This window comes from Amblyomma mixtum, chromosome 5, assembly GCF_055824585.1.
Source record: "Amblyomma mixtum isolate Tamu chromosome 5, ASM5582458v1, whole genome shotgun sequence".
NCBI classification, from domain to species: domain Eukaryota; kingdom Metazoa; phylum Arthropoda; class Arachnida; order Ixodida; family Ixodidae; genus Amblyomma; species Amblyomma mixtum.
The window spans coordinates 127907483-127979257 of NC_143016.1; the positions used below are offsets into that span (position 1 = coordinate 127907483).

General features: G+C 49.9%; 1 protein-coding gene and 2 pseudogenes across 1 annotated transcript; all 3 read left to right on the forward strand.

Annotated features, from left to right (window-relative positions):
• Positions 1-4603: 4603 nt before the first annotated feature.
• Positions 4604-31809, forward strand: LOC149343671 (uncharacterized; annotated as a pseudogene).
• Positions 31810-32098: 289 nt separating this feature from the next.
• On the forward strand, positions 32099-33448 carry LOC149343672 (uncharacterized; annotated as a pseudogene).
• Positions 33449-52737: 19289 nt separating this feature from the next.
• Positions 52738-56757, forward strand: LOC149343673 (uncharacterized). Its single transcript, XM_089542786.1, has 3 exons — positions 52738-52905; positions 54219-54881; positions 56731-56757. Exons 1-3 carry the CDS (start codon positions 52738-52740, stop codon positions 56755-56757), a joined length of 858 nt encoding a protein of 285 aa, XP_089398912.1.
• The last annotated feature ends 15018 nt before the right edge of the window (positions 56758-71775 follow it).

The following is a 71775-nucleotide window of genomic DNA, read 5'->3' on the forward strand; positions in this document are numbered from 1 at the left end:
CTCCAGAGGAGTTCACCTGAATACGGACTACAACCGGACCGCATGCCAGCCAAGAAGGGCTCCTCAACTGCGACGTCAGCAATGGCTACGACACAAGCCCCCATTATTTTGCACCAGCGGTGACTTCCGCCCACGTTCAACGATTCACCAGGGGAGGGTCATGAAGAATAGCTAGAACAATTTGTCCGTGTCGCCGTACTAGTATTCAATAGTTCGGATGATCAAACTAAAGTTGGCCATGTTTCCTTCGCCCTGGAAGGATTAGCCAGAATTTTGTAAGAAAACCACAAAGCCTGACTGGCGACATGGGAATCATTCAAGCGAGAGTTCCCGAGGGCATTCAGAAGCATCGTCAGGAAGGAAAGACCTCACGTGCTTCTACAATCACGGATCCAGCACCCGAATGAGACAGGGACCGTGTACGTAGAAGATATGCTGCGCCTTTTTCAACATGTCGATCCTGACATCACGCAGGAGAAGAAGGCCGAGTTTTTAATGCGTGGTTCTAAAAAGGCACTTTTCTGTGGTCTGACCAGCTATCCACCGAAGACCGTCACGTAATTTACCAGCGATGCAGCCACCATTGAGAAAACCTCGGAAGCACGAGCCCGCCATTACCCTCGACGGCTCCAAGTGGCCTCAACAACCCTCTTGGACGGCGCTGCATTCAGAGTCAACGTGCGGGTTGTCATCCGCGAAATTGTACGGAAGAGCTGCGTCGCCTCTTACCATCTTCCAAACAGCCTCAAGTAGCGACCCTTGAAGAAATCGTCCGCGAAGAAGTGCAGCATGCGCTTAGCTCCCTCTCATCGACACCTCTAGCTGAAGCCCCAAGCTTGACTACGCCGCTGCAGTACGCAATCCTCAGCCCCAAAGACACAACCTAAGTTCGCCCACCTGCCCCCGCCCGCCAAGCCTATGAATGACGCTCAAACCCCAGGAAACGCGACAGCTATCGGACTACCGGCAATCGCCCGCTGTGCTTTCATTGCGGTGAAGCCATCCATATTCTTCCTCACTGCTCGTAACGGACTTCGTGGCTTTCCCATTGATGCACCACGACTAAGCTTCGGCCAACGTCCACAAGAAATCGACGATTACCTGCGTCGAGAGGAAAATGCTCCGAACCGCCTTTTGCGCCCATCATCACCGTCAGTAGCGCATTTTGCGTCGCTGCGCCGCAGCTGCACAGCCGCGGTAAGAGGAAGGTCTCGCAGCCCACGTAGGGGAAACTAAAGTCAGCAACCTCTGGAGGTGAGGTTCCTCACAAGAGAAACGCGAACACAAGAGAAACGCGAACGCGAACGACTACGCCGCATGAAGACACCGCGTCCGATACGCCGACGCCGCCTATAATGACATCCTCGACTACGCGCGAACCGCCGACAAAACGACGCCACCACCCAGAAAAGCTTCGACGGCATGCCCTACCCACGATTCCCATACCCAACGAAGCTGTTACCCGACGTTGAGGAAGACGGGCAACCAGGAGCTAGGGGAATCCGACTTAGAAGTGCTTTTCGACAGGCCGAAGAGTTACCGCTCTAGTCGAAACAGGAGCTGATTATTCGGTGATGAATGAAGCATTCGCTGGCAGCTGAGGAAAATCACGACCGCCTGGAAAATCACGACTCCCACCGCAGAATGATGTACAGCGCTAGTGACTGTCAACGGAGATACCTATCCTACGACCTTCCTACTTTTACAGCAATTTCCCCGCGATGTCATATTGGGCATGGAGTTTCTAAATGAACATCAGCGATAATCAAACTTCAATCCAAGCTCATCACGCTTTCGACGGACAAAGCCATTCGTTCGACGAAAACAATGGAGTCACATGCTGCCTTGAGTGTACATGCTGCCTTGAGCATCATGGTCCACCGTAGGTGTCACGGCAGCAAGAATACGGAAGCTCTCATAGAGGAGAACACGGAGCTGCTTCTAGAGCGAGGAATCGGCCTCGAAAGATGCATTGCACATTTACACAAAGGCCTAGGTGAAGTGCTGCTGAAGAGCTTCAGCGAAGAACGGCGATTGCTTTCTTCTACAAGCTATCCGACATTCGCGAGACCTTCGCTCTCTCCGATCTAGCCCCCGAGCACTCACCTAATAAAGATCACAAGAACGTATTCGACATAAACCCAGCCCTGCCCCGAAACAGACAACACTAGATCCTCATTATGCTTCGAAACTACAGCGAGTGCTTCTCGTCATCGCCGAACGTCCGATAAACGCCGATTTCCAAGTATCGCATTGTAACCGATAAGAACGCCAGACCTATGCCATCAAGGCAGAAAGCTGGGCTAGTTGATATTTCGTCATTAATTAAGAGAATGGCACATGTAGCTAGGATACGGACATAGAATAAGACATGACGAGCGCTAAACATGAACTGAGGGTTTACTGCGAAAGGTAAATAAATGCACTTCAGTGGCGCATGCGTACATCGGGTTAGAACAAGCACAAACTAGTCAAAATGTGGAAAGCTGCTTTTGAGGTCCATTTCTTCTTTTTTGGACAACGCAAGTGATGTCTTGCTAACACAGTTATCACCTTCCCTTTTAATGTGATAGTCCTCACAAATCTCGCGGCCTAACCTTGTGCCTCCCCTACCAAGCACACACGTGGCATCAAATGCCAGACCTCTCCGCCAAAGCTCCTACCTTGTGTCGCCATAAGAACGACGAGCCATCCGGGACCAAGTGGAATAAATGCTTCACTACCACTTCATCCAGCCATCGAAGAGCCTCAGGGCGGCACCGGATCTCCTAGTGAAAGGAAAGACACGCGCTTTGATTCTGCGTTCATTACAGCCGCTTCAATAACATAACAAACAAGGACGTCTACCGCCTCTCCCGCATCGAAGGAACACTGGACCTGCTCTGCACCGCCAAGTAGTTCTCATCGATGGACCTGCGGCTACTGGAAAATTAAGGTCGATGAAGAAGATCGCGAGAAGACCGCATTCATCGCTCCAGATGGCATCTTCGAGTTCGAGGTGATATCATTTGGTCCCTGTTCCCCTCGAGCAACGTTTCAGCGATTAAGGGATACAGTGCTGGCAGGCCTGAAGTGGCAGAATTGTCTGCCATATTTAGATGACATCGTTGTCTTCGCATCGAACTTTGAAGAGCAGCTAAAAAGGCTTCAAACAGTACTTCACGTAATCAAGTCCTCCGTCCCAATTTTGAAAGCAGGGAAGTGCCACATTGCCTATGAAGAGCTGCTGTTTCCAGGCCTCATCGTTAGCAAGGAGTGTGCGCTCCCACACCCACAGGAAACAGCTGCTGTCGCACTGTTTCCACCGTCGGCCGATAAGAAAGCTGTGGGCAGATTCTTCGGACTGTGCGCATATTCCTCGGACTGTGCGCGCATTAACGACGATTTGTCAAGAACTTTTCGCGTAGCACCGAGCCTTTCACCCAACTGGCAAAGGCAGACGTACGTGCCATTTAAATGGGAAGCGCCGCAAGCGGAAGCCTTCAAAGCACATCAGCGTCGTTTACAGTCCTCGCGCACTTTGATTAAAACGCCGAGACTGAAATTCATACTGACGCAAGCAGTGTGGACCTAGGCGCCGTCCTCGTTAACCTACGGACTGGAGAAAGTAATCGCATACACTAGCCGTTTTCTATCCAAGGCCGAGGCTAACTACTCGAAAATTGAGCAGTGTCCTGCCATCATCCGGAGTAGGTAGAAGTTCTGCCCTTACCTGTATGGACAGCCGTTCCGTTCAATGTGGCCAGCAGTCACCACGCACTGTGCTGTCTTGCAAGTTTTAAGGAACTCTCCTCAGCCAATACAACCTGCGCCTTCAGGAGCTTGACGTCACTGTCATCTACAAGTCAGGACGCAAACACTCTGAGGTGGAGTGCCTGTCACCAAGCCCCTGCGGGTTTACCGCCGCTGGACGACGAGGAGGATGCCTTTCTGAGACCCATGAGCTCCAGCTCTTTTTCACAGCAGCAACGCTCGGACCCCGACCTAAACCGCCTCATGGAGCCTTTGGAAGGCAAGCTTTCTCATCCCTGCCTCACTCAAGCGAGGATACTCTTCGTTCTCTGTACAGAATGATGTTCTCATGAAGACGAGCAAAACGGCCTACCTCGAACAAAGCAGCCTACTTCAATCTTGTACCTGCAAGTCTCCACTAAGGAGTCCTAAAGGTTCCACACGACGAGCCGACAGCTGGACATCTCTGGTTTTCTCGCACCCGCCGCCGTATTCAAGACAAGTATTACCTGCCCCGATTCTCTGCCGACGTCGCACATTATGTGAAACTTACCGAGGTTGTCAGCAAGGAGGAACGCCGTGAGAATCGTTCGAGTGCGGACGTGCGTCGCATGGGATCCGCAGATTTCAACCCCCACGGACTATCTCGACCTACTGGGCCACCAACTTTTGGTTGGATTTGAGACCTCACAAGCTGGATCACCCGGACACCGGTTTCAAGACGGTAGGACTATTTTTGTCAGTTTTACCGGACTTTGAAGCCCCGCGTGTCTCGGGCGACTATTTGGCGGGAAACGCTCGTTGCTAAGCCTACTTAGGCTTAGCACGACTACGGGCGTTCGCGGGCAGCCAGGCCCGCTCAGCGACAGCGATGCAGCCTGGAACCACCTCCCGTACCACAGAATGCCCAGATTTTCAGCCATCAACGAGCAGAATAGCCCAGAATTTGTTAGAAGCACAAGAGATGGAGGACGCCTACCTCGACATCTCCGACTCCGAGATTTCGGCAGGCGGGGGAATCGAGGACTCCGCCATGCAGGAGCAGCAAGACACCCAAAAAGGAGACGAGGCAAATTGGGAATTGGCCCTGACCAAACGCCAAAAAAAGCGACAGAGAAAAAACGGACGGAACGCCGCCGCAAACGCCGCAATTTCCCCGGCCGCTCAAGGTGACCTCGGAGGGGAATCCCCGGCCTCTACGCCGACAGCTGGCGCGCCAGCTGCCGGCGCACTGAAAAAAGACGGGAAAGGAACGCAACGGCAGCCCAGGCGACGGTTGCTCGCGCTCCCCAGGGACGATTTCAAGATTATTTTGCGACCGAAGGGACTTGTAGTCAAGTCGCTCCAGCAATTCCAAGTGGCCCGGGCCGTAGCCGCGGCATGAAACAACAAGTTCGAAGGAAGAGACCTGATCACCAGGCTCCGTACAGGATCCAATATTATAATCGTGAGCACGCCGAACGAAGAGGCCGCCCAGCTCGCGAGACGCATCACTAGCCTCAAGATCGAAGGACGCTCATACGACGTGAATGCTTACGTGGCCGCACCGGAAGACACCCGGCGTGGCGTGATACACGGAGTTGACCCCGGAGCGACACCGGAGGAACTGAAAGCCGATTTGTGGACGCGCACGCAGGGTGTTACCTTCCACAGCGCTCGAAGACTAGGCAAGACCAAGACAGCTGTCATCACTTTTGACGGACCCATCACACCGAAACATGTCATCTACTGCGGAGCCGAGTACAAGTGCTACCCGTACCGGCCGACAAGACAAATCTGCTACGTTTGCTGCCAACCAGGTCACCGCTCCGACGTGTGCCCCACACCGGACGCCAAGGCTTGCAAATAGTGCGGGATGCAAAACCCGCCAAAAGACCACCAGTGTACCCCGAGATGCCTGATCTGCGGAGGCGACCACGCTACCGGATCGAGGGAGTGTCAAGACCGATTAAAGAAAGCCAGGCAGCCGCGAGGCAAGGCCAACAGCGGCAACAACGGCGGCGGACGCGAGAGCAGACGCCGCAGCCGGAATGACCGTGGCGAGAAACCGAGGTGGTTCAGCTCGGAGGGGGAGTCCTCCCAGAGCCGCTCGAAATCCCGGGCGTCACGGAGCAGTTCACGGAGCCGGTCACGGTCCTTTCCGCCCCTGCCACCCCCGGCCATCAAGGGAGGGAGCCAGCAGCAGCAGCAGCAGCAGAACAAGCAGAAGCAGACCCGAAAGAGCGGCGGCGTCAAGGTGAGCTGGGGAGCCGAAAACCCCTGGTTTGCTCCGCACTCGGGAGGGATAACTAACAAACAGAACACAAACACAAACAGCAACCGCGAACAACCTAGACCGGAGGACGTGGAGAAAACAGCGCTGAGACGCGAATTAGAACTATCACGCGCTAGGCAGACAGAGCTAGAGCGCCAAATAGCAGAGCTCACGAAGGCAGTACGAGACCTTAAGTCGAACAGCCCTCCGCAGCCACAAACATTAGCAATCCAAGCCCCGTCGCAAACAGGCAACGAGGATCTCACTAAATTTAAGGCAAAAATCCAGCAAATGATGCAGCAGATGATGCAGCAAGTGCAACTACAAGTCACAGAACTCCGGAGTAGCATCCGCAAGCAGAAATTCGCCGATAACATAGAGAAAAGGCCTACCACCGCCCCGCGCTGGCAGCCTTCGCCAACTCGGCCACAAACAACACTGAAGCTTAAATATGGCCAACAAAACCTTAGGCAACCAAGAAACCCTAGACATATGGCAATGGAACTGCAGAGGCTACCGCAAGAAGCAGGGCCTCCTCCAACAACACATTCATACACAACAAGCACCGCCCGACATCATAGCGCTTCAAGAGACGGGCACTACGCCAACACTCGCAGGATATACGTGCTACGAGACTCAAGAGAAAGGAAGAACGGCAATCCTAGTCAGTAAGGCGCTCATCGCCATAAACCATGACAAGATTGCCGATACCGACGTAGAACACGTTATACTAGAAATTATACCAAAGAAGAAAAGAAAGAGGGGCAGCATCTTCATTGTGAACGCATACAGTCCTCCAAAACAAAGGAAAGCAAAATATGACGAACTTTTCCATGGCGCACGCAAACTAGCAAAAAACAACACGCTAATCATACTAGGAGACTTCAATGCCATGGACAAAAGTTGGGGCTACCAAACAGCTAACCCAAAAGGTAAAGCACTAGCAGCGGCAGCAGAAAACACTGACTGCAACCTCCTCACAGACTCAGATACTCCAACCAGAATTGGAAACAGCGTCAGTACCGACACCTGCCCCGACCTCACATTCATACGGGGAGCGGAACAGGCAGTGTGGGAGAACCTGTTAGAAAATCTGGGCAGTGACCATTACATACTTAAAACGCAAGTAACCTCAGACAGGCTAAAGCGCCAGCTGGGATCGGCAAAAATTACGGATTGGAGCGCTTTTCGAGAGGCATGCGACGGGAATCTCGCCGCGAACGGGATCCAATCGATAGAAGAGCGGGGAAACATGCTGAAAGAAAAACAGCGCAAGTACACTAAAGAAATCGCGCGAACGACGCAGACACCCGAGGTGGACGCCAGTCTGTTCAAGCTATGGGAAGCTAGACGCGGGCTCACCAAGAAATGGAAGAAACAAAAGTACAACAGAAAACTAAAACTTAAGATCGCAGAAGTCACAGCGAAAGCAGAGGAGTACGCGGCGCAATTGGCAAGGCAAAACTGGCAACAATTCAGTGACTCCCTCAACGGAACTTTGAGCACATCGAGGACGTGGCATATACTCAAGGCTCTCATAGATCCAACAAAAACCAAGGCAGAAAACAACAAAGCCATCTACCGGTTAATCCACCAGTTCGAGGGACCAGATTCAGCACTCCTGGAAAAAGTACGCGTTAAGTGCTTCGGGGACACACACCCAGCAGCTTACGCAGAGCGCTATTGGGGAAGTGAAAACGACACCCTGGACAGACCAATCACGCGAGAAGAGGTCTACGCAGCGATTCGAAACACAACCAGAAACACGGCCGCGGGTGCAGACAAGATCAATAACGCACTCATCCGCAACCTCAGTGATGAGCTAGTCGCAGAATTAACCGACTTTCTCAACAAACACTGGGAAGCGGAGACCGTCCCCGAGGAGTGGAAGCATGCGGAGGTTGTCATGATTCCTAAACCGGGCAAGAAACTACAAATTGAGAACCTCAGACCGATCTCGCTCACATCGTGCCTAGGAAAACTGTACTAACGAGTGGTGACGCTGAGACTACAACAGTACATGGAGGACAAGGAACTGTATCCCCACAGCATCTTCGGTTTCAGAGCAAAACTATCGACCCAAGATGTACTACTTCAAATCAAAGAAGAAGTACTTGGGAACGTCCCCAAGAGCGGAGAAAACATAATAATGGCATTGGACATCAAGGGGGCTTTTGACAATGTAAGTCATAAGGCTATCCTGACGGGCATGAACGACCTGAACTGCGGAAGGAGAATCTACGGCTACGTCAAAGCCTTCCTCTCAAACAGAACGGCAACGATTGGCCTGGGGGAGCTCAGATCAGAGAAATTCATTACTCCAAATAAAGGAACACCTCATGGACCGGTAATCTCTCCTACGCTCTTCAACATAGCCATGATTGGCTTGGCAAAACAGAAGCAATCGACGGCATACACCATGCCATGTATGCTGACGACATCACCATCTGGGTCAACACAGGCTCGCTCGGAGCGAAAGAAGAGAAATTACAAAAGGCAGCCACCTGCGTAGAGAACTACGTCAGAGCAAGAGGGCTAGCATGCTCCACCGAGAAATCAGAGCTCCTAAGAGTTTGGTGAGGAAAACAAAATCGCACAGTCCCCACTAGCGACGACTTAAAGTTGAACGTCTACCTCGAGGAGAAATCGATACCGGAAAAAACACTAATCAGAATCTTGGGGATGTGGATACAGTCAAACCAACGCTGCACTCACACCCTCGCCCTACTCAAAGCATCCACTCTACAAGTGGCCCGCATGATCACGCGCATCTCACACAGACGTCATGGCATGCGAGAGGAGGACACACTCAAGTTGGTCAGAAGCCTGGTAGTCAGCCGAGTGACATACAGCCTCCCCTACTACAATCCCATCAAGAGTGAGGTACAACAAGTGGACGTGATTCTACGCAAAGCCTACAAAACCGCACTCCACCTTCCTCACAGCACTTCAACCGAAAAGCTCCTAGCCCTAGGACTACACAACACTTTCGATGAATTGAGAGAGGCACAACTAGTCTCCCAACTGCGCAGACTACAACAGAGCCCATCTGGCAGGGAGCTCCTAAAGAAACTGGGCCGCGCCGATCAAATTCAAGAGATACAGAGGACAGAAACAATCCCGGACGAATATCGCAACACACTAAAAGTAACGCCAATACCCCGGAACATGGATCCTAACCTACACAAAGCACGCAGAGAGGCAAGGGCTGAATACCTACAAAAGACATTAGCACCCCAAGAAACGACGGTATACGTGGACGCAGCCACATACACCAGAACAGCGGGGCAGCACAACAGCAATGCGGTAACAACGGTGATTGACTCGACCCTACGCGAGATCACCAGCGCATCACTACAAGACTGTACGATAGGCGAAGCTGAGGAAGCGGCCGTCGCTCTAGCGGCAGCGGAGGGCTATCGATCTAAACGGTCTCTAAAAATCCTTACAGACTCACAAACAGCATGCCGCAACTACCTATGCGGCAGAATAGGGCACAGAGCGCTCCGAATACTCCGCTCTGGGGGCCACATAACACAACGACAAACAAACGAAGAACCAATCAGCCATACGATAGTATGGACGCCGGGACACGCGGGAGTAACAGGGAACCAAGAGGCCGACAGGATAGCTCGAGGGTACACTTATTACCGAGCATCCAACGTAGGCGACCTCGAGGGGAACGAACCTGTACCCCAAGATTATTCGGCGATTCTAAATTATTACAAGGGCTGCAGAAAGTGGTATCCACCACCGGACAACTCCCTTAGCAGAGAGGACTCTGTCGCGTGGAGGCAGCTACAGACGGGCTCCTACCCGAACCTACACGTACTCAACAAAATGTATCCAACACAATACAATGACAAATGCCCTTGGTGCCAAGAACCCCCCCCCCCCCCCCCCCCCGCTGTACCACAAAACGTGGGCATGCCAGAGAATAAGCGTGGTACCAGTGATAACAAACCCGAGTGCGGAACAATGGGAGGGAGTGCTCTCCAGCGATCGCCGGGTCGACCAAGAAGGTCTGATTCGGCGAGCAAAACTGGCAGCAGCATCCAGCGGAGCCTGGACTAAGGGCAACCGACCTTTGAGCAAGATGGACGAAGCCATCTCAAAACCGCCGAATACAACCGAATCTAGAGCTAATAAAGTTTTCACTCACTCACTCACTCAGCAAGGAAAGAGTCCTTCCACCCGGCCAGCAGGATTTCTCAACAAAATTGAACCCCCTCAAGGCCCTTTCAGCAGATCGGCATGGACCTGCTTGGCCCTTTCCCGATGTCAACGTCTGGAAATAAGTGGATCATCATAGCGAACGACTACCTTACCCGCTACGCCGAGGCAAAAGTCCTACCGAATGGAACAGCAAAAATCGCTAAATTTTTCTTGGAGTGCATTCTTCTGCGGCACGGCGCCCCCGATGTGCTCATCGCAAACAGAGGAACAGCAATCACGGCAGAACTGACGCAAGCCATCCTCCATTACAGCCATACCAGCCACCGGAGAACAACTGCATACCACCCGCAGACCAACGGACTGACCGAGCGCCTCAACAAAACCATCGCCGATATGCTCGCCATGTATTTCGATGGCGAACACAAGACCTGGGGAATCGTCTTTCCTTACGTCGTCTTCGCCTACAACACCGCGATGCAGGAGATGACGCCTTTTAGGCTCGTCCATAGCAGGGAGGCCACGACCACGCTTGATTCCATGCTCTCCAACGTTACCGAAGAACATAACGTCGATGTTGCTGCCTGCCTTCAACGCGCAGAAACCGAATACTTGCCCGATTACGGATCAAAGACCAGATGCGGACCGACGCCAGACGCTAGAACCTACGAAGACGCAATGCAGAATTCAAGCCAGGGGGCCGCGTCTGTGTTTGTACGCCCATTCACTGCCACGGTTTCAGTGAAGAACTTTGGCCCCGCTATTTCGTCCCGCACAAGGTTCTTCGGCGGCTAGGCAAACTATACAATGAAGTCGTAACTGAAAAAAATGACTGCATTCCAGAGACGCCGCGTACGACCAGAAGTTGTCCATGTCGTCCGTCTAAAGCCCTATTATGAACGCTAAAGGGCGCTGTGTCTCAACTCTCGGTGTTTATTGAGCACAGTACGTTTTATTTCTTTCTACTCATTTGTTTTAAAGTTTCGGGTCGATGCTTCTTTGAGAGGGGAATAATACCGCGAATCTTTGTACTGTTTGTTTGCAGCACTTGTTTTGTGGCGTCTTCTAACGATGGTATGAAATTATGATATTTTAAATAACCATGATGCAGCTTTCCAAGAGGAGCCTTTCAATGCAGCGCGCGTCGTTTGCGAAGAGGCAAAGGAGAGATCCGTGCATTCTGAGGATGTGGACGCCCTTGCCTATTATAAGCTTTCATGTGCAGCTCGTTAGCTGGCAGTAGGCGAAACTTTTTCCCAGAAGAAGCTGATATACAGAGTCCTGCCTGGTGGATTCATAACACAGGTCGTCATTAGACACCTTTAGCATACCGTGTACCGTGTTAGCGTTACCGGTACCGGAGTACCGGGAGCCAACGCGCAGCCAATGCGCATGCGCAGATCGCCTTGACGGCGCTAGATGGCGCCACATACCCGGCAGCTGTGCTCACGCCCGCAGCGTCGGAACCAATCAGCGCGTAATCACCGCCGGTGGGCGGGTTCCCGGTACTCCGGTAACGGTAGCGGTAACACGGTACACGGTATGCTAAAGGTGTCTATTAACCGGTCACGTGACCGGCGCCAGGCACGGGGCCTGCTGCCGCCCGTTGCGATTGCTGTGGTCGGTGACGTTGCAACAAAGTCTGTAAATCTTAAGCTTTGCTCTATAGGTCTTAGGCAATTGCAAAACAAAGGTAGCACCACAGCAACAGCGTTCGCTAACTTTAGCGCAATTTCGTTTTTGTCATTTTGATCGCCTGGCGCGTAGTGAGTGCTGTAAGGCAAAAATCTATAAAGCTGCTTTACTTAGCAGTCGCACAGCGCATCGATCGACACCAAGCGGATTCGAAAAACGAAGAATGCATAACAGGAGTAAAATTAAAGCTGGCATTTAATTCTTGATTTTTTTTTAATCAGCAGAACAATAAGTGATCAAATATCAAAGGGAAAAATGGAATTCTTACCGAGAAGGAAAAATAAAGGGTGCGAACAATTGCCTTCACCATTGCAAGAGACTGTTAAGAGTGGACAACGTGGTCCTGGGTGCCGGGTGTGACTCATCGCGAAGCAAGGGATATGACGAGGCCTGGCGCCGGCGGCAGAAGCATAGACGACGACGGCCGGGGTTGTTGCACTCCAAATCACCGAACCGATCGAAGGACGCTGTCTCCCACGGGCCTGGGAGAAATTACTGTCAGACGAGTGTCGTCGTTAGGCAAAGATGCGGCGAGAGCTTACGACAGCAGCAGCAACGGTGGAAGCAGAGATGCACAGGAAGCACGGCGGAAGCAGCGGTATACGTTGGCCGAGCCGGCCTTCTGGTCACCGGACGGGATGATGCTACGCAAGGTCGCGCTGAGCGAGGCTGCTAACTGAAAGACGCTGTGTCGAAGGGGTCTCGTGCTTCGGCCATCCGGCGGGGGAGTTCGAGGAGGTTCAACCACCTGCGGGGAGACTGCGGGATTCTCCTTTCCCGCGGCGGCAACGCACAGAAGACAAGCCCCAGTGGACAAGGCGACACCTCAGTGTTTGTTGGTGTTCCCCCTTCTCATCCCCCGAGCTGTGAGAGAGCGAGAGAGCTTCAGCACCGCCCCGTGCCGTGGGTGGTACCGCCAGCGTCATCAATGGCCCATCCGATTGGACAACGTTATTCGAACTAAGTTCCCCAGTCAGGGATCTGGGGAACGCGAACCGTATTTAACGGGATGTTGTTGTGTGATCGGAGCATTCGATTCGTTTCTAATCTGTGAATATGTAGAATAAACCCTTCTGTACAGTTTCCTCGTTAACGCAGTCCGACATCGTCATTCGGAGCCGGGACCTGCGGGGCTAAACGAGTTAGTCATCTCCAGGACCCCTCCGTCTCCAACACTGGTTCCAGCGGTGGGATAGAAGCCCCATCTTTAACACTGGTTCCAGCGGTGGGATTGTGGCCCCATCTTTAACACTGGTTGGCAGCAGCTGGGATGGACCGTGCGACATCGTACTTTCTCCACGGGTGAGCGTTTTGGCTTTTGCTATGGGATTCGCCAGGCTTTAAGAATCAGAGAATAATCTTGACTGGGAATCAGGGCTTTGTCGTTTGAGAGGGGTTATTCTCAAGGCATTGTTGTGTTAGCAGAGCCAAAGCGGAAAAAGCGTTGTCATGGACCTAATGAAATTGTACAAGTCGGACTTGCTGTTGATATGCGAGGAACTGTCGGTTGAAGTGCCTAGCAGACTAACCAAAATTGAATTGGGCGAATTCATTCTTAAACAAGTCAAGCATAACGATCAGTTGCTGGCAGATACGTGGAATTTGGTACAAGGGGAAAAAGCCCGCAAAGTAAAACCCGACCAGGAGGCTAAAGAGAAAGCCGACCAGGAGGCTAAAGAGAAAGCCGATCGGGAGAAAAAAAAGCACGTAAGGAGGAAGCTGATCAGGAGTGGGAAAAAGAGAAAGAAAGGAAAAAATGGGAAGCTGAAAAGGCCGAAAGGGATCTAAAGCGTATACAGCTTGAAAACGAAATACGAAGAAAAGGCGGTATTGTGAGAGCCGGAACTCCTGAAACAGCAAGCGATGCTTATGAAATAGGTCCGCAGGCAAGACCCGCAAAGTCTGTGACCGTAGCCGAGTTGGTAAATCGCGACACCACGAGGAAAGTGGCAGAGAACGTGTGCAACCGGTACGGTAGTCCAAGGAAAGCCACAGAATCCGAGACCGTGTCCAGTGTAGTTGGACGTAATGCTAAGAGAGAGCATTCCGAGATAGCGTCTCAACGACACGAGTGCGAGGATTCTCCTCCAAGGAGGTAGGAGTGGCAATGGACAGCTTTGTCGGGACTGTTACGAGCGCGACCCTTTCAGTAGAGTCGATACAGGCGTCAAACCGGCAGGACCGCGAAAAGGGAGATTTTCCTGTCGAGAAAGGTTTCGAAGTAGAAACAGCGGAAACCCCTTTTGAGAGTAACAACCGCGGTAAGAGCGAGTTGGGATGTCACAGTGGCTTCAGTGACAAGGGCTCCAGAGAGGCTACCTTGGTAATAGTGGCACAAGAAGAATGCGAGGCTGCCGAGCATAAAGATAGAAGTAAGAGCCAGACTTCTAGACAAGAGGAGAACTCAGTTGTAGCTGAGCAGGGCAAGAGCCAGACTGCCAGTGAAGAGAACTCTGTCGTAGCTGAGCAGGGCAAGAGCCAGACTTCCAGGGAATACAACTCAGTTGTAGCTGAGCAGGGCAACAGCCAGACTTCCAGGGAAGACAACTCAGTTGTAGCTGAGCAGGGCGACAGCCAGGCGGGCTCAGTTGTAGGTCAGCACTGCAGGGTTGAGAATGGCGCGCAGAGCGACAGCCAGGCGGGCTCAGTTGTAGCTGAGCACTGCAGTAGAGAGAATGGCGCGCAGAGCGACAGCCAGGCGGGCTCAGTTGTAGCTGAGCACTGCAATGTAGACAATGGCGCGCAGAGCGACAGCCAGGCGGGCTCAGTTGTAGCTGAGCACTGCAATGCAGAGAATGGCGCGCAGAGCGACAGGCAAGCTGGAGAGGACAACTCCCGAGGGAATGAGCTGGGGATCTCAGGGGCAGTTTAATGTCCGTCTGTCAGCTGCGTGGAGCTGGCACTCTGCTGCGAAGGCACAGAGGCCAGTTTTGAATTCGAGGAAAATTTCCAAAGTGCGACGGAAAAACTAGAGGTAGCTAGTTGTGATCAAGAAACGCACGCGGTACAGTCTAGGCGCAGAAAAAGAAAAAGGGCAAGGGCCAAGAGAAAACGAATCAAATTCAAAGCCCTAGATTCGGTTGCGCGCACAGGTGCGAAAGAAAGAAATGCGGTGGAAGGAAAGGCGAAGCCTTCCCGCGTTGCGCCTCATAGACTTGCAACTGCAGTTAATGATCTGGAGACATGTGCAGCTCGTTCGAAGGCTGACTGCAGCAACGGAAAAGGAAGTGTGCGTTTTCCGACCAGAACAGGCGCGAAGTGCTTCAAGGGGCATCGGCCTGTAAGAAAGACTAGACCGCGCCGTCGGGACAAAAAGCCAGTTAGAATAAAAGCAGAGCGGCCCAAGAGATCAGAAAGCACCAGGTTGCACGGCACTCAGCGCATGCGAACGCAGGCGTCGAACAACCGAGACGGCACATGCAGGCGTGTTCGGCGGGCGCACTTGAGAGGGATTCATCCTTCACTTTTGGCACCCCATTCTAGGAAGCGCGCAGGACGAAAGGGTGGCCGAGCTTCGTGCTTGGGGCGAGAGAAAGAGGCACCTTCTCGGGCTGGTCACTGCTCGTTGTCCAGAGCCAGAGTCGGTTATCGACATTGTAGGCGCGACCAAGGTTTTCGGAGAGCCTCGAGGGGGCGCGGAAACGACAGGGAGAGTCGGATATCGTTTTTTTCTGCAGCCTTTTGTCAGGAGTTGACCGCAGTACAATCAGTCAAAGCGCGACCCCGGCGGGCGCGTCTGAAAGACTAGTCCTTTCAATTCGGCGGCGGGGAGTCAGCTTTCCCCCCCTCGTGGCGATTTGAAGTAGCTGTTTTTTTTATTCCTCTTTTTTGTGTTTTTATGAAATCAGGCAGGGAAAGGCTACTTTTTGAGTTAAAACGAGTTGATCGGAGGTTACTGTTTTTTTCCTTACCTTAGACAAAGGCTATGGCGTCACTGAGTTAGAAATCACAGGTGTCGATTTCCCATGCTACCAAGTGATGAGTGCACTCACAGGAGTGCAGCTCGAGTAGAACTACGCTTAGCGTCGCGTAGACGGAGCGTTGATCCCTTGATTGACTGACACCTTACGAAAAGGGAGCCTCACTGACTGAGTTCAGTGTGACGCCAGTGATAGAGGACTGGGTGCTATTTTAAGTCAAGTTGGCGACGGCCACGAAGAGCACCATGTTCAGTGCGTCAGCCGCAGGCTGACATGTAGAGAAGCGTTAAGCGCTTTAGACAAAGAGCGCGCGTTTGGTTTAGGCGGCACAGATGTTGTCGGGTTACCAGAGTTACTTGAACGGCGCAAAGTTCATATTTGAGACTGACCATCGTCTCAAACGTGCTTATGACAGTTTTGTACCCCCAAAAATGGTCGCTTGCTTAGACGGAGTCCTGGTCTCCAAAAACAATTTCTCGATGCGTTTCAGGAACGGAAAACCGCACGGACATGCTGATGGATTCAGCCGATTGTTGTAGACAGGAGTACTTGGTAGGACTACCTACTGTGTGTGGGTTTTTGTTTTTAACCTTGGTTCAAGCAGTCCGTCTTTGGCGAGTTCAAAGGGGATATTACGCGCTTTCTCGGCACCAAAATTACGCCAAAATTCAGTCATGTTTTAGTAAACATTTGTTGTCATTGTGGGAAGCCTGGTGGGTCTTTGTCAAATTCCGAGCGCTTGCTTGTGGGTCAGTGCCGTGTCTCGTGGAACAGTCCACTGATGCCATTCTTTGTTGAATGTTCGAGCTTGGATGCCATTTCTGGAAACCAGCCCTTCCAACCGACTCCGGCCTCATCTCTTCCTGCCCAGCGGTCGTGAACGCTGGCCATTCGAGATTTTTCGGGCCGCGGACGAGCTGTTAAGAGTGGACAACGTGGTCCTGGGAGCCGGGTGTGACTCATCGCGAAGCAAGGGATATGACGAGGCCTGGCGCCGGCGGCAGAAGCATAGACGACGACGGCAGGGGTTGTTGCACTCCAAATCACCGAACCTCCGAACCGATCGAAGGACGCTGTCTCCCACGGGCCTGGGAGAAATTACTGTCAGACGAGTGTCGTCGTTAGGCAAAGATGCGGCGAGAGCTTACGACAGCAGCAGCAACGGTGGAAGCTGGTGAGTCGTTTGGTGAGTCGTCTGCTATGCACAAACGCAATATCTGTATGCAAAAAGGAGCTCCCTAAGCTTAGACTTCCCGCATGCGTGTTGTTATTGTCCTTGTTCCCTGGCACGCTTAAGTCGGAAACCTCTCTATCCAACAACTGCTTTCTCAGAGGCAGTTACCTCTTCGCCACTGCTCACCCCTGCTTGCGAACGACATTAAGATAAAACCAGACGCAAAGAACGCATTCCCGACATGACTTCATTTAGACAGAGCGGCGGCGCGCCAGCCGGAGTCAGTCGACATATCTGTCGAGAAATAGTGACGCCTTCCAATTTCAGCGAGCTTTCTTTGCGTCCTTGAGAAACCAATGGCTCAACTGAAGACGTACAGATTTCCACATACCTGTCTAGAGCGTTTGAGTGGCACCACCTGTTGTGCATTAATGGCAGTCAGTGCAGCCTGGCGGGCCAAAATATATCATTTAAAGAAATAACGAGCTACACACGATCATATGAATGTGCATCCACGATGTATCGACGTCATGGTACACCGAATGCCAGGGGGAAAAGAGCACAGCTTTATTTGAGCAACGCGTATTTATACAAATGGCTTGGACAGCAGCGTATCGGCTGTTGCGTATCAGTTGTACATTTCGAGGCCGCACTGCGCATGCTGTCCCTCACGCATACGATACATCTTCCTTCTTTTGGAAAGAAAACTAAAAACAACAACAAAGCAAAGTTGCAAGCACAACATGGGCTCAGTGCACAAAAGAATAACTTAAGACATTTGCTGAAAGTCTCTCCCGTATTCCAAGCGTCGCGGGGGTGCACGTTGTCTCTGCGATCGTCTTAACCCAGGAGCGCTTGACACTGCATCACCATCAGATGTCACTGGTCGCGGCTGCTGCTGCTGCGGCGTTCTGTCCTCAATGGTGTCATCGCCGTCGTCGTCAAGTTCACTCAGAAATGTTTCTTTCGTAGACATGAGATGTTTTCGATTGCGACGCAGAAGTCTGCCGTCTTCTGTTAGAACATTGTAGGACCTTGGTTCAGCGCAGCGCTGCACGACCTTTGCTTTTTTGTCCCAGACAACTTTCTTCACGCGCACAACGTCACCTTGTCTCAGGGGTAGTAGGGGTTGCCGGTCTCTCTTACTCTGGCGATGCTTGGCAATATGCAAACTGGGACCTTCTTGAGTGTCTGGTAGCGTTGTTCGTAGCTTTCTGGCCTGAAGAATCTCTGCGGGTGCCGCAGAACCTTCCAGTGGGGTTGTCCTGTAAGCGAGCAAACCAAGCCAGAAATCTTGATTGGCTTCAGCAGTTTTCTTTAATATTCGCTTCACCACCTGTACCCCCTTTTCTGCCAGGCCATTCGACTGTGGGTATCTAGGGCTAGAAGTAATGTGCTGGAAATCATGTTCTCTTGCAAATGCAGCGAACTGGTAGCTTGAAAAAGGGGGTCCGTTGTCTGAGCATACCTCCATTGGTATGCCATATCTAGCGAAGATAGCGCTTGTTGCTTGAATGACAGTCCTGGCCGATGTATCCTGAAGTAATTCCACCTCCGGAAAGTTTGAGAGCGCATCGTAAACACAAAGATAAGGTCTACCCCCATAGTAAAAAATGTCGATTCCTACTCGGTACCACGCTTGCGTGGGCACTGAGCGCATCTGCAGCGGCTCACGCGGCTGGCTGTATGCATATTTCCGGCAGACTGCGCATTTCTGGACAAAGGCTTCAATGTCACTATTCATGCCTGGCCAGAATATCGCTTCCCGGGCTCTGGATTTGCATTTGCTTATACCCAAGTGGCCTTGGTGAATTTTTTCCAGAATTTCGTGCTTCATGCTAGTGGGAATCACCACTTTGGAACCCTTTAACAAAACGCCCTGAACTTGCGAGAGCTCGCCAGTAAATGGCTTCAGCTGGCCTTCAACCGGTGCACCTTCTCTCAGACTTTTGAGTACACTGCACAGATATTCATCTTTGTTTGTCTCGGCGACCAGTCGAGTTAAAGTTCTATGGCTCACGCGAGACGAAACTACACTCACGGCGTGTACTTCTGCATCTTGGCTGTCGATGTCGGTCTTGTCACATTTGAGTGAAGCCCGGGACAGCATATCGGCCAGGAAGAGGTGCTTTCCTGGAACAAAAACAATCCTGATATCGTAACGAAGCAGTCGCAGAAAGAAGCGTTGCAGCCTTGGCGGCATGTCACCAATCGCTTTTTGAGATATCGCTATCAAAGGTCGATGATCGGTTTCCACGATAATGTGACGACCGTATGTGAAATGATTGACCTCACGATCTCAACAACGCGCGATGTAAGCACGCCAGTTTCAATGCGTACGCTCTATTTCACGAGGTCTAACCGGGAACAGCCCATGCAGGAATAAAATAAATACTGCCTCGACTGAGCTTCGAACCCTTGGCGACGCCAGCAGATCAGCTTCGCTGGCTACTGCACGAGAGCAAATACAAAAACAAATTGACCACGCTATCTTAACCTTATTCACACGTCGCATAAACGGAAAAGGGAGGTGTGACATTTGCAGGCTGGTGGTGTCCATTGCTATATCTTATAGATACACGACGTTTCTAGATTTCTGGTAAGGCAGGCATCACTGTGCTTAGCACTTAACATCGTGCTCCACTTATTTACCGTTACACTTGCGCGCGTCGCCCAGTCTGGCAATTTTTGCTGTCTCTGTAATATCCCTACTGTCAGTATCCTCGCTAACTACCACGCAGTTCACGACCAACGGTTCAGAGTCGCAATTTCTACGGTTAACTACGAGCAGGCCATATACGCTAGCGCGCGTATTGCTACAGCGCTCTTTGCTCTGCGTTCTCGTCGCTGTTTTGACCGCACATCGACTCGTCCGAAACCACACTCTTCTCGCGTAAGATCGCCGCAAGCTGCAAAATTTATTTTCAAAGAATCATTACTCAATAGACAAGGTAAACTGCCACAAGTAACCTTTTTCACTAATCTTCTTTTTTTCAATATTTCACGTTCCATGTATTCGGGAGTAGAGAAGCAAGCGGTTACGGCCTTCACAAGTTTTTCTCGCATTTTCGCGTTTTTCTCGCACGCACTCCTCGCGATCTTGATGGCTTAGGAGCGAATCTGGCAGTACTCAAGATGATTGCGAAACTCGGTTTATGAGGTTTTTCGTGACAGAACAAAACTATGACTAATGAGCCATGTCGTATAGCAGGCCGCAGCATTACTTTCAACCACATAAACCTCTTCAACAGCCCCCGAAATTGCAGTATTCGGCAGTTCTCTACGTTCCACCCTCATCAAAATGGGCCCGCCGAGTGCCCGGTATAGAAACAGCGACGCCGTACTAAGCAGCCGAACACCATAACCAACGCGGCAAGTCAGGACACTTCTGTTGCCCTTAATAAATCAACACTGTTTCAACAGCAGGAGGCTTATGCCTCAGAAGGAAAATTCCATGCAGCTAAATAGTACAAGATATAAGAAGAAAATACCGTATTTTCAACAATATAGTCTGCACCTGGTGTACAGCCTGCAGGGGCAAATTTCGGCAGAAGTAAAAAGCGTTTGTTTAGACAGTACGCATTCCGTGTATACACAACAGGGATGAATTGCGGCTGAAAATAAGATTTTATGTTTTCCAGAGTTGTTTCAAGGAATAAATCCAGATTTTCTTCTGAGGTTTCAGGGAAGTAGCTCACACCCGCTCACTTTCTTCGTCTACGTGAAATTCTTTCACCGCTGCTCGGCTCGACATTAGTCGTTGCGCACGCTCGACCACTCACCTTGATCGCAGCCGTTCTTCAAAAAGGTCTACGACGACTAAGGTGTCATTCAACGAGGTTTTGAGCTTGTGATAACAGATCCACTAAAATCTACTCTATGTACTGGCAACAGCGCTTGCCTGCATAATGAAACGCATGGCATAGCGGAGCTAATTTTGTAATGTTATTTTGCATTGGAAAGTTTCGCAGTTGCTGTCAGGTTTTTTTTTTGGCGGGCATGCAAGGCTTCTCCGGAGCTTTGGCAGGAGATCTTAAAAAACTAAATCACGTATAGTCCGCACGTACAGACAATTCGCATCACGTGAAATTTCAGCTTTAAACATGTATATTCCGCGCAGTATACGCTGGTAAATAAGGAAATTAAAATGACTCACTTTGAAGTAGAAAAGCTCCACTCGCAACATACGTTATCTTGCGCGACTTGCATGATTAGCAGCCCAGATTCAGTGCTATTTCAACTAAAACACATTTCTGTGCGCCCTGCCAGAAGTTACCGCCGCCGCTGCCGCCAATTCATCAACTCGTGAGACTGCCAACAAGTGCACTAATGTCATGTGCCCGCTAACGTAGCACTCGGGATCATTTTTAAATTTATTTTCTTATTCTTTCCCATACGGCACAGCTGTTTAACTGAGGCTTCCGCCCGTTATTGTCCGACGTAACGACCGGTTGTGGGCTACGTGTGATAAAGTATGCCCATGCTTCCAACATGCGGCTTGAAATTAGCTTGGTTATAATTCTGAAGCGTTTTCAGGAGACATATTTTCCAATTACTGCTGGCAGCTGACTAAGAGAGGCGCACATATATCCTAAGGCTTGCCATATTAAAGAAAAAGCAACCTCTGTGCACGTGCACTATAATTAGAAAATGTGTTGTATAGTCTAAACAGTGTCTCGTTTCCCGCGAACGGTGGGTATAAATTTTCCGCAGGCATCGTTACAAGAATATGCCAATCATGTACAAGGTAACAAGAACACGAGAGAAGAAAATTTCTTCTGACAAAAGGATATTTGAATATTCTATATTTTTTGAACATTAACAATGGTTTCAACGAGGACATCTATGCACACATGTTTCCACATTGAGCAGATTATGTTAGGATCGGCCTCTATAGGAACGTCCTGCGCAAGACGTTGCTGGATTGGGCTTAAAGGCCACGCTTTAGCCAGTTAGGTTCGTCTTTCATGGCCTCCACCACGCGTAACACAAAAAGTTAAGATTAAAACGCCAGTTTATTTCGTGCCAACAGAGAACGCATGGAACTGCGGCATACTTAATGTAGCTAAGAGACTGAGAACACAGCAGTGCGATCCGTCGATCGCGACGCCGCGCTAGCAAAAGATGACCTTTGCCCGTAGCTCTGCCTTCAACTCAGGTCAAACTTCGGTGGCAGCATCTGAGGGTGGTACAACAATGGAGCTGCAAGAGAGGCAGCCACTCGCTCAAGCTACCCTTCACTCTTCGCTGTGACGTTGGCTGCAGGTGCATCTCGTATGATAGATGCCAGCCAGAGGACGATACAACGGACAAAAAGACGAACAGGAGGCGCTGGCCTGTATTCTCAGAAATAAAGGCGTAATCTGTAATATCAGCGACAGGACTGACTTCTGTTCTCAGTGCTGACGCAGTCCAAGTATAGTGAAACGTGTACTGCAGGGAATTGTGCATGTGCGGTCTCTGCCTCTCCTTTGTAGATCCTGGTGTGCATAGTAGCGGAGGGGCTACGGTGGAAAAAAAGATCGAGAGGGACGTGGTAACAATTAATCTGAAGATCAGGAGAAATGAACAGGAAAATACGAAGAGTATACGTCGGAAAAGGTTTTCGACGAGATGGCATTAATTTTAGTGCAAAGGAGGAAGAACAGATCGGCTGGCACCTGGCGGGTCGGGAAAGCAGCTTTTTTTGGAGGTTCCGCGGCAACTCCTGAAGTAGGAATAGGTGGCAGCGAAGAAGGAAATGCAATAACGTAGACCGATGCCGCCAAAACAGCCACTACGAAGATCAGGAACAAAAATGCAAAACCGCCTTCGAGGTTTGTTGAAAACCGAAAATCGTATCACGTCACATCACTTTATTTTCCTTAAAGACTCTTTTCCAGGGTGTTCCAGGGTGTATGCTCGTCTTTGTACCGCATGTCTTGCAATAAACTCGAAATCTTTCTCCTCAACGTTTCGAACGCCCAATATTCAGTTCCGAGCATACCTACACTGACACCATGATCGCCATCCCGAATTGTCACACACATTTAAGCGATACCTTAACACTTCCTTACATTAGACTACCACCCAGTTACTCCTACGTTTTCAACCAGCCCATGCCCTCAGGTCCAGGTACGAGCCCATGCTAGCTTTCCTTTTCCATTATATTAAGACAAAAGCCTTTAATGGCTCATGCTCGTGGTGTCCCTCCATGCTCGCGGTGTCCGTCCGTGCACCTGAAGCGTGCCAACTGTGGCCTCTCCTCCGCGCACCGGCGAAACCTCCTCCCCTCCTTAGCAACCGGCGCGCCGGTGGGGAGCGCAGCTGTGCATAGCAACCATGACGTCACACAGTAGCGGTAGAACAAGCGCGCGCGCGTCGGCGGTGGCAGCTGCACCGGCTGCACCGCCGCTCCTTCGCCAGACGTCTCGTTGCAGTCGAGTGAGTGAGATGCATTGCTCCGAAGCGGCCCAATGATTCCGTGTCAAGCGCTTCGGGGAAGAGGCAGTGGGTTTACCCCAAGACTTTCGCTAAGAACACAGAATTTGCAGTGTCTTCGGTAATTTTTTTAGCGCAGCTCTTTGGCGCCCGTTTCTGCGTTTCGCGGCGTCGCCGTCGCCGTTGTCCGTTGTAACCAGCAGTGGAAACCTTAGTCACGCTTTAAGCTGCGAACCCAATGGAGCGGTAGCTTCGAAAGCAAAGGAAAGGCGCATAACTGCCCTCTTCGAACAGTGGACACCTCAATTGTGCTTTAAGCTAAGTGGCAGGTTTGTGCTGCATGCGTTGGCATTCACAATGTAGTGCCATTTTAAGGAACGGAAGTGCGCATAACTGGCTCCCTGGGTCAATGGACGACTGAATCGCACTTATAGGTACGTGGGGTGATGAGAGAGAGAGAGATGTGGGCGGCAGGCATTGGCAACGCTGTGCCAGAAACGCGACTCTGAAGCAATATGGCGACCCGCCGGGGCGGCTCAGTGGTAAGGCGCTCGTCTACCGAGCCGGAGTACCCGGTTTCAAACCCAACCGCGGCGGCTGCGTTTCGATGGAGGCAAAACGCAAGAGGCGCCCGTGTGCTGTGCGATGTCAGTGCACGTTAAAGATCCCCAGGTGGTCGAAATTATTCCGGAGACCTCCACTACGGCCCCTCTTTTTCTCTTTCTTCTGTCACTCCTACCTTCCCCCCTTCCCTTGTGGAGCGGTTCAGGTGTCCGCCGAGATATGTGAAAGAGAGATACTGCCATTTCCTTTCCTCAAAAACAAATTTACCAATTTATTTATTAATATGCCGTCGGTGTTCGTTGTGTTCGTTGGCGTTGGCGTTGACAACGTTTCACACTCCGACCATTTTAAGGAAAGGAAGTGAACATAACTGGCTCTCTCAGTCAGCGAACGCCTGAATCGCGCATATAGGTGCGTGGAGTGATGGGAGAGAACGTGGGCTGCATGCGTTAGCGCTGACAACGGTGGGTTGGATGATGGAAACAACTTTATTAGACAAAGTCTTCCAGGGTGGTTCCCCCCTGGTCAGGAGTCCACGGGCTTGTGCTTCACGTAAGGCCCGATCCACCAGCCATTTCTGGCAGGCGGGCTCAGCGGTCCGTAAATCAGCCTGCCAGGAAGAATGAGTGGGATTGGGGAAGGGGGGTAATGCCTTTGGCGAAGGACATTTCCAAATGTAGTGGAAAAGTATGGACCTGTGGACGCCGCAGGTGCTGCAGTCAGGAGGAATAATGTGGTGAAAGTATAAGAGACGGTAGGGTGAAATAAAGCAGCCTGTCTGAATTGTCGCCATGTGACGCTGGATAAGCACGACAAGGTACTGTGGGGTAGTGGCAGTTTCATGCGGCTAATTTTGTAGAATGGGGTGATTTGATGATATGTAGAGTTGACCGATGGGGCCTCTTGCGCAGGGTTGGGTGGCTGATCATCCGGGGTCCGGGAAGACAGTTCTCGGGCAATCGCATGAACGCGCTCATTACCCGGGATCGAGGCATGCCCGGGGATCCACGACAGAGTAACCGTTCGCTCGAGAGAGGTGGCTGTGGCAAGAATACGATGTGTTCCCGGCCTCGCCACGCCCTTTAGGTAGTGGCGGTACGCGGCCTGGGAATCTGTGCAAATTCCGGTTATGTTTTTGTCAATGGTGGAGTGGGCTAGCGCCATTGCGACGGCGGTTCCTTCCGCCTCTGCAGGCGAATTATTTCGGATAGTGGCGGCGGCCCTCACTGTGTCATCTTCATAGGCTGCGAATGCCGTAAATATCCTGCTCTAGAATTTTCTGCCGTGTCGGGATAAAGGATATCGGAGGGACGTCATAGAGGCATGACGGACCGCGACCTACGTCGCCTCATTCATGCCTTTGTCCTCAGCCGTGTGCTGTACACTACCCCATACAACTATCCAAACATGACATAAACGCTTTGAATGCTTTGATTCGCAAGGCATTCAAAGTAGCACTTCATCTTCCCCTCAACACACCAACAGAAAGATTACTAGGCCTGGGCCTCCACAACACGATCGGGGAACTGGTGGAGGCCAACCGACAGGTCCAATACATCAGGCTCACACAAACTTCCATAGGTCCCTGGACTCCCTCGGCATCAGAATACCGGCCAACGACCCAACCCTTCTCGCCATCCCACGACCTCTTCACCGGGAGCTTCTAATTAGGCCGCTCCCGAGGAATATGCGCCGCAGAGCCCGTGCGAAGGCCCTCCATCGAGCGTACGGCCCCGAGCCGGACGCCGTATGGGTGGACGTTGCCTGCACGGGTGATGAAGCGATAGCAGCTGTGGTGGACTCTTCATCCACCCACCTCACACTACCTCTCCCTCCAGACACGTCCCCAGAGGCTGCAGAGGAAGCCGCCATTGCCCTTGCTATCACTCGCACGGAAGCCCGGTGTATATTAAGTGACTCTAAAACTGCGATCTTAAATTTTGCTCGAGGCTGAGTTCATGTCCCTGCTTTTGGCATACTGGACTTGCCCGATGCACCTCCGCTCCGCCATGTGGAGCTGATATGGGTGCCTGCGCACTCCGGGAATCCCGGAAACGAGGCTGCCAACCTTTTAGCCCGAGGTTCTTTAAACCGGGCTCAGGTGGCCTCGGATCGGGGATTCACGAAGGAGCGCATGCACAAATTCAGTGAGCTGACCCAGGCATACAAAGCCTCACGCCAGCTCTACCCCCCGCCCCACCCCTCCCTAGATAACAAACACGCAACACTCTGGCGCAGACTACAGACACACTCTCTCCCCTCACCCCTTAACCTAGCCCACTATCATCCATCCTTTCCCACTTCCGCATGTGCCCTATGCCCAGAACCCTTCACTTCTTCCCTCCACATCCTTTCCCTCTGCCCGGCGGACCCTCCCCCGCGGGACCTAGAGAACCTCAAGACCTGGGAGGACTGGGAGACCCTGCTGCGCTCGGAGTACCCGGCCGTGCAGACCATCGCCACCGGCCGTGCTGCCAGTGTTATGGACCTCAGGAACATAAACACTTGAGTGCAGTGGGGTCGTGCGGGGACCCTGGGGCGTGCCCCGAATTCCTGTGTAAATAAAGTTTTTTCTCTCTCTCTCTCTGTATGTTTTGTTGTAATAGCTCGCTCGTGCCTGCCGCCTACCCTGATTGAGACTAGCCTTGATATTACGCGGTAGGGGCTTCTGATATATGTGATGCTGCGTGCGAAGAGAAATGATATAAAGCGTAGGACTTGTTGGGGTGGGAATAGGTGAACTGAGAAGTAGCTGTCGCAGTAGGCATTGTCCTGTTTCCGTGCCACTGAGACGGACTAATTGGTTGTTGCGTTAAGCCTGTATTAATTCGATAAATGTATTGTGGTTGCCAGTGGCCAGGACACGTTTCGTGCTAACCGTCCGTAGAAGACGTAGGGCGGAGGTGACAGCCATGCGTATTAGTATGTCTGCCAGTTGTGTTTGGCGCTGAGCGAGTATGGGGTATGGGAGGTGGTATGTAATGCGGCTGATGATTAGCGCATTTTTCATATGAGGGTCTCGCGTTCAGACAGCCCATGATTGCGTGCTGCCACCCGCCTGATTAGTGCAGCAACCTGTTTGGTCTCTCTTTGCGAGAGCTGAAGGGTGGTGTTTGCATCTAGTGCATTCTTAATGAGAAGGCCAAGAATCTTCATTTGAGGCACAATGGGCACTTAATTCCCTTATATGTGCAGTTCAGTGGGGGGGGGTGTCACTGGGGAGGGGTTTCAGCTGCAGGAGGTCCAATTTGTTTGGACACCAACGGAGGCCTATGTTTGCTAAACAGGCGGTGGGGATGCCTAGGCAGATTGCAGGATATCCTGGGCTGTTCCAAGGGATCCTCCCGTTGTCCAGACGGCGATGTCATCTCCGTATATGGCTATGTGGAGCCCTGTGATAACAGCAAGAGCCTTTGCCAGTGGCACTAGGGCAATGTTAAAACGTAAAGGTGACAGAACCGCCCCTTTTGGGGTACCCCGGTTAGGCAGAGGGAAATGCTCGGAGGCGATATCCCCAAGGTAGAGTTCTGCCGTGCGTCCCTGAAGGAAGGCCCGAATATATTCCAATATGCAGGTTACGCAGCCCGTGGTGGCCAATGTCGTGAGGATATGGTCAATGCTTATAGTGTCGAAAGCCTTATGAATATCCAGGGCCAGTACGGCTCGCGTAGCGGCTGTACGGCGCTGAGAGTAAAAGAGGCGATAAGGACGATAAGTACGTCTTGCACGTAGATGTTTGGGCGGAAGCCGAATTGAATGTTGGGGAGAAAGCCTGTTGTTTCTAGGAACGGTTGCAGGCGATTGAGAATGACATGTTCGAAGAGCTTACCGACACCGCTCGTTAAGGAGATGGGGCGGAAATTTTGAAGGGTGAGGAGTTTTCCCAGTTTGGGTATAAATCGCATGCTGGCATCGGTCCAGGCTGATGGGAGCGTCCCATCTTGCCAGTGGCTATTAAAGAGCTCCGTTAGTCCCTGGGGGGAGACTTCATCCAGATTTAGTAGTGCGTTGTACGCTATGCCATCCAGTCCCGGCACCGTATTGCGGCGAATACTAACAAATGCTCGGCGGACTTCGCTTAAGGTGATGTCGGCATCAAGTTCTAGGTCAGGTGGAGGTAGATTGGGATGTAGGCATATAAGTGTCCCGTAGTTGGCGAATTACGTCGGTGGCCTTTTGGAGCTCTAGTTGTATTTGACGTTGTGTGTTTACATGTGTCTGAGATTTAGTGGTTGTTGGATCTTAGAGAGAGCGTAGGAGAGACCCCGTGTATTTAGTGCTTAATGTACCCTTAAGTTCGTTACAAAAGGTTGCGCAGTTTGTACTTCCTGACAATGGTAAGCGAACTCTCGCGATCACCTTTAACTGCAACCTGCCAGAGTGGCAGGGTGGGTGGCGACTTTAATGTACACTCGCCGTCAAAATTAAATTGAAGGCGACTTAGTCAACAAAAATTTCTTGAAATTTAACGCATAATGATCCATGTTGGTGTACAGTGTAAATTGCACAATCACAATTAGGCCTCACATATGTGTTCAAGGATGTATGAATTTGGTGGGCGATAATGAAATTTTTTTGTGAATATTGCCTTCCATTCACTTCTGACGGCACCTGTACATATAAAGACAAACAGGAATTTGTTACCACTTATGCGGGAGATCATCCCGTTCCTCTGGGTTGTAACGCCTCTCACGGCTGTGACATCCTCGCGAAATGCTTGCCTAGACCTCCTCTGTAAGAACGAAGCATTGGTGCAGCAACTCTAGGATATACCCATCTCTTTCTCCGACCACAAAACTTCCTTCATGGCAATCAAGAACTCTTATTCTAATGTTTCTTGAATAATGAAAATGTGTCAAAAATAACAAGTAGTCTGTGATTGCACACACATGTCTTGCTCGAATTCTTTGCCTCAATCTATCAAAAAGCTGCAACAGATGGTGAGCTGCGCTCAAATTTCGCATTAGGAAGTAACGTAATCGTCGGCAATTTGGTTGCGAAAGCAACACTACGCTAGTCGTTGAGCCATTTTGGAGACGTCTGGAAAGGCCAATCTGCGGATGCGAGAGGAGCAGATGACGTCACACGGCGCACAGATGGCGCGCCACGGCTCTGCTCTCCAGGCTGACGTCAGTGCCACGTCACGACTAGTGGCCTAGCCGTCCACGCGCCGGACGCCGCCGCCGCCGCGATTTGTCACTGTCGGAGCATGCTGGGGCTTGACGGCCGGCGGAGCAGTACCGTGCGCTGCTTGCATCCTGTGGTGATTTTCTCGCTTGTGAGGCGCTTTGTGAAATACTTATTCGGCCCTGTGCTGCTCGCGTTCACGCTAGTGTCCTACAAGTGGTGAAAACATGCGCTGCTGTGCTTGGACAGCGGCGAATATGCCAAACATTGGCTGTGTGCCTAGGTGTAGCGGCAACTACAAATCCGGACCAAATGTCCATGTGTCCATTCCAGGGTAAGATTGCTGTCGTTATTTTTGTTCCTTAAAAAATACAAAGCAAATACGTGCACGTGCGTTGTTAGCAAAATTTCAGCGGCTATATATCTAGTTTTGAGGGAGGCTTCACTGGAACATGTTAGGCAATTTTTTAGAGCGCAGCTCTTTGGCGTCCGTTCCTGGGTTTCGCGTCGTCGTCGGCGTCGGCCTCGTAACCAGCTCCGCCCCCAATGTCACGCTTTTCAATTGGTCGAAATGCTCGTGACGTCACAGTGCGCGAATTTCAAATGGGGCCAATTGTACTTTGGCTAGTAACCATGCAACCAATCAAAGGGATCGTATAGTGATGCTGCAACTAAGTTGGACTGAGTTTACTTAATTGCTTAATTGGTCGAAATGCTCGTGACGTCACAGTGCGCGAATTTCAAATGGGGCCAATTGTACTTTGGCTAGTAACCATGCAACCAATCAAAGGGATCGTATAGTGATGCTGCAACTAAGTTGGACTGAGTTTACTTAATTGCTTCATTAATCAATTAGACTAATTAATATAGAGGAGAATGAAGACGTCAGAAGAAAAGAAAAGAAAGACGCGCGCCGCAGCGACAACAGCGTCCGCGGAAGGAGACGCTGCTGAAAAAAACAGATAAGTACGAAGCCGCGTTCCCTCCACCACCACGCACTTCCCCACTCAAAGACGTTGCTCGTTTTATATACGTTGTGTCGAACATCCTAGACAGTTCCAACAATTGACAGGTTAATGACAGAACACGATGGATAGAAATGCAATAATATAAATATGAAATAGCCTAATTAACCTTTCTACTTAGACCGCATAAATCAATAAAACCGAGAACGAAATTGGTCGAGTTGGGGATTCGAACCAGGGTCTCCGGAGTGCGATACGAGCACGCTAGCCACTCCGTAATGCCAGCTGAATGGCTTGGAATCAACAAAGGCGCGTCTAGCTAATACGGCGTCTTCGTTCACTCCCATCCGTGCAGCAAAAGCGGGTTAATTACTTTAACCCATGGGTGGCGTCCGTTCTAGATTCAAACATGGATCTTCAGATCGTGCTCGACACGTACGCGTGTGCTGCCTACGTGGTAGAGTATGTAAATAAGGCCAATCGAGCTATGTCCAATCTGAACCGTGCGGTGCAAGAAATTGTCAAGGATAAGGGGGACATGGATTACACGCAGGCACTGAGACACTTGGGCGTGAAGATGCTCAATGCGATCGAGCTCTCAGCACAGGAGGCCGCCTGGTGTTTGCTCAAGCAGGACATGTCGCAGGCTAGTCGCAAAATTGTCTTTGTAAACACTGCCTGGCCTGAGGAAAGGACGCGCATCCGGAAGTCTCACGCTCAAATGGAGGAGGAACGCTTGGACGAATCTAGCACGGACGTTTGGAAAAGGACTATGATCGAGCGCTACGAAGACCGCGCGCCTGAATTGGAAGCCGTCACTCTGGCAGAGTTCGCTACAGACTACAACATCTACACCTGCAAGAAGAGAGTTCAGCGAGTGATACTTCGCTACCGCGGTTACTCCATCGACGATTCAGTTAACTTCAAGAGAGAACATGTCCTACTCTTCTTTCCGTTTCGTAAGGAGGTGGACATCTTAGACCAAAATTGTTTCGAGCGGCTATACGACGAAAACACTGACGTCATTCGGGAGCACAAATCACGCTATCAGAGTGATGCAAATATTGAAGACCTCCGTGCGGTTTGTAATTCCCTGATACGACCCGATAACGAGGAACGGGAGACGGCTTCTGAGATTTCCGATGTGACCGTGCACCCGGCAGCCATGGAGAACGACGACTCTGATCTCCTAGACATTGGTGCAGTCGAGTCCAATGCCCCGTTTAAACAATGCCCCGCCGTGTGCACGCGCCAAGACGTCATGAGCAGGGATCAGTACCTGGACACCATGCGGAAGACAAATGATGAGCAGTACGAGATCGTCCGAGAAGTCCTACACCGACTGACAACTCCGAACTCTCCACCACTGCAAATATTCTTCACGGGAGTGGCTGGATGCGGCAAAACATTTGTACTGCGCCTGATCATGGACCTCTACAACAGGTACTGTAACCCTGCTGGCCCATACAATCTAAACGCATATGTGGCTTGCGCTACAACTGGAAAGGCGGCGGTGGCACTAGGCGGAGTAACTGTGCACGCAGCGTTCAAGCTTAGCCTCAAGACAGACAGCGGACTCAGGGACGAGTTGAACACCTTCCGCTATGCTTTCAGGAATGTCAGATGCGTGATTATCGACGAAGTTAGCATGATGTCTGCTGATATACTTCACAGAATCGACTCGCGGCTCCGCTCCATCACCTGCAAATATCTGCAGCCCTTCGGAGGGTTGGACGTCATTCTATGTGGGGACCTGCGTCAGCTTCCCCCCGTTCGTGCAGCTGAGGTGTTCAAGCGCGTCAAAACAGACGACGTGTTTAACACAGAAATCGCGTGGCACCATCTCGCCTACTTTGCACTCATTAAAGTGGTACGACAAAACAATCTCAGGTTCTCCACGTTGCTTTCCGAAATTGGAGATGGTGTCGCATTAGACCCCGAGGAAATCTCACTTATCGAGGGTCGGTTCGTTCCACAGCAGGAAGCAGGAGCTTCTTGCCCCGGTGGCATACGCTTGTTCTACTCCCACAAGGAATCTGATTACTACAACACAACAAAGGCCATCGTAGCACAGGATAATGCTGTACCATGCACGGCACAGGATACAATCGTTGGGTGTAGGTCTATGCAAGAGCAAACAGAGGCCATGCGTAAGGTCGAAACGTTACCCAAGGCCGAAATAGGAAATTTGCCAGCAAATATAATGCTGTGCATTGGCAAGCCTTACATGATCACCCTCAACGTGGATGTTTCCGATGGCCTTGTTAATGGATCGGTGGGAACACTGAAATTCACCGAAAACGACACCCATGGGAAACCGCTACGCATATGGTTGCAGTTCGGGGAGCTTGGCTCCAAACTTGCGATCGGAACCGTAGCGGCCGCAAAATCACACCAGTTACGCAAGCTCAACAGAAACATTCAACCGAACTGGATACCGATTGAAAGGCGTACCGTCACCTGCGTTATCGATAAGAAGACGAAGGTATCGGTAAGAAGATGCCAGCTTCCCGTTGTGCAGGCGAGCGCCATTACCATTCATAAATCCCAGGGTGGCACATATGATGAAGTCGTGTACTCCTACGCCAAGAATCATCCACAGAAGTTGGTATACGTGGCACTGAGTCGCGCTACAGACATCAACGGACTCTACCTGACCAATGTTGACAACGACTTCACATTCTACCACGGAAAAGCCAATCCGGACAGAAAGCTAGCCGATGAATTTCGTCGGTTGCAGTCCCACAAACTTGACACCATCACCGCCAAGTGCCTCGCCATGACTGAACAGCCACACTACTTGTTGATCTCCGCTCTTAACGTACGCTCCCTTGCCGCGCATGCCAAGGACGTACACCACGATCACATTCTGCGCCATTCCTCTGTACTTTGCTTTGCTGAAACCTGAATGGATCCCGAAGAGCCGCTCGAAATCATAGATTTCCTATACTGCTGTGGTGCTCGCAGAGACCACAACAGAGCGGCGGGAGTCGCTATCTACTTGCGCACAGGTCTCTCTGCAATACCAGTCGAAATGTTTGGCACGTCACATGAAGTTGGCGAACTGTGCGCCTCAAAGTTGCCCAACGGCTTGCTGGTAGTAGCTGCCTACTTCGCCCCTACCGCACTCACGAAAGACGTCGTGCACTTCCTGCAACTCGCATTAACCGTCCATCGATCCACACCGATGTTAGTAGTGGGGGACTTTAATGTTGACATAAAGACAAACAGCAATTTCCTAACACTTATGCGGGAGAACATCCCGTTCCTCTCGCTCATAACGCGTCCCACGGCTGTGACAACCTCGCGAGGCACTTGTATAGATCTCGTCTTTGAGAATCAAGCATTGGTGTACCAAGTCGAACATATATCAGTCTATTTCTCCGACCACAAAGCTTCCTTCATGACTGTCAAGAACTGTTAGTGGAGTCTTTGTTAAAGGAATACGTGTGAAAAATAAAAAAAAAATTCTGTGATAGCGCATACATGTGTTGCTCGATTTCATTGCCTCAATGTATCGAAAAGGTGAAACAGCTTATTTGCTGCGCTCAAATTTCGCATTAGGAAGTAACGTAATCGTCGGTACATTTTTTATCTATTCACAAGCAGGTTTGCGAATTGCACTTCCCTGAAGGTGACATCATTCGGGACGATTGACGTGTGGATGATACTACGGGCCGTACGATAACTGCACCCGTGCTCCGTTTACGTCTCCGACCGTATGCTGTTCCGTCAAAATTCCCGAACTGCCCGAGCTATTTATCGAAGGTTTGCGGCAGATTGAAGAATCCGGAGTCTAGAAGAATTCGTTTGGATGCAGCTGCGACTGAAAAAGCTCTTGCAGACTCCCTTGAGACGTTTAGATCCGAAGAGGAAAAAGATGCAATTCGGAGCCTAAACGACTTAGCCGAACACATGCGAACCAGTCAGTCTGAGTTCTGGCATACAATATTAAGCAGTGGCCGCCTCATATTATTGCACATTGTTGAAGACGATGCTCCTTGGGTGAAGTACTCAGTTTGCGTGAAGGCTGATTTCTGTATCACGTTTCATTTCCTAAAGACGCCAGTTACAAGGCTAGAGTCCAACCTTTTCGTTCCTCCTCAGGCGGAACGTAAGAGGGCTATCGCTGACTTTTCTGAAAGCATCAAGGTTTGGGACAGCAGCGTTACTTCTAGCTGTAGGGACTCGAAAGAAGTTTTTGATTCCATCAATTTCCTGCTTGGCCAGATATCTACAAAGCAGTCAGAGGATAATGATCATGCAATCCAATTCCTTAACGAAAAGTTGAAGCTTCTGCCTCCAAAGAAGGAGCGAAGGCGCTATTCTATAGATTTCATGGTGTATTGTTGCATTCTCTTTATGATATCACCCCATGCCTACAAATACATGCGAAGCTATGGAGCAACCACCATGCCGCATCCAATGACCATCAGATAAGTTTGCTCATCATATGGAATGAATCCTCAACGGGAGCATCACGGTGCAGCCTTTCTCAGTTACATGGCGAAAAGGATCTGCGAGCTCGGTGACAGACAGCGGCAAGTGACGCTTATGGTTGACGAAATCCATATAAAGCCTTATTTTGATTATAAGGGTGGCAATATTGCTAGACTTGCGCACAATTATGAACAGGTTGCCAATAGTACATTCGTTTTCATGGTGCAAAGCCTTTCTGGTCAATTTAAGGAAGTTGCACACATTATCCCTGTCCGCAAAGCTGATGCCGTGTTTCTGCACAAGTCAATAATGGATGTCGTGACTGGCCTGGAGAAAATAGGTTACAGAGATACCTGCATAGTCAGTGACAACAACTCTAATAAAGAGAAAGTCAATGTCTTACTTTGCATCTCCGCCAACAAACCGAGTCGTTTATCCCCATCCATGCGACTCCTCCAGACCGTTGTTTTTTGTGATCGACCCAGTCCACATACTAAAATTCATTCGGAACAATTGGCTAAACCAGAAAAATGACCAGCTGTGTTTCTACTTTCCCGAATTCGAGCATGATACAGCACAACCACGGCGCATGTTGACTGCGTCATTCGCCACCATCCGAAACGTATACAACCTTGAGTGCGACTAACTTCTTAGATACGGTCATAGTTTATCATGGAAGGCGCTGATTCCATCCAATCCTGAAAGGCAAAATGTCAAGCTTGCTTTACAGATTTTCAGCGATGGCTTACCTCACGCACTTCGTGCGCTTGGAAAAACACACAACCTGAGCTTCCCAGAGCACACTGCTAGCTTCATTGAGATCATAGTTAAATGGTGGAAAATCGTGAATATAAAGGCTCCGTAGAAGAGGAATAGTTTCCGCGACCATTTTCGAGATCCGGTGTTCCCCTCTGTGGACGATCCTAAACTGGAGTTCTTGTACAAGCTGTTGGACTGGCTCGATGAGTGGAACAGCAAACGCCTCGACAGCGGTTGTTTGACCAAAGAGACGCATACTGCTTTACACCAGACAACTCACGCACTCATCGAAGTAGCCCGGTACTGCTTTCAAGAGCTTAATCTATCTTACGTTCTTCTGGGAAAGATCCAGACGGACAGTTTAGAAGAAAGATTTGATAAATACAGCCAGCTGGCTGGAGCACAATATCATATTTCTAATAAGGGAGTAATTGCTCATTGGCATCCACCCGAGCGCAGCCATACGACTACAAAGGAAAGCTATACAGCTTTCTCAGAAACTTCGCAGTTAAAGAAAAATTCGTCCTTGTCCTGGGTTCGAACCCAGGACCAGGACGAATTTTTCTTTAACTGCGAAGTTTCTGAGAAAGCTGTATAGCTTTCCTTTGTAGTCATATGGCTGCGCTCGGGTGGATGCCAATGAGTAATTACTCCCTTATTACAAATCTACTCCACCTTGGGGTTTTCCCCTAAACATGTGACCAACACAGTTCCCACTTTGAGTTATTGATCAATTCGCTCTCGCCCTACCATAAGCTTGCCGTCCTGGTTAGCTCAATTGGTAGAGCGACTGCTCCGGTGGAGCGGTGGTCCTGGGTTCGAACCCTGGACCAGGACGAATTTTTCTTTAACTGCGAAGTTTCTGAGAAAGCTGTATAGCTTTCCTTTGTAGTCGTATGGCTGCCAATGAGTAATTACTCCCTTATTACAAATCTACGCCACCTTGGGGTTTTCCCCTAAACATGTGACCAATATCATATTTCCTTAAGACAGATTTATGAAGGCGAAAATAAACTACGACTGCAAAACACGCTGCCTAAACTTCATGAATTCTGTGCAAGTGAAACAACTGAGAAGTGGGAACACCTGCACGGATCTGTGGACACGCCGCACCCTTCGTTCAACGTCGTTGTGACTGCAGCGGCTTTATCGAAGATAACAGACATCATCCCCGTTCTTGTGTACGTTCCAGGATACGCCGTGGATACAACTTTGAAGAGGCTGAACTGTACAAAATGCAGATCAGCGCTGACAATGAGCAAGACCATCACAGTTTCGCCCAACTAGGAAAACTACGATCTTGTGAAGCAGCTGGATCGCGGAGGACTAGTTTTCCCGGCAATGTTTGCAGTGAATGCCGTCGCACACAGTTACGTCGTAGTTGAACAGCTCGCAAAGGACGCGGAGTTTTTAAGAGCGCCACACCAGCGTAAGCTCGTCACGGAGCTGGCAATGGATTTGCTGACAAACAACGACTCGTGTGAAATTGATGCCTGTGACGATGTACACACGTGCGAATTTGTGCAGCACTAACATCATTCTCAAGAACTTTTGCAGACGGATGAACGAGAGAACCGTTGATGACGACAACAAATATAAAAAAAGAAAAGCTGAAACCCTAAAAAGCAAATAAAAGAACGCGTTTCGTAACACGTTTTGTTCTGAACAATTTATTAAAATACATTATTGTACGCCAAGCGAAGAGCTCCTTCAATTCTTGCGCGCGCTTATCTGCTTCCGCAGCGCCCGCGGGCCTCGACTCATGACGTCATGACGGGAGCGCTGAGGCCTGATCTTGTCTAGGTGGTTGCCGGGGCCGCCGCGGGAGCCGCCGCGCGCACTCCATAGCCTCGCCGACGGTCTCTCTCTCCTCCTTTCCTCGAATACTATTTTCATTTGCTTCATTACGGCCCCTCTTTCTCTTTGTTCTTTCACTCCCACTTCCTCCCTTCCTCTAAGGTGCGGTTCGGGTGTCATTTCCTTTCCTCAAAAAAAGTTGCGTTCAAAGGGCAAGGTGGTGGTAGTGGTGGAAAACATTGATCTACAGATACACTTCAGGAGGCTATGCATGATCTGACCCAGAAGGTGCCAGCCCTCACAAGTACTAGGTGGAAGTCCCTAGTTCGGGACCCCAGTGACTCGGCCGCCGCACGGGCTCGCACGACCAAGGCCCGTTGGGCCTGCAGGTCAGAGCAGCCGAGCAGGGTCTTCTGCTAGTCCTCCCGGGTTGGGGTGAAGGGGGATTGCAGGGTTGGAGGGGCAGGCCCACACCATGTGGTAGATGTCCGAAGACTTCTCCGCACAGTGCGGACAGCTGCCCGAGAAATAAGGGTCGAAATGTTTGAGAGCTCCCGTGCACAGCAAAGTATTAGTATACCGGCGAAGAGGAAGCCGCTCCTCCGCCTTCGAGAGACCTTTACATGCGCGGGAATAAAGACCGTGGCCAGATTGATAAAGTAAAACAATATTTTTGAAGGAGTAAGCTGGAGTGAATTTGAGTTCCTGATCTTCGGAGTCGGAGGAGAATGTCTGGTGAAAGAGAGCGCGGGCGGCGGCGTCATCTGGCTCATTTTCATCAAGGCCCATGTGACCAGGAGCCCAAAAGATACGCCGGTGTGCGGGGTCCCCGAAGTAGACGCTCTCTTGGAGAATGCGGTAGGCTAGATACGGTACCCAGAACTGCTCGATGTTCCGACAGGCCCCTCGCGAGTCTGAAATAATTGTTCTTGAAGTGGTATCGGATGCAGCCAACGCAGTGGTGACCTCCTCTGCGTGTGTTATGCCAGGGCCTCAGAAAGAGCGTTCACTGTTTTTGATTGGAGGACGACTGCTCCCTTGTACCATCCCAAGGGGGGGGGGGGGGGGGGGGCGGAGGCATTCACGTAGAATACACCAGGTTTCGATCCATAGTGGTGGGCCAGAGCTTCTGCCCGCGCCAGGCGCCGGCCGTTATGGTCCTCGCGGTTCATGTTCGCGGGAAGAGGGCGCATGTGGAGGGCGCCACTCCACTGGAATGGAATACGTACGCGCTCTTCCATGAGAGTGGTGCGTTGGATGTCTAGTCGGGCAAGGAGGCGGCGACCCGACGATGTCTTCGAGAGGCGGTGGCTCAGTCCTTATGGCGCTCGGCTGCTGGCCCGGAAGACGCGGGTTCGATCCCGGCCGCGGCGGCCGAATTTCGATGCAGGCGAAATTCTAGAGGCATGGGTACTGTGCGATGTCAGTGCACGTTAAAGAAACCCAAGTGATCGAAATTTCCGGAACCCTTCATTACGGCGTCCCTCATAGCTTGAGTCGCTTTCGGGCGTCAAACCCCAATAAATAAACAAACAGAGACGTGTACATTGGTTGGTCATCAAAATTTCCGGAACCCTTCATTAAGGCGTCCCTCAAAGCTTGAGTCGCTTTGGGCGTCAAACCCCAACAAATAAACAAACAGGGACGTGTACATTCGTTGGTCATAGAGGGCTTCCCGGAGCTCCCGAAATATGTTCACCATACTAGCCCCAGTTGGCGCTTGTTGGAGGTGTTCGTGGGGTGGTCCAGAGCCCGCTTAATAATTTTGCGGAGGATGACTTCGAGTGAATCTTCGTCTTGCTTCCGCAGGTGGAGGTATGGAGTCGAATAAAGAATTCGACTGGTTACAAATGCATGCGCCAGCCGCAAGGCGTCCTTACATCGTAACCCCCCCGTTTGTTAGAAACCCGCCGGACCAAGCGGACCACCTGGTACCCCAACTGACGGAGTTTGGACAATGTTGTTTCTGACCGTCTGTCTTGATGTATAAAGAACCCCAGTACCCGGACTTTGATATTTTCAGGGATTGGACCTGTCATAAGAGAAAATGAAATTTCGGCTGTGCACTTTGGTGAGGGGCGTATATGCACAAATTCAGACTTTTGGATGGAGCATTGGAGGCCGCAGCGGCGAGCATAAAGGTGCACTATGGTCGCCGCCTCGTCCAAGGCAACCCTGTGTCGCCCACAGGGTGATATCATCGGCGTAGAGCGCATGCTGCAAACCGGCGACAGCGCCCAGCTGGGCCGTAGGTGCATCATAGCAAGACTGAATAACAGGGTAGAGAGCACCGCGCCCTGTGGTGCAATTATGGTTCCTAAATGGAAAAGACATGTTCCTTATGCTGGATTCCAATGGAAGATTATCTGTAGGTCACAAATTACCGAATGTATTGAAAATTCTTTCTGCCGGAGTTAGTTTGAGAGAGGTGGGTGAGAATGATCTCGTGCGTAACGTTGTCGAAAGCTCCCTTCATATCCAAGGCGAGAACGACCTTGTCATTGTGAGGGCAGCCGGGGTAGGCGGGGTTGAGGACAGCGCGATTGAGTTGTAGCAGGACATCCTGTGGGCGAAACCTGAACATGGTGTCTGCGAAAAGGTATTTGGATTCCATGAACTGGGACAACCTGTCGCGTACTATCGTCTCCATGAGTTTGCCCACACAGGAAGTCAGAGAGATGACGCGGAGGTTGCCCGTGTTGATGGCCTTGGCAGCTTTAGGAATGAAGCTGACCAGGGCGGTCTTCCAGTCGATAGGGAGTGGCACTCCCCAAGCCAGATTGAGCTAATGTGATTCAATAAAGACTGGTATGCCGGGTCGGGGAGGTTGGCTAACAATTTGACTGTAATTTTGCCCCGACCCGGAGCGGTGCCACGTTTCATTTTTGGCAGGTCCGCCCTCAGGTCATGAACGGTTGATCCAGCTAAACGTGCTCAGAGCCTGCATAAGAGTACACCGGCCCTCGGGAGTCCTGAGTGGTGCACAAGTACTGGTCCCGGAGCTTGTGCGCCAACTGAGTTGTGTTGCCCTGAAAGCTGTGTATCCTGTGTATTGCTCTTTGGAGGTGTTTTTGAGTTTCCGTGAGTGCTTGCGTATTGTCAATTAGGACGTGAAAGAGTCGCCACGTGTTCCGGCTTGATATTTGCAGCGCGGCCGTATTGCATCGGGTCACTCGGTTGGATTCGGCGAGTTGGGCCGCATACTCAGCCACTCGTTGAGTGAGCTCAGCGATGCGAGCTTTAACTTTCCGCTCGTGCTTTTGCCGGCGCCCCCGACAGACGAGGCAATGCTGGGCCTCCCAGAGATGGAGCAGGTGGTTGTTCACATCCGAGACCACCTCTCAGAGCTGAATTTCAGTTTTGGAGGAGCGAATGCCAGAGACTAATTGTTCTGACCGAGAGTGGTAGCCTTGCTCAAGTATGGGTGTGGCAGTGTTATAATTTTGCCTGAACTTGGTCCAATCTGGGAGTCGGTCTTGTGTTGTTGGTCGCACCAAAGGATGAGTCCTAATCGTAGTGTTGAGGAGGCAGTGATCGCTGCCCAGGGTTTCCTCGGTGCTCACCCAGTCTGCATACTCAATTTTGCGGGCGAAGGTCATGTACGGACATGTTTCCCTAGTCACAGAGTTGCCTATACGAGTTGGATGGATGGGGTCAGTGTGAAGAGTGAGGCCAAGTGTTGACGCAAGCTCTACCAACTTGCGCCCCCGCTTCTCTTCACGGAAGTAACCACACATCCGAGCGGCAGCGTTGAAATCGCCCATAATTAGGAGGGGATCCCGACCGGCAACTCTCAGCGCGCGGCTAAACAGGTCCGCGAATGATACATTCGGAAATTTCTGATTGCAGTATAATTGAGTATGTGTAACGGCTGGTCGTGCTTGAGGAGTGGGAGGAGGGTCACCATTACATAGGAGTATTAAAGTTGCATGCTAAATCGACCTGGTTGGCTGTATATTTCTATGGACACATAGACAACACGAGAGGTCCTGCTGGAACGTCGTATAATTTGTTAGTGTGGCGCGTTTCCCTGGTTCCTAGAGCGCAAGCACGGCTGGCAAATGCTCGAAGGTTGAAAGGAAAAGCCGGGGGTTGGCCCGCTTGGAACAGGGCCGGAGCCCTCGACGGTTCCATTGAGTAATCGTAGTGGGGGAAGCCGATTTGGAAAGAGGGGAGTGCCTACACCGATGGTGTCCAGCCATGCTCAGATTTACAGCTCTGAGGTGGAAGGGAGGCTGCCTCCGAGCCAGAGAAAAGGGGCTGAACTCAGCACCTAGAAGGAGGCAGTTGTCTTCGTCGTCGTCGAGGTCACTAAGTGGGCGGGACAATCTGGAGGGCCGACCAGATACGTCTTTAAGGCGACTGGCTCTGGGAGAAAGGCGGGAGTAAGTCGCGACGTGTTCGGCTATAATAGAGGGGATAGCCTCCATGACTCGAGCGATGAGGTGTTCGATCGCTGTCTCCAACAGGGTGTCAGATTTCGCATTAAGACGGGCTTCGAGTTCGGCAACGGAAGTTTCCAGAGCTGTCGTCGCAGCCGTTTCGCTCCCGATAGCCTCTGTGTCGCTGGCGCTATGGGGAGGGGGAGTTGTTTTAGCCTCTAAGGCTTCAATTTTGGCAAGCAGCATTTCGTTTTGTGCCCGGAGAGAAGCTACAAGCTCGTTGAGCTCAGCGTCAGCTGCCGAGCGAGAGGGAGAGGGGAGGGGACGGGAGGAGGAGGCAACCCTGCCTGAACCGCTAACCTGTTTGCCATTTTTAACGGCGTTGGCCAAGGAAACGGCCGCGCCATTCTTGTCTTGGGAGCGGGCTTGCTTCTCCTTGCCGCCATGTGGGGGCGGTGGTGGCACTTGACAGCTCTTGTCGTCCTTCCTGCTAGTAGGCGTCTGTCGTTTTGAAGCATCGCTGCCGATGCTGCCAGGGTGACGTGGCTGCCTGCCCGGCACGCTGGATTTCCCGGCCTTAGGGACGCCTGGTTTGTTGGGACGTTATTTTGCAGTGCAGTCCCGCGAGGTCGTGTGATGGCCACCACCACAAACCGCACACTTGGGCATACACTCGTGAGGGGCCCGCACCCACTCTTCTTTGGGTGCCTGCTGTCCACACAGGTCACACTTATCTTATGTTGGGTTGGGGCAAAAGTCTGCCTGATGGCCAACAGTTCCACACAAGCTGCAGGCCGAAATAGTGCACAAATATGGCTGCACTGAGACGACTTCACAGTTGTAGTGGACGTACCTAGGCGCCACCGTGCCGTCAAAGGTAAACTGGGCCATGTTTCAGTTGCCGAACTTGTGAGTATCAAGTATAGTGCCGCTCCTCCACTGCACGCAAGGTTAGAGAGGCTCAGACGTCTCTTGGTTGGCGACCGTAATGACTTTTTAGCAGACGTCCTCTTATAGCAGATACACATATAGCAGATATAGCAGATACACATCTCCTCGGCAGGATGGGTGATCGGGGCGGTGACTAGATGACAGAGTGCGGCCTGCCGCGGTACCCGACAGGTGAGTCAGCTCCTCCAAACGCTATTTCATTGCAGAGCGTTCGCGTCTACGACTAACATCAGAAATCGCCTTGAATTAAACAACTGGTTATGTGCTGACACCCAACACTCAAAGTCAGGGGGGTAATATCTCCTTGCATAGGGTCTGCGACGTGGGCGTTCCAGGTGCTAGCGAGGATCAAACTTTCGTCCTTGCATAAAAGGAGGCTCAGTCAGCAGACCCACATGGGGCGATTTTCTCGCGAAAAACCTGCGAACGGTCGCCCGGCGGCGGCCGCTTGGCCGCCGGCGGCCGTTCGCCGCCGACCAAGCAGTGCTAGACACGTTCGCCTGGCGGTCAGCCGCTCACCGGAAGCGGCGAACGCGAGCTCAGCGCGGACCAATGAGGGCGCTCTGCTCCCGCATCTAGCTTCCGCCCGATTTCCGCCGCACGGCGACACACATGGCGGCGCCCTTCGAAGCCGGACCCCTCACTTCGGACTGAATTCTCGTTGTTGCTGCCTTTTTCACCCCGTTCACTGGCCGTAAATGGAGCACCGGTCTTTCACTTCGTCACAACTTGCCTATAAGAAAACATATAAGTGATAAATTTGGTTTATTTTTCCATTCAGAGTGACAATTCTCCCACATCCAGGCTTAAGAGGAGAGTCGGTTTGTTTACGGTAATGGTTCCCGTCCTGAGAACCAGATGGCGCCACTATACGCCGAGTTTATTTTTGCGTCTCTGCTAGCATACGCTGAACTAAAAGTGGGAATGCGCCTGCGTGTAGCGTACGTAACCATGCATACGCTTATTGTACGTAGACAGCGTAAATTTATGCTCTTTTCTCACTGTATCTGTGTGCGCCGCCAGCGGCGACGTATTGTACAAAAGCGAGAAACAGAGCGGCGCGGCGGTTCCGTTGCCAGATGAGAACAGGTACAGAGGGCAAAACGCTTGTCTAGAATGACCGAACTGTGTGCTCCGCAGCTCCGAAAGCCGCCGCGACAAGGAAGGAACAAAATGACGATAAAATCGTATGAGTTTCAATGCACATGCTTACATCAAAACCACTTTTAACCAAATACTATCGCTAGATATCGGGCGTTAAGCCCGAAACACTCCCATAACGTGTTCTATACAAGCGTTTTGCCCTCTGTACTAGTTTTTGCGGTGAGCGGATCCGCTTCGCTCGCCGAATTTTTGAACAAGTGAGAGCGCCTACTCTAGCCTACGGTCTGATAAATAAAGACAAAATTGATCAAACTGAAACAAATCTTAAAAATAATTTGTTTCCTTTGCCGCCCTCTAATAAAAAATGGCCTTAGAGTGAGTTTTAAAATCTTTTTTTGTTGTAGTTTACTAAGATTAAGGCCAAGTCGTTGTTAGCAACACTGAAATCAAGACGGCTGCGGTCTAGCGGCGGTCGCCTGTTTTTCGCCTTATGTGGTGCAGCCCGGAGACAGCGCGTCGGCGTCCCGCCGCGCCGCATGAAATTCGCAGCGTCTGTTCGCTCCATGTGGGTCGGACTACGAGGAAAGCGCCGAACGCGGCACCGAGCTCGCCATCTTGAAAATTTCCCGGATGGCCAATGACTTCCGGGGCTTTATGGCGATAACAAAGTCGCCTAGGTGAAATTTTGGTGAAGGCTTGAACCTCCACTTGGTAACGGAGTTGCGCCCCTTCGGGCTGTAGTCCTTCGCCGTTTGCGAGGCAGGAGCTTCGCGGGTAGCAGCAGCCATGCCGGTGGTTGACGTGGCGTTATCTGCTATCTTGGCCTCTCGTCTGGAGCGGCGCTCAAGCAAACGGAGATTTTCATTGCGGATCGGGTCAGCGGGTGGTGATTTGGGTTCCAAAGTAACGGGAACGGTCGACCAAGGCATGGCGTCCGGGTCATAGCCGCGTTGCAGAAGCGTTGCCGCCGTCTTGCCGAAAGAAGTGGCTCCCTCGCATCCGAACGCCGGCGCAGCCCTTAGGCTTTGCGTCGGCGCCGGAGGCGGGAAAGAAAATCCCCTTTAAAATTTGAACAAGTGGGTCCACGTTAAGGAAATTGGTGTCCACGGGTGCCGATGAACTTGCCTAATCCAAAGGGAGCAGAATTGATGGGGTCCGATGGCTTGAGTCGAGGCTCCTCTAAAAAAATGTCGGAGCCGAAGCACAACACGTCTGGCACACGTGATACGCTGCCGCGTTCCCAAAAGGCAAGGCATCGCGCCGAGCGGGTGGTGGCGTTCCGTGGACTTACAACACGCTGTCGCGTTCCACTCCCAAAGGTGAAGCTTAAGCGTCATTCCTTAGCAGTTTAGTATTTGGTCATTAATTAGTAGTCAATCATTAATTACTAATTTGTCATTACTTAGTAATTAGTCATTAATTATGTATGACGTCATCCAGTAGTGGCGTCAAAGTTTCCACAGAGGTAGTCAAAGTGGTGCGGAAAACGCTTTCGCCTCTACGCACTTAGCCAGTCAAAGAGCCCCTGAATTTGATTTCGATTTATTTTATTAGGCCAATTTTATTTTATTTTATTTTATTTTATTTTTTATTATGCCAGGTGAGTGAGTGAAGAAACTTTATTTCCGCCAGAAGAAGACCCGTGCCCCTCCGGGTCCGCACGCAGGCGTCCGGGGAGGGGCAGCGTCGCAGCTGGAAGACTAGCAACGGTATAGTCGCGCAGCTTCTGCTGCCAGGCGGGTAGCGTATCGTTGTATGCTAAGGTCGGCACTTCTGAGTATGGTCTCCCATTCCTCTGCATTATTGATTCTGCCATATCCTGGGGCACTGGGGCATCTCCATAGTATGTGTTCGAGTGTAGCGGTATGCCCGCAGAACTCGCACACCTCCGCATCCTCCCTCGTGTCACCTCCTGTCCAGCTCCTCCAGAGCGGGGATGCGAAGTTTCTAGCTTGGAGTCTTCTCCAGTCATAGGCCTCAGCCGAGCTAAGCGATCTATCCGGAGGAGGATAGATCCTTTTGTTCTTTTTCTGAATGTCTGTGATGCTATTAAAGGTATTGGTTTCCTCTTTAGTGCTGAATTCGTATGAGGTGTCCACGGCTCCCCGAGGTAAAGAGGAGCGGGCGAGCCTGTGGGCGGCCTCGTTTCCAACCAGACCCGAGTGGGCTGGGGTCCAGATAATTAGAATATTGTGGGCTGGGATAAAGTCTTTTAGATATTTAGCCGCCATTTCGTGGATGCGTCCCTTGCTGTAATTTCTAATTGCGGCTTTGCAGTCGCTTACTACGTATTTGGTACCTGGCTGAGTTAGAGCGATCGCTATTGCAACCTCCTCCGCCACAAGGGGTTTTAAGTCAAGGTGTCTTACAACGCGTAACGTTCTGCCTGAGTCCCCGACGGCTACGGAGACGGTGTCTCCTAGCGTGCCTACTGCGGCATCAGTGTAGGCCACGGTTCCCTGTGGCATCTTGCCTAGCTTAGCAGTCAGCTGTGCGACCCTGCTTTTCCTTCTGCCTTTGTCGTGGATGGGATGCATGTTTCTAGGTATGGGAGCGATAATAAGATGCTCTCTTATTTCTCTTCCCAGATCTGTTCTGGTGTTCACTGTGCTATCTACGGTTGCCCATTTCGCTAGCTCTAGGTATTTCCTTCCTGCGGGTGTGGAGTTAGCCTTTCGATTTGCGATGTTCTAACCGCTTCAGTCAGTTCTCTCCAATTGTTATGCAGGCCCATTTTCTCCAGTATATCATTGGACGTGGAAATGGGCAGCCCTAGCGCTCGTTTGACACATTTTCTGATGATTGTGTCTAATGCCTTTTCTTCGGTTTTGTTTATTTTCAGGAATGGGGTTGCGTAGCATATCCTGCTAACGATGAAGGCCTGCGTGAGTCTTAGTTTGCTGGACTCTGAGAGTCCTTCCCCCCTTCTAAATACCTTTCTGAAGGCTCTGACGACAAGTTCAGCTTGCGCTTTGAGCTTGTCTAGCGTACTTTTGTTTTTCCCTTTTCTGTTAATATACATGCCTAGGATTCTTATTTCCTCGACAATTGGTATCGTTCTATTTTCAAGTGTAACCTCGATTGCCGGTATCCTTTGACTGCGCTTGCTCATTGCTAAAATAGCTCAGACTTTTGCGGAGAGCAGCTGAGACCCACGCATTTCGCATGCTCGTTAATGATATCCGCTGCCTTCTGTAGCTTTTCTTTCATTTCTGATTCGCCTCCTTTGTTTAGCCAGACATTTACATCATCTGCGTAGAGGCTGATGTTTAAGCCTTCTATCTCTCTAAGCTTGCGGGGAAGGTCCCTCATTACCAGATTAAAGAGAAATGGGGAGAGGACAGCCCCTTGTGGGGTTCCTCAGCATCCCATGGGGAACTCATCGGATGTGATGCCCTGAAAGGTAATGATAGCAGTCCTGTCCCTTAGGAACGATCGCATGTAGTTATAGGTGTTTTTTCCTACAGCTATCTCATTTAGCCCATCAAGGATGGCGTCATGGCTGACATTGTCAAAGGCTTTCTTAAGATCTATACCTAATATCGCCTTCAGGTTGCCGAGGTCCAGCTGATCTACTATATCTCCATAGAGTCTTAGCATTGTATCTTGGGTGGTGAGCCCAGGCCTAAATCCGACCATTTCATCTGGCCAGAGGCCGTTATCCTCCATGTATTTGGTCAGTCTGGTCACGATGACCTTCTCAAGCAGTTTCCCTACACATGATGTTAGTGAGATCGGCCTGAGGTTCTCCAAGCTCGGAGGTTTGCCCTGCTTGTGTATAAGCGTGATCTTGGCCTTCTTCCACTCCTCGGGGCCAGCGCCTGCTTTCCACACTTGGTTGAGATACCTAGTGAGGCTATTTATTGATTCTTCATCCAGATTTCTCAACATTCTGTTTTCTACTCTGTCGAGCCCCGGGGCTGACCTTCGTTTTAGCTTCAGCAGTTCCATCCTGACCTCGGCTTTTAATATGGGGGCATCCAACTCCTCATTTGGTTGTCCCTTATAGTCGTAATATTTAGCGGCCCCATGGGGAGCAATATACAGTGACTTGAGCGTGTCAATAAGTTGCTCATCTGTGCCATTAAACTTATACCTAGCTTTTATTTGCTCAGTTCTCATAGCCGTCTTAGATTTATTTGGGTCTATAAGAAATTTGAGCAACTGCCATGTACTAGATTTTCCCATGCTTTTCTCCATTTCCTCGCATCTATTATCCCATCTCTGAGATTCCAACTGTCGAGCATACCTTTCTAATTCTACATTGTGTCTAGCTATTTCCCTCCTTAGGTTTCTGTTCCACCTTTAGCGCTTCAGCTGGCTATTTAGCTGTTCCTTCCTTTTGTGCATGCTGAAGAGCCTGCTGTCCATTCTATCTAGGGAGTCATCTACCTGAACCTCCTCAGTTGCCCTTTCTACATGCTCAAGCAGCGTTGCCGTCCAGTTCTGGATACAGGTTATGTCACTATGCTCATGTTCTTCTCTGATAGCTCTGAATTTATACCAATCCGTAAGCTTCTCTTGCCTGTAGGTTGTAGGTTTCACGCTGACTTTTCTGCTGAGCTCGAGCTCCAGCAGAAAGTGATCGCTACCCAAATCTTCCTGTCGGTTCCGCCATTTCACAATACCAGCGTTCCTACATAGCGTAAGGTCGGGAGATGTGTCCGCTGTAACGCTGTTACCAGTCCTCGTGGGACAGGAGATGTCATTGGCTATGTAGAAATTGGATGCTACTATATCATCCAGTAGGGCTTGACCCTTGGCGTTGTTGCTTACGTAACCCCATTCCTGGTGCCGGGCGTTGAAATCGCCCATTATGATCAGGGGGTTTTTCCCCGCGAGTTTAGCTGCCCTTCTAAATATGGGGCCAAATTTTACTTTCATCTTTTTTGGTGGGCTGTAAATATTTAGAAGGAATATGCTACCCCTATTCTTTTTTCCAGTTAAAATTTCTACGCATACTGTCTCCGTTTCCTGGTTTCCAATGTCGTGTTGGATTACCGCGATGTTGCTTTTAACATACGTTACTACCTTGGTGTCGTTGCCATCCTTAGCAGCGTACCCCTTATATCCCGATATATTCCAGTTCCCTCCCGTCTCCTGCATTGCAATTGCTAAAGGCGGGTAGTCCTGGCTGAGGATGTACTGTTGCAATAGCGATCGTTTCCTGGCAAGATGGCGGCAGTTCCATTGCCATATTTTCGACGTGCTATTGGCCATCAATTTGGATGTTAACATTACAGGCCTGGCCTATGACTTGGATGTGCCTCGTCAGCTGTTCGAGTTGTCTGCACACTACCGACTCGAGGTTCTCTAGTCTAGCGCCGAGGATGGCCCCGTGCTGTTTGAGCTCTTCGAATGACTTCTCCATTTTTTCATTTTCCTTTGCTACTATCCTTTTAATTTGGCTCTCAACTGTTATCGTTTCATCCTGCTTTCGTTAGGCAGGCCTGACTTGGTCTACGCTCATCTCTTCAGAGATGTTTTCAGCAGAGTCGCTGAGTTCACCTGCTTTGCGGATTGCCATCGGGGTCGCTGGTCTGAGTAGCGGTTGCGGCTTTTTCAACTGCTGAAACTGCTGCGTAAGTTAATGAATTGCTTCGGAAATTTTGTCTATTTTCTCATTTAGTAGCCGTATGGCTGCTGCGTCCTCATCTACTCTCGCTTCTAGCGTTTTACTTGGGTTAGAGACCCCACCCGCGAAGCTAACCGACCTACCTGCTACCGGCGCCTCGCCTGGCGGTGTCTTCTTCCCCTGGAACTTGGTCTTCTCCGCCCATGGGTTTTCTCCTGATTACCTTTCGGATCGAGGTGGCGCCTCTCTGCTCCTGCTTCTGGATTGCGAGGCACTCCTGGGTCGAGATGTGCGGTTAGACGACTGGCCTTCATCTCCGCTCGTCCTTTGGTGGGGACTTGCTTTTTCTTGTGGTCTGCCCCTGACTTGCCCTTGCTTCTTGTTCCTTTCGTCAGCATCTTTGGCTATCTTTTCCGCCTGACGCACTTTGATGTTGTGGGGTGTCCGGTAGAGATTCTTACACCAGTTGTCTCCCAGCACATGGTTCTTTCCACATAGCAAACATTTGGGCTCACAGGTGTGGCCCTCTGCAGGATTGCTGGCTCTGCATTCCCGGCATCGGACGTTGGTGGTGTCAGGGCAAACGTCCGAGCAGTGGCCGAGCTCTCCGCAGGCATAACATACATCAAACTGTTTTCTATACAGGTTGCAGCGATAGGCTACGCCGAAGAACCACACCTCCCTTGGGACCTCGGGACCCTCGAACAGGATCAAGACGGTCTTTGACTTCTTTCCTAATCTTCTTGCCCCTCGGATGTCCTCGTTTTCTTGGAGGCCCTCGTGAATATTTTGTGTTGTCAGGCTGAGCGGGATGTCGTAGATGACCCCTTTTCCGCCTTCCGGCATGGCCGCATGAGCAGTAGCTTCGACTTCCTGCTGTCCCACTCTGAGTCTTGTAATCCTTTCGTATTTTTCAGCTCGTTCCAGCAACGGGGTCACGATGTGCAGAGACCGGTTCTTGACAGTCGCGATAAACTTGTCTTCCGGGAGGACTGTCAGGCCAGCCGCCTCCACCAAAATCTTTCTTAGGAAGGGCCCAGCCTTCTTCATCAGCTGATCTGCACCGCCTTTGGGGCTAAGGACCACGCGGTGCATCTCTCCGGAGATTTTCTATCTAATTCTGCCAACGGATCTCTCCGCAATGGCTCTTCCTTCTTTGTTATAGGGTTTGGCACGCCCCTTCTCTTCCGCTTCGGGCATATTTGCCCTTTCCTCCACGTATTTGCGCCCCTGGCGGCGAAACAAGGTGCCTGTGGCTTCCTGTTGATCGGGAATGGAATCCTTTCCCTGTTCTTGGCTTATTTCGGGCGTTGTCTGGCAACCCTGGCTGGTTTCATGTTGCCAGTCCATGATGTCACGGCACTACCGGTCGCCCCGGCGGAGGCGCCGCTTGGAGGCTAGGCCTGACGAGGCCAAGCGTTCTGGCGTGGGCGCCAGAACTTTTATCGGCGAACTTTTTAACAATCACAGAAAACGAACAGGTGGTCCTACCTCGAAGCGGGTGGGCTTCCCGAGTTCCTGTGCTGTGGATTCATCGTTAGAGGCTAAGCGAGCCCGTCCAGCGGCATCGCTTTCACGGCGTTTGACCAACCGTTCGGCACGCTCCTCATGAGTTTCTTCAGCACACTGTCTCCTCTTAACTTCATTTCTACGGCGATCACTGGCCTCCCTCAGGCTGGCCTACTTATCCACATCCATACTGCAGCCTCACATATAGCTGTTTTAAGGCGAAAGCCATTAAAGGCTCATTCTCCCGTCCATCCGGCGTTACATTGCGCTCCTTGGGTGACTCATCGGCGAGGGCAGCTGCCAACAGGTGACGTGACAGGTGTCCATCGAGATATGTGGGACAGTTACTGCGTCGTTTCCGTTCCTCAAATACATTTTTTATTTTCTTCATTATGACACCTCTTTCTCTTTCTTCTTTCGCTTCCAATTCCTCCCTTTCTCTACGGTGCTGTTCGGGTGTCCACACAGATGACAGGTAATTACTGCGCCCTTTACGTTCCTCAAAAATGCGTTGTCTTCAAAGGTGCTTCCAGCGGGCAAGAAATAGCGCCGAACGGGCGATGGCGTGCCGTGGACTCCCTGGCAGTGTTGCAACATGCTTAGCAATGCTTGCAACATGCTTAGGCAAAGCTCAGTAATTAGTCGCGGCGACCGCCCAACGCCAGGAGCGGTGGCCGCGCGGCGACAGCGACGAGCCGAGTTGCTGGAGAATCGAGGGCCGTGGTGTGATGTCACAGTGCAGCCACGGCTCGAAGTGCGGCGACGGCGAACAGGCAACAACGTGGTGTAATGTAGCTATCGCTACAAAAATTGCTGGTTACTTTTCTTTGGTAGGTCAAATGTAAATTAGGTGCGTCAGCAGTTCAGTTTCCCCTTCGGTTCCGGTGTTGAGATCCAGCGTCCATAGATCGCAGTTCGTATATAGATAATAGGTTAATGTCTCTATATGCGGAATTGGTCATCATCTCTATTGATGAGTCCACGGGAGTGTTTGAGCCACACCTGGTGCTGTGGTGCCATGATGTAGCGGTCAATCGATGCGCCACTGCCCCTCTAAGACAAGTGCTGCTATCGGTCGGACTTCGGTCGCTCGGGTAAGGTTGCGACCCAGGTTGTTCTTCGTGAGCAGATTATCACAATTAATTGAGCTGCCTCCAGGCAGGGCGGGCAGATTGCTATATATAGCAATATGTATAGCGTCATTAAATTCACGCCGCCACCATCCATGTTCTGTCTTCATCGGGTTGCCATCATGTAACATATGGTATGAGGTGCTGTGTACCTTCACCATGCCAGTCCTGGAGCTTCAGAGCAATGTTGTGCTCCGATGTCTTGTGTGGAGCGCTCGCTGTTTCGCCCTTCCCGGCATTGCCCCAGCCTGCCAGTGGTATATGACCCGAGGCCGCCGTTCCGTGGCGCAACGGCGGTTGATGTCTCGGCAGGAAAGCTACTATGACGACATATTATGATGAGGTCGCAAGCCTGCGTCATGCTGCAGTCAATGGCATGAAAAAAAGCTTTCGATATTTTTTATATTCGCAGATTGCCACATCACTCTCGCCTCACCCCCTCCCGTCTCCCACGAAAAAAGAAAATAAAAGCTGAAAAATCTCATGAAACCTCTAAGGCATGTGTACGTCACGATAGATTTCGGTGGCGGATCATCAGCAAGCAGCTGGAAAAGGCCGGCAGAAATGTCGAAGTTTTCCGGATAGCATCACCGATCAGAAGACGCTCTTTGCAAAGCCACTTTTGAAACCTTTCCTCGGACGATTGTGGTGTGTAGGATGGAAGGTATATCTAAGCGCCCAGATTGAGGCTTGAAGATTATCCTGGGACAAAAATTCCATAATACTTGTTTGTCCTTACTTTGTTTTCAAGCAGAACTCAAAAAACGCCAGCGTGTCTAATACTGCGCATAATACACACTCACAAAAGTGGCTAGCAGGCGTGAAGCACAGTCTGCAGCAGTAGAAGTCATCCGTCAGTCGGTGCGTTGCGTGAGATATGTTAATTAGTGCAAATATTTACTAATTATGCTAAATAAAGACCCCTGGGAGCCGCACAAGCAACCTGAGCCCTCTCGAAGAAGCAGATTACGAGAAAGCCGCAAAAGCCACCCCAACCGAAGACGAAATGCGAAGCAGCCGTCGTCTCCAAAGGAGTTCACCTGAACACGGACTACAACCGGACCGCATGCCAGCCAAGAAGGGCTCCTCAACTGCGAGGTCAGCAATGGCTACGACACAAGCCACCATTATTTTGCGCCAGCCGCGACTGCCGCCCACGTTCAACGGTTCACCAGGGGAGGGTCCTGCAGAATGGCTGGAACAGTTTGACCGTGTCGCCGTACTAGTATTCAAGGTATAGACCGGATTAAAATCGGGTTCCTCGTCGGGTGGGGCGTCTGTCGACGGCCGGCGGCGTGTCAGATGGTTGGCGGCCAAAACGTAACTTAAGAGATGACGGCGAAAGGTCAAGGAGAGGCATTGACACGAGGAATCCAAAGAACGTCAGCGCCGAAAAAGTTAATGCAGCAGTGAATTATGAGACCAACGCATCACTCGGAATCGCAGTGGAGTTTACTACCTCAGTGCATTCCTGGCTACATCTGATTTCGCAAAAAATATCTATAACAAACGCATCAACATTGATCAGCATGCCTGCCGCGCGACATAAATACAGGTCAGTTAATTTATGCAATGAATATTTTTTTTTAGAAATACGAATTAATGGCCCTGGATCATCGCTTTCGAACTTGGTTTATTTAACAAGGTTGACAGCTTGTTTAGACAGACTTACCTAACTTGCCGTAATATATTTTGCGATTTCTGCTTTTAGACCAAATCTACAGTTCAAAAAAAAAAAAATAAGCCGACTATATGAGAACATCGTTATATGCCCCTTCAATAGTACTACCCTAACTATTGAATACCGCGCTCGTTGCGAATACTTCTGCGACTATTGGGAGGACTGTACAGCAGTCTCAACGACAAAAGTTACGTAGTAGCATGCTACCTCAGAGTTAATCATTTATTTAAAGTAAAACGCTCCCAACAACCATCGACTGTCATATGATCCACACTTACAACATGGATGTCATTGTAGGCGGCAAAGCCTCGCTCTCACTTTCTTACTCTCAAATCTGTCGAAACGAGGCCTCTTGTTCAAAAAACCGATCAAAATTTTCTTGATTAGTCAGAAATTCTTAAAGCTCTATAGCCGGGTGCAACCCAAGACCGCGGCAAATCGCTCTTATTGAAGTCATCCAGTCAGTGGAATCGAGGGATGTTCATGGCATCGCAACTTGTGCGATTAATCAGCGTTTAATCCTCTTGCACTCGACAGCCTCTGCGGTTCACACTAAGGTGTTAGGGAATTCACGGCGACGTCATGGAAATCTGTCGGAATAATAATAATAGTAATAAAGGGATTGTTCATTTCCTGCACAGAAATACAAATGCAGTCCTGGTATATTGGTATATTGGTTTTTGAGGTGTTGTATCGGCCGCTGTGTCATTGTGCGGGCTACACACTGCGCAAGCGTGAAGATTTCTTTGTACCTCGCCCACCGTGACCTCGCCATGTCCCCCCTTTCCATTTCCCCTCTCCCCTGGAATACTATATAATCACCCTCTGTTGCAATAAACGTTGGTTTTCGCTTGTCTCGTTCCCAGGCGTGTACGCTCGTTCCGTTCCTGCCGTGGCCTATCGGCCGTGGCTATGTTACAGTGGCGACGAGTCAAAACGACACCCACGCTGTCAAGGCAGACCCAGACACTCCGGCCCTGAAGACAGCACTGCCAGCGACTTCCATGGACTTCCAGATGCTCCCGAGCTTCGACGAAAGCACAGATAAGTGGAAGCCGTACTTGATCAAAGTGGAGGCGTATTTCGAAGCAAATGGCATCGCTGAGTCAAGTAAGAAGAGAGCACTTCTTGTGGCTGCACTGAGCACGCAGACTATTCAGATCCTTTCCGGAAGGGTGGCTCCTCAGGCGCCGAACTCTTTGAGTTATGATGAAGTTATCAAAGCCCTGAATGAATACTATGACCCAAAACGGAATGAAATTTCGGAGAACTACAAATTCTTCAGTCGTTGCCAACTGGAGGGAGAATCTATTCAGGCTTTCCTCGTCGAGATCCGCCGCATCGGAGACAACTGCAACTTCGGCAGTTGCCTTGACAGGATGATCCGAGATAGAATTGTCTGCGGTGTACGCTCAGGTGCAATACGGAAACAACTCCTGGCAAAGAAAGAGTTAAAACTAGACGAAGCCGAAGCGATAGCGATAGCTGCTGAAGCCGCGGAAAACGATGCGCAAAAAATTTCTCCAGAAGTAACAACACTACTGAAAATGCAAGCGCGACGCCGGCCAACACCGAGACAAGGCGCCAAAAATGCAGCGTGTCGGCAGTGCGGCAGATGTGGAAGCTTGAAGCATGACGCTAACAGCTGCAGCTTGGCCAAATCGCGCTGTCATCACTGTGGTCAACGTGGACATCTCGCAAAAATGTGTCCCAATCGCCGTGACAAGCAACTCGGGGCTGCTGCACCTGCGCCTCATGGCCAAACATTAACAGTGCAAGAAACCACTTCGGAAGATTGCTATGAAAATGCTCATATCTGGACTTTGCTGTCGGCGCGAACGAAGTTTCTCGAGCCGCCACTTCGCCGCACATAAAATTGGGGCGGTGTAGAACTGGCAATGGAAGTAGACACAGGATCACCAGTATGCGTCATAGCGCGACAGGTTTTCGATAAGCATTGCAAACACTGGCCAAAATTGAAGCCTTCACATTTGAAACTTTCGTGCTACGCTGGAAGGCTGCCTGTGTTAGGCGAGCTTCAGCTAGTTGTTGCGCACCAAGGTGTGTCAGTTGAATGCACACTCATGCGAGACCTGTTAACCCTGCTGGATAGAGCTGGAGTTCCGGTACTGCAAGTCAGTAGAAGTGAAGTGCCAGTGGTGGGAGAAGCCATCAGCCGCATCAATGCCTTACGGAGCAACTACGAGGATGTATTCTCGGAGGAATTGGGCCTGATGAAGGGACCCCCAGCCAGCTTGGTGCTGAGGGACGGTGCAGTTAGCAAGTTTTGCAAGGCAAGACAGCTTCCGTACGCGCTCCGCGACAAAGTGGCAAAAGAGTTGGATCGGCTAGTGTCGCTAGGCATAATATCTCCCATAAAATATTCGGACTGGGCGACCCCCATAGTACCAGTGCTTAAAAAAGATGGCACAGTGCGGATTTGCGGGGATTTTAAAGCCACCTTGAATCAGGCTTGTGCACTTGAGCAGTATCCCCTTCCGGTGATTGAAGACATGTTCGCGTCGTTAAGCGGTGGTGAAGTTTTTAGTACACTCGACCTGAAAGACGCCTACAACCAGGTGTCACTAGACGAAGCTTCACGCAAGCTGTGCGTGATTAATACGCACCAAGGGCTCTTCTGTTACAACAGGCTGCCGTTCGGCATTTCCTCTGCTCCTGCAATATTTCAAAGGAAGATGGACACCATTCTAGCGGGCCTTCCTGGAGTTCAGGCATACTTAGATCACGTGCTTGTGTCTGAAAAGGCGGCAGACAACGGAGCTCGGCTGAAAACTGTGTTGCAGCGATTTCTAGAGCACGGCGTAAAGCTGCGATACGACAAATGCAATTTCAGCCAGCCATCGGTTACTTATCTGGGATACCGTATCGATCGACTCGGTCTTCACCCGACGGAAAAGAACGTGGAAGCTATCATGAAAGCACCGAGCCCCCGTAACGTGAGCGAGCTGCGTTCGTTCGTCGGAATGATAGCATTTTATTCAAGGTTTCTGCCGAACATGTCAACCGTGTTGTCCCCGTTATACCAGTTACTGGAACAGAATACGCGATGGCAGTGGAACCACCCCCAGGAAACTGCGTTCGTCAAGGCCAAACAGTGCCTCAAGGATGCCGAAGTGCTTGCCCGTTTTGACCCGTTAAAGGAGCTGAAGCTAGAGTGCGACGCTTCGCCACACGGCATTGGCGCAGTTCTGTTTCACACAGTAGGCAGCGTCCACAGACCGATCGGATTCCGTTCAAGGACTCTTACTAAAGCCGAGCGGAATTACTCGCAACTGTAGCGTGAGGCGCTGGCACTAGTTTTTGGGGTCACCAGATTCCGAGACTATCTGTTGGGCCGTGAATTCACCTTGGTTACAGATCACCAGCCTCTCCTCGGATTGCTAAGACCCGACCGCCCGACACCCTCTATGGCTGCAGCCCGCATTCAGCGTTGGGCACTCTATCTCGGAGGATATCGGTACAAACTTCAGTACACTCCCGGAAGACAACTGCTGAACTCGGACGCCCTCAGCAGGCTTCCTCTGCAGTCACCCGGTCCTAGTATGTTGCCCCAAGAGCCGCAAGAGTACGTTTTTTCTTTGGAAAGCCTGGACGAAGGCACCGTTACGACACGAGAACTGAAGGAGAAGGCTCGAGAAGAAGCCGAAAAGGAGAGAGAGAGAATTGAAAAAGAAAAGCAGGAGGCTCGAGAAGAAGCCGAGAAAGAAAAAGAGAGATAATTTGAACGCGAAATGAAGCTGTTTGCCGCGAAACTGGAACTGCAACGTGCTGCGAACCACTCAGCTGAAGTGCATAGCACTAGGGAAGAATGTAGCAGTTTCCGGATAGATGGCAGCAGGTTGCTCCCTAGATTTGATGAAAAAAAGGGACGATCTCGACGCATTCCTTAAGCTATTCGAAGGGATCGCAGTGAGCCAGAATTGGTCAGACAGTGAATGCGCTACCGTTCTTAGCACGTGTCTGAGCGGTGAAGCACTAAGTGTATTCGGGCGACTGTCTCTTGAAGATGCAGCCAGTTATAGCAAGGTGAAAGCCGCTTTGCTTAAAAGATTCCGACTCACCACACTCTAAGAACTGCTACTCCTGCATTAAGAGTAAAAGAGCCTCGCTACTCCTGCAGGTCTCAATCTACTCTCTCTACAAACGAGAAAGAGTGAAAGGTCCTGTTCACTCCTCTTGACAAAAGAGTAAAATGGCATTTCCACTCCTGCATACCCCAAGGGAGTTCAGTGCTTGTTTTACTCCTCCGCCCTTACGGCCATACAATCGTAAGGGCGCGCTAGCTTCTCGGGGCCGGCCTGCCAGCCTGGATGGCGGCGTCAGAAAAATGCACTGGTATTGTTTGTTCACGACCAAAGCTCTGGGATAGAGTACCATTAGCCAATGTCGAGTTGTTGGTAGAAGCGATAACATACATACAAATTTCCTCCCATAGCCGCTTTGCTGCTGCTCTGGAGTTCGCCTGGCCTCTGCTATAGCTCCGCTCCTGAAGGGGTCGCGGAAACCGAGCATATATTTATTTCCCTATGACGCGGGGTTCATAGTAAAACGGTGCCGAGGGTAGCACCTAAGTGCTGGCCAGTTTCGAAGTGCATTCAGCTACAGCATCTATGTGAAATCGGCTAGGTTTAGCGACGACAAGGGCAGCCAGCGAGCAGCGCACAGTTCATCGCCCGGCGCGATCGCGGGCGCCGTCGTTGCCGAAAGCTCGGCTCGCTCAATGATTCGTTCCGTAGCTTGCGAATCGCGCACGCAAGGCTGGAAAATCGAGCAGCGACTGGCCTGCGATTGAGCGAGCCTTTATGCCCACGTTTGCAGCACAGGTGAACAAATTTAGCACACATGCATGCATGGAATATCGGCGGCGTTGCGGCGATTCTTAAGCTCGTCCTCGACGCCATCATCACCGTTCGGGTGGACCCGAACATATCTTTATTTCACTACGAGACATAGTTCACAATAAAACGTACTTACAATGCAAAGAGTAGCACCTCAGCGCTAGCCAGTTTCAAAGCGCTCTCAGCTCTGGCATCGAAGTGAAACCTCCTAGGCTTAGCTACGAATACGGCAGCCAGGGAGCAGGCCGAAGCTCGTCGCGCGGCGCGCTCGCGAGCAGCGTCATAGCTGAAAGCTCGGCTCGCTCAAAGATTGGCTCAGAAACTTGCGAATTGTACTCGCAAGGCTGGCAAATCGAGCAGCTAGCGGCTGGCCTGCGACTGAGCGCACGTTCGCAGTACAGGTGAACAACAATTAGCGCACGAATGCTTGGGATACCGGCTGCGTTGCGGCCACGTTAAGGCGATTCTTAAGCTCGTCCTCGACGCCATCGTCACCGTACGTGACACACAGGCTGAGAACTTGAATTCGAGTACGTGCTAAAGTAAGCTGCTCGTATTTCTCGGAACAATCTGAACTCGAAAAGACAGTTGCTTCTGTCGGCTTCCATGCATGTGGGCTCTTGCTAGTGAAAGTACACTCGAACAGGATGCGGCGAGTGCGGGCCGCTGTTGCATATAAGCTAAAGTGTGAAGCAAGTATCGTCGTAGTTCCGTAACGCAGTTGATATCACAGTAATCCGCTTGTACGGGTCACATTTAAGCTCTGTTTCATGTAGATCTCCGTCGACCATGCCAGTGTCGCGTTGAGTAATGCATCGCAGCTGCTCTTTGTCCTACCGCTCGCGTCGAACATATCCTTGATATGGACCAGTTTGCGATACGGTGCGTTTCTTTGCCTTTTTTGTCGCATTTAAGGGATTTTCGCTGCCGTCAATCGAAATTGCATTCCGTCAACAGCGTCGTCTGCGCCGTCGTCTGCTAGGACACCCGGGGATGGGATCACAGGATCGCAGCTTCTACAAAGGACATGTCAGCAAAAGTATCTAAAAGCGCTTTGGTATTCGCATTTAATAAAGAAATAAAATGAAAAAATACAATTTGTTTTTGTTGCTAACACAATTCAAATATTAGTAATAAAAAAAGCGCATTTGTAGGTTTTTTTCAATGAAGCAAAACTGCAGCCGTCGTCACGTTTTGTGTTATTTGGGTTTTCGTAGCATTGTTTGAGTGCTCGTGCGGTGGACGTGTATGAAGAACACAAGTGTGTTTTGGAAACCAACGACGAGAATTACGCCCTGTCAACTATGGTGATTTTCAACGGGTAAAGCCCTGAAGAAAGGTAGCGCTACGACTTCTTGTCATCTGGGGAGGCAACGAAGAAGAATGTGCGGTTTTGCTAAGCCTTGATGAGCCGTCTGAACGGTGAGTCCCGTGTACGTTTCTTTACTTCTGATCTCTATTCGCACGCGTTATTAGTGTGCGCCTATATAGGGATGGCAGTGCAGGCAGTCTGCGTGCGGTTGCCTCAGCTATAATGCGTTAACGCCGATTCACACGACGGTCCGTTCGCCCGCGGCCCGCGCACTACGTATTCATGCGTCACCACATTGAGAGGAGCGCTGTCGGCCGCGGCAACGGGCGAACGGAAAATCGTGTGAATCGGCCTTTACCAGAAAAGAACGGGCGTATAGGCCGCATGGCAACTGTTGCTCCATAGTCTCTATCTGCGTTTAGTACTCGGGTGCCGCGGTAAATAAAAATGCCACCAGTTATCATAACAGAGTTATGCGGTCGCTTGCTAGCGCTGCGAAAAACAACAGACAATTACATTCCAATAGCATAGATTTGTGCTACATAGGAGAGGATGATGAGCGTGCAGTGCCACGTTAGAGAGCGCTCTTGCTAGGCCAGCTGCGGACAGACAAGAGAACTGACAACGGTCGAGTTGCCTCGCGGCTGGTGCCCGTCGGATTGATTTGTGCTACTTAGAAGATGACGATGAGCGGCAGTGCCGCGCGACAGAGCACTCGCGCTAGGCCAGCTGCCAACAGACAGTGCTCAGTGTGTGTACTCGTGGGATTAGTGCTTACGCCTTAATATTTGTCATACAATTTTTTCGGGGACAATGATCGCGTGTAAAAGGCTGGGGCATATCCCTTGCCTAGTCATTTGTAAATTTTTATCTGTGCTTCCCCATGGAACAGAATTTGACACAGTATTATGTCAGAGTTAGATCGTTCTTGCGTCTGCCCTGAGGTGTAGGTGTCGATGCTTCCTCGCCTTCAGATTTTGAGAACTGTTTGGGATGCAACTGCGCACTTATTTAGGATTTCAAGCTTTTTGCTATATCCCTCGTTTGTGCGGCCCGCATTCAAGTCGTTCGCTATATCGGTGATGGTTTGTTATTGATTTTCACTTTCTCTTATTTATTCTTGGTTGACTGCCACCAGCTGTGCTGCCGGCGATTCTCCGCGCTCGGAACTATTCCCAGGCACGAGACCCTACCCACAGACCTCCCTGCACCACACTCACCAGTTTTCTTCGGTATTTTTTTCCCTTGCTCTTACTTGCATTGCCACTAGGCAGTTTTTATTTCTGTGCAGATTTGTTAAATGCAATACCAATTTTCGTTTCATGCTGTGATGTGAGATATCGTGCTTCTTGCTAATGAATGCATGCCTTTTCCATCCTCTCATCATTTGTGCAAAGCAGACGGGTCTACTGGTCGCTACGTTCAATTTAAAAATACCTTCGGTGCTGCTGCAAAGCACCCTAGTAGTAATAAAATCCTGTGCATGCTATATTCGAATAGTTACGCTCTTTTCATCATGCATAAAAATAGTGGTATTCCAGCCTGCTCATCTTTCTATGCAGGTGTGACAGTCATGTAAATCTACTGAAAAAATGTATATCTGTGCATCACATACAATCTGTTCATTTCTTTTGTCATGGGCCCTCTCATTGCTTTTTGTGTTCCTATGTTACTACCTTATTCTAATTTATGAAGCAGTAGACAATTTCTTCTCTTGTCATTCATGACATTGTTACGGCCACTGACAACAGTTGCTCTGACATATTGATTTGCAGTTGCCAGCTGCCAGTATCTACTGGGCCATTCGTGCTTCCAGCTTTTGGCTGTGCTATCTCTCCTCAGCTGTTTGTGGTAGGTATTGTTTTCCAGTGATGCATACCTTACCTGCCTATTTAGAAAAATTTCGTAGACATAGGCTCACAGCCGGGTTTAGAAATGCATGCAGAGCTCTACGTGCACTTAGCAGCAGTACCTCCCTGTATAATCACATGAATCTGATCCTGAATTACATGAATGTAATTACATGATCTGTATGAAATAGTCGCTCATGAAGCTTTTGACTGCTGCTGTTAACATAATGGAATTTACACTGCTTCAGGTGCAGAGACTATTTCACACATGTTGCCTCTTATGCATATGTGCCCTCTGAAAGGGCGAACATATTCCTTTATCCCTTTAAAAAATATTGTGTTCTATCATGATGCTTTACCGGTATTTCTGGTGTATAGACCAAAATGTCACTCAGTATTGTAACATGAAGCGGGAACTCAGTTTGTCCAATGTTTTAGAGGTAACATGAAGCGGGAACTGAGTTTGTTCAATGTTTTAGGGGTCCTAAAACATTGGACCAGCACAGTTCCCACTCGAGTTATTGATCACTTCGCTCTCGCCCTACCATAAGCTTGCCGTCCAGGTTGGACAAATTGATAGAGCGACTGCTCCAGTGAAGTGGTGGTTCTGAGTTCGAACACCGGACCAGGACGAATCTTTCTTTAACTACGAAGTTTCTGTGAAAGCTGTATAGCTTTCCTTTGTAGCCATTTGGCTGTGCTCGAGTGGATGTCAATGAGTAATTACTCCTTATTACAGATCTTTTGTCAACGCCAAACTGATTCAGTAGCAACAAATAGTAGAAGGGTAAAAGCATGCTGCTCCCAAAAATTCGTTAAGCATGTTATAAAATGTATGCTGTGTCCTCCACATATTGGAGGATCCCTGTCTGTTACTAGTCAAATTTCACTACTCCACCTGGATTGGACTCCCACTGCCCTTCTCAAACTTTTGAAATCCTGTTGCCCTAGCAGATCATCAGCTGTCGGTTGTATTACTTTCGCTTCAGTGAAATTTGACATGTAGCGGACAGGGATCCTAGAATTTGTGGAGTACACAGGCAAACTGGAGACTTATAGAATTTTTTTACCAGCCAAGGAAGACGCATACACAAGATTCGTTGTCTGTGTTTCACAACTGAAAGTTCTAAATGCGTGCAAAAGTGTATCGTGCATTCGCACGTATTTTGAAAACTCAATTTTTGCAGCATTAGGTTTTCGGAATTGGAGCTGTAGCATTGCCGCCACAGAATCCCGCTCGTTAACAAAGCGCACACTTATTTGCTAGGTATATATTCGGTATACCGCAACCAGTACACGTCACTGTTTGGAAGGTTCTGTCGTAAAATTTCTGATTGTGCAAGGTAGCTTTTCTTTTAAATTCAAGCGCTCTCTATTTGCTTTTTCCTGTGCATATTCATCGGTCGTTTCAATTCGGAAGCGTTGGTGCTGCAAGACGTGCATACGGAAGCTACGTTTGTGCACAAAGCTCCTGAGTTTTTGAAAGCGCAGCTCTGACAGTTCTCGTTGTCATAAATAAGTACAAAGCAGCCTAATCTTTTTGGACACACCATTTCATGCTCTTAGCTGTTTCTGAGAAACAGGCTGCCTTTTTTTCTGTTTTTGGTGTGAAACATTCCTAACAACTTCTTTCTTTCTCGATGCACAGATAGCCTATGCATACACGGGCAGCTTGATTGCAATATTTAGGGCAATATTTATAACAGGTGCAGTGAGCCTTGGTGCATGTGGACAAAAAGTAAGCTAGGGTGGGGTGGGGTATTTTCGCACAGGGTAATGTTATGCGGAGGGTTTGGCGTATTGAAACCGAGTCTTTCTGAGCTCTTATTAGACGTCCCAGCACCAGGACAGTAGTTGAGGCTTTTCTTCTTTGTTGTCTAGTCAATGGTTTCCATCACATAAAATAGCTTTAATTCTAGCTATCCCGTGGCCGTCTAACAGAACGATGCAGATATACTGAAGTGATCAGTGTTGCATAAAAGTAGTGAGAACATTGCAAATGCAAGACAACTTCATTGGTTTGCAGTGCACTAACGTGGCAGTCATAGAGAATTACACATTACATTTGCAAATCTAAATTGTGCATAATAGTATGGACTGGCACGTAATGTGCGAAGTAATCACAGTTATCTCGTTCATGCCAAATGCTAGTGTCAAACATTGTCAGTATTGCATATTTATAAAGAGCAGGCATGCTGCGCCTAACTTGTCGTTGGATAGATTTTATTACTATGAAAGCAAAAAGTTTACACATGGCTGTCGTGTTCTTGCGTGGGAAGTAGTATTACCTTAAATGAGTATAAACACCAAATTTTTGGTTATGTGTGTTGTTTGTAGTGACGTGCTGGGCATTCGTATACATAGAATTGTTGCATAGTATTCGTCTCCAATCGCTAAATAATTACAACCGGATTTCTTTTCTTCCCTGTTTCAATAGCATAGCAATTGCTATGACATCAATGTTCAGTATAGGTTATGGAAGGCACAAAAAAGCTACGATATCGCTACTTCATCGTTTTAATTAGTTACAATGCTAAATAAACAGATTCACAACAGCGCTACGGCACAAGGACAGAAGAAACACGAAAAACACAGGACGGGCGCTGACTACCAACTCTTTATTGCGTGAAAAACCAGCACAGATTTATACTATTTCCTTGACCACGTGATGCACTGTCAGCCACGGGAGACAGCGAAGGAACGCTTCACACGTTTGGGGAGTCATCACACAGCTCGACAGAACTCATAAAACGTGCATGCACTATCAAAAACTATAGCATTACCAAGCTAATGATAAAGGGACTAACAGATACAAAGATGTGCATGGACCAGCTACAGCCAATGACAACTGCAGCTCAGATAGGCAAGAAAATGAGTACTTCAAAGCAAAGCGGAATCTTTGGGCTACGTAAAAAACATTCAAGAGAGCGAGAAGGCGTAAAAGCATGAGAAAAGCATGAGCAAAATGGCGATGAAAAAAAGTAAAAGTTGCTAGGCAATAGGCACAGTCAGCAGGCTAAAAGCGAAAACAAGAAACCGACACCAACAAATAACACGGTAAAAGTAACAATCGTTAAAAAGGGAAACTAAAAGAAAGAACAAAAACATGAACCACCACCGGCCAAGCAATGAAGACAGTAAAACAACTAAAAGTCTTTAAAAGACAGAGGAGCAAAGTTCCGCATAAGGTCAACAAACAAAACAACGCAAAATAAAACACTATAAGGTGAGATGCAGGAAAAACCGTTTGTCAGGATGTCTAGCAGTTAAAACGCAAGAATCGCGTCCGTTCAAGAAAGGTCCTTTCTTTCTCCTGTAAACAGACAGATGAGCTGCTGATGCACTCGTCCCCAGCCTTTTCAATCAAAAAACCTTCAATAATCTCCCTTTCTATTCTACTCCTTGCGGTCGCCAGAAACTTGGTGTCTGAAAACATAGGTCGACAATCGTGACGGGGTTGGTTACAATGTAGTGCCATGTGGCTCCCAGACTTGTTTTTTACGTTCAGGAAGTGTTCGCTTGCTCTGTCATTGAAGCAGCGTCCGGTCTGGCCGATGTATACTTTTCCACAAGTGAGGGGAATCTGGTAGACAACTGCGGATCGACATTCGGTGTACTGACGGGAATGTTTTACTGAGCAGGTCGCCCGCTTCTTCCGGTTTACCATCGGACACACTCTTGCCAACTTACATGGGGCAGAAAACACAACGTTCACATCGTACCTGGCTGCAACCTTCTTAACATTGTGCGATAGCTTATGGATATAAGGAATTACGGCAACACGTTTCCTTTCCATGGGCTCTCTCCTTCCCTCTCCTAGCTTCATTTTCTGTAGTAAGGCTTCGCACAGGCCTGCTATGAGGAAAGGTGAGTAGCCAGCTAAAAGAAGGCGTTCAACCTGGTTATCAAAGCTGTAATCAGCCATGTGCTCGCAACTTTTTGTTAGTGACGCATGAAGTGCGCTAGTTGCGACTGCCCGCTTGACAAGTTTGGAATGCGCACTGTCGAAGGGGAGTAAACCTTTCTTCGATCTAACGTTGTACAACCAACACACTCGCTTACCACTAAAAACCAGCAACAGATCTAAAAACTCGATCCTGTTCTCTTTTGGCATTTCCCACGTGAAGTTCATTCCACCAGAATAGTCCTTGAACACTCCGACGATGTCCCTGACGGCTTGTGGCATGTCAATAGCAGCAGCACAAGCCGTCAGGGACATCGTCGGAGTGTTCAAGGACTATTCTGGTGGAATGAACTTCACGTGGGAAATGCCAAAAGAGAACAGGATCCAGTTTTTAGATCTGTTGCTGGTTTTTAGTGGTAAGCGAGTGTGTTGGTCGTACAACGTTAGATCGAAGAAAGGTTTACTCCCCTTCGACAGTGCGCATTCCAAACTTGTCAAGCGGGCAGTCGCAACTAGCGCACTTCATGCGTCACTAACAAAAAGTTGCGAGCACATGGCTGATTACAGCTTTGATAACCAGGTTGAACGCCTTCTTTTAGCTGGCTACTCGCCTTTCCTCATAGCAGGCCTGTGCGAAGCCTTACTACAGAAAATGAAGCTAGGAGAGGGAAGGAGAGAGCCCAGGGAAAGGAAACGTGTTGCCGTAATTCCTTATATCCATAAGCTATCGCACAATGTTAAGAAGGTTGCAGCCAGGTACGATGTGAACGTTGTGTTTTCTGCCCCATGTAAGTTGGCAAGAGTGTGTCCGATGGTAAACCGGAAGAAGCGGGCGACCTGCTCAGTAAAACATTCCCGTCAGTACACCGAATGTCGATCCGCAGTTGTCTACCAGATTCCCCTCACTTGTGGAAAAGTATACATCGGCCAGACCGGACGCTGCTTCAATGACAGAGCAAGCGAACACTTCCTGAACGTAAAAAACAAGTCTGGGAGCCACATGGCACTACATTGTAACCAACCCCGTCACGATTGTCGACCTATGTTTTCAGACACCAAGTTTCTGGCGACCGCAAGGAGTAGAATAGAAAGGGAGATTATTGAAGGTTTTTTGATTGAAAAGGCTGGGGACGAGTGCATCAGCAGCTCATCTGTCTGTTTACAGGAGAAAGAAAGGACCTTTCCTGAACGGACGCGATTCTTGCGTTTTAACTGCTAGACATCCTGACAAACGGTTTTTCCTGCATCTCACCTTATAGTGTTTTATTTTGCGTTGTTTTGTTTGTTGACCTTACGCGGAACTTTGCTCCTCTGTCTTTTAAAGACTTTTAGTTGTTTTACCGTCTTCATTGCTTGGCCGGTGGTGGTTCATGTTTTTGTTCTTTCTTTTAGTTTCCCTTTTTAACGATTGTTACTTTTACCGTGTTATTTGTTGGTGTCGGTTTCTTGTTTTCGCTCTTAGCCTGCTGACTGTGCCTATTGCCTAGCAACTTTTACTTTTTTTCATCGCCATTTTGCTCATGCTTTTCTCATGCTTTTACGCCTTCTCGCTCTCTTGAATGTTTTATACGTAGCCCAAAGATTCCGCTTTGCTTTGAAGTACTCATTTTCTTGCCTATCTGAGCTGCAGTTGTCATTGGCTGTAGCTGGTCCATGCACATCTTTGTATCTGTTAGTCCCTTTATCATTAGCTTGGTAATGCTATAGTTTTTGATAGTGCATGCACGTTTTATGAGTTCTGTCGAGCTGTGTGATGACTCCCCAAACGTGTGAAGCGTTCCTTCGCTGTGTCCCGTGGCTGACAGTGCATCACGTGGTCAAGGAAATAGTATAAATCTGTGCTGGTTTTTCACGCAATAAAGAGTTGGTAGTCAGCGCCCGTCCTGTGTTTTTCGTGTTTCTTCTGTCCTTGTGCCGTAGCGCTGTTGTGAATCTGTTTATTAAGCATGAACCAACTAGCCCACACCAGAATCCTCTTACAATGCTAAAGCCAGCCTGCCTTAAGAGTCGGAATCACAATGAATGACGAAGCCGCAATTATATTGCAGTTTTCCTCATACCTCCCCTGGCTTATACTGACCTTTGATGCCATTGCCATTGCTCAGTTTTTAAAAGTGAAGCAGGAGAGAGAAGATATTTAATTACAAATTATTTAGCAGTCATAGGCAAATACTGTGTGGTTATCCGTGCATAGTAATGCCTTATGCATCATTAAAAACAAAAAAAAATGTGCAACTGAAATTTGCTCGGCTGCTGACCCAAAAGACGCGGGTTCGATCCCGGCCGCGGCGGCTGGAATTTCTTTGGAGGAGAAATTCTAGAGGCCCGTGTACTGTGCGATGTCAGTGCACGTTAAAGAACCCCAGGTGGTCGAAATTTCCGGAGCCCTTCACTACGGCGTCTCTCATAGCCTGGGTCGCTTTGGGACGTTAAACCCCATAAACCAACCCAAACCAAACTGAAATTTGTTGTCTGCCTCTTTGAGATGAGAAATTTTGAATTTTTCCTCCACTATTTTAGAGCATGAAATTCAGTTAATGGTATCTGAGAAACAGGAATTGCAACAGCCATTTCTCTTCAGCAAGAAAACTGTCATTGGTTTAAGTGTTTTCCCGATTCAAGGTTACCCTATATTTTAAACTGCACAATGTATTATGTGACAAGAACCGTCAAGCACAATAGGTGTGGTTTTAGAAATGACTGGAAGTGATAAGGGAATACATTTACTTAGAGCAGGTAGTGACCGCTGATCCGGATCATGAAGAGTAATAACTAGAGGAATATGAATGGGGTGGAGTGCATATGGCAGGTTCTCTCAGATCATGAATGGCAGTTTTTCAATACCCCTCAAGAGAAAAGTATACAACAGCTGTATCCTACCGGTATTCACCTATGGGGCAGAAACGTGGAGGCTAACGAAGAGGGTTCAGCTTAAGTTAAGGACAACGCAACGAGCTATGGAAATAGAAATGATGGGCGTAACATTAACAGATCGGGAGCGGGCGGAGTGGGTGAGGGAACAAACGCGGGTTGGAGACATCCTAGTCGAAATCAGGAGAAAGAAGGGTGCTTGGGCAGGGCATGTAAGACGAAGGCAAGATAATCGCTGGTCCTTAAGGGTAACGGAGTGGATTCCAAGAGAAGGCAGGCGTAGCAGGAAGCAGCAACATGTTCCATGGGCGAAGGTTTGCAGGAACACGGTGGACATAGCTGGCGAAGGACAGGGTTAATTGGAGAACATGGGAGAGGCCTTTGCCTTGCAGTGGGCGTAGTCAGGCTGATCATGATACTTGCAGAAGAGCTTGCTCATGTTAACATTTTCATTTGGTAAATATGTGCTTGTTTTACATGCACACAGCTTTTGAAAGGACTAGCATAGTGATAATTGTATTGGGCTTCATAAAATTGTAGCTCTGAATGAAGGTTTGCAATGAAAGGTGTCTGCACTTGGTCACAATATAGGTACACACTAGTGGCGACATGACACACACGATCAGTACATTCTAGTTGTATTCTTTCTTTTTTTCATGGGGTTATATGCAGGATAGTATGAAAAGGGCATTGGAATTGACTCTTACTTGCATTATTTTCATTCATGTTTGCAGGCACCCGGTGAAATGCACTCATAGCCAAAGCTCCTTCACTCAGCCGAGCAAGCTATGGCATCATCCAGCATCTTAGTTTCTTTTGAGCGCTTACAGCTCACTGCGGTGGATTTGGTAGATGGGTTTACTTTGCTTTTGGCAGTGTTCTTGGCATTTAATGTCAAGTACACCCCAAAAACAAAGCGGGCTTGTCTGCTGCTTGAGACACTAATGGGGCTTGATCCTAGCAAGCGCCTCCCGAGCGTGTTTTGGGCAGCCACAGCAATCACAGCAATGACTTGAGAAATAAAAGTTATCAGTGTTGTACATTTGTGTCATTATTTCTTGAACCATTGTTATTCCCAACGCAGACAGAGCACCATACTAATGTGCAAACTGTAGTGTAGCCATAAAGTAGTTGTATGAGCAAAAATTATTCTACTCAAAGATTATAATCCCTTTTGCTCATTACTCTTTTGTAGATGTAGCGCAGGTGGATCCTGCAAAACATATGACCAACTTGCTCTGAAGAATATATGAAATAAGAAAATTAGTACGATACATTGAAAACACGTGAAACTCCTTTTAAAGGAGTAAAATAAGATCTGGGCTGATACTCCTTGAAGGAGTATAGTCACTCTAACAAACGGAGTCCTGGAACTCTACCTGAAAGAGTAGTAGGATGCTGTTTCAATGTGGTAGCTTTACTCCCTCGGAGGAGTGCCTGTACTCTATTGCAGGAGTAGTACAGTACTCCTTGAGTAGGTGTTGGATCACTCTTTGTCCAGAGGGAGTAATTTTATTCTGGAAAAAGGAGTGGAATATGGGACAAGCGAATACTCCTTCAAAGTGTGTTCTGGGCACTCCTCTGCACTCCTTTAGTTCTAAGACCGAGGGATTTAGGGACAAATTCCGGGCAGGAAAACCCACAGACGGCGAAACGGCAACCCAATATGCGGCGCGATTAAGCCACTATTTCGATCGGTGGACGGAACTGTCGGATATTGCACAGGAGTACTGTGCACTCCGCGAGCTTCTGATCAAGGAACAATTCCTGAGCAGTTGTCACCCGAACTTGGCGCTATAGCTCAAGGAGAGAAGGGCCAAGACCCTCTCCGAAATGCTAGAACTTGCCGACCAATTTCTTGAAGCCCAAGGAGGAACTAACCTGAGTAAAGTTAAGAATGCAAATTCTGAAAGCGCAGAGAAATCCGACAGCCGCGATACTCGATCCAGCCCAAAGCCTCCACCGAAGTGCTAGCTGTGTAACAAGACAGGCTACAACGCTTCTAACTGCCGAAACAGCGCTAAGAACAGTAGCCTGCCAGCTTGTTTCAAATACGGCCAGAACGGGCACAAAGCCGCGACTTGTTCCAACCCGGGCAAGTCCGTTCCCCAGGTATCGTGCGTGCGGGCCTCCTCAGGTGATCACCTGGAGGAAGAAGACGAAAACGGCTTTGTCGAGCTGAAGAACGGCAAGAAGGTTCCCGTTGTGAACGCCGTAGTGAACACGCTGCCCGACGCCGGTATGCACAGGATGCCTGTCTCGGAAGGGAAAGTAGGGCCGCAAAGAATTTCACTGCTGCGAGACACAGGAAGCAGCGCGGTCATCATAAAGCGAGGCTTGGTGCGAGATAAGGATCTCACTGGAACGAAGAGCCTCGTGCGGCTAGTTGACGGCTCCTTTAAGCGCTTACCGGAAGCTAGAGTGCAGGTGCAGACTCCGTACTACAGCGGAAAACTGACTACATTGTGCATGGAAAGCCCCATATACGACCTCATATTGGGTAACATCAAAGGGGCAAAATTTCCCAAGGACCCAGACGGTAGCCGCGAGGGAGAAAAATGCGAATCCTGCACGTCAGAGCGTCGCAGTGATCGACAGGAAAAAAAGCGGCGAAGGAAGCGCGAGCGGGCTAGCGAAAGGAAGGAAGAAATAAAAGAATCCCCCAAGAAGGAAGAACGGCAAAATGTAGCGCAGGAACGTTCCGCGCAAGAGAAACCCTCTTCGCAAGAAACATGCGAGAACGAAGTAAGCAGCTGTGAGAAGCTGGCGGATAAGCCAGTAAGTGGCCGCAGCGGAGCACGAACGCCGCAGGAAGGAACGAAAAACCAGAGGAGGACACGCGGAAACAATGTGTCAGGAGTTTCTGCCAAACCCACTGTAAGGCAGACTGTGGAAACGATTCTAGTGCTGATCGGCACATTGCTTCGGCTGTTTTCCTGCCGCACTGTCGAATTCGGGAAGGAGACCAGGAGTGTGTTCACACCTGTTCTTATCGTGAGCCTCTGCGTAGTGATGCAAGTGCCTTGGAACATGTCGATTGTCTTGTTCGCATGTGCATGCCGCCCCGAAACCTGTTTATACACGTGGGATATGAAGGAATTTCCCAGGGCGGAAAGGGAAGAGGCATACCCTGACAGAGCGAAGGAGTCGCGTAAGGAAGAGAACCACGAGTGCGGCTCGAGGCTTGAGCAGAAACACAGAGAGCCGTACGAATAGGACTCTGGGACAGAACAGCGTACGGAAGAGAAGCCTCAGCACAAGGCGAAAAAAAAGAACAGAGCTCGCGACAGAAAGAAAGGTCAGAGTCGCGTGCATAAGAGAATTAAAAGTGCGGCCGGAAGCTTGAACGAAACAATCCTGTTCCGAGCCCGCTGTGTAGTCCAAACTTGGAAGTATAGGCGAAAGTGTACCTTGTATTTGCGTGCTCCATGTTTGTAACCTTGTGTTAAAGTACTGCCCAATCGCGGTGTGTTTTTATGTGCATTGTGAACATTGCATTGAGTTAAGTATGTGGAAACATCATTGCATTGATGTATGTATCTTGGCATTCGCCATTGAAGTTGTGAGCACATGCATGTGTGCTTGAATTGAACCGCCGAACTGAGGCGTGTTTTGAAGTGCAACCTG

Excerpts from the sequence above, each read along its gene's own strand:
- LOC149343673 (XM_089542786.1), top strand. The coding sequence starts at position 52,738 with ATGCCAGCCAAGAAGGGCTCCTCAACTGCGAGGTCAGCAATGGCTACG. Across the intron at positions 52,906-54,218 it reads TCGCCGTACTAGTATTCAAG|GCGTGTACGCTCGTTCCGTT; the intron begins GTATAGACCGGA and ends TCTCGTTCCCAG. Across the intron at positions 54,882-56,730 it reads CGCAAAAAATTTCTCCAGAA|ATCACCAGCCTCTCCTCGGA; the intron begins GTAACAACACTA and ends CCTTGGTTACAG.